Here is a 72,089-nt window from a genome sequence, read left to right on the forward strand (position 1 = left end):
AGCTCAGATCATGTTCTCATGGTGGTGAGATCGAGTTCTGCATCGGGCTCTGCACTGAGCATAGACCCTGCTTAAGATTCTCTCTCCCTCTCCTTCTTCCCCTTCCCCACTCACTCTCCCTCTCTGTCACTCTGTCTCAAAAAAACTATATATATCTATATATTTTTTCTTTTTTTATCTATATAGGGGTGCCTGGGTGGCTCACTTGGTTAAGCATCTGACTCTTGACTTTGGCCCAGGTTATGATCTCATGGTCATGAGATTAAACCTCACATTAGGCTCTGTACTGACAGCAGAGCATGCTTGGGATTCTCTCTCTCTGCCCCTCCCACACTCTTTGTCTCTCAAAATAAATAAACATTAAAAATAATAAAACTGGCAGTTATTTAAAAAATCTATCTGTATAAACTTATTATTTCCCTAGATTAGGAATCATAAATTTGTTAGTTGTTCTTTGGTATGGGCATTAATTAGTCATTCAATGTTTGATCAAGCATTTATAAGAGACTGACCATTAAATTCTATAAGTAGAAAAGATTTATAAAATACATAATTTTCTCCTATCATAGATAGCAAATACAGTACCTAAAAATTATTAATTCTGGCAATTAATGACTAATGTTTATTGATTTAAAAGAATTTGGACCAGAGTACCTAAAAATCTCTATTAATATATATCAGAAAATTAAAAATCATTAGATTTGTAAATAGTTTTCAAGTATTATTTAAATGAAACCATTTTATTTTTTTATTTGAGTATAGTTGACACACAATTTTACATTGGTTTCAGGTATACAACATAATGATTCAACAACTCTGTATGTTATGCTATGCACTCCAGAAGTGTAGCTACCATCTGTCACTATGCAACACTCTTACAATATCACTGACTATATTCTCTATGCTCTATCTTTTATTCCTATGATTTATGCATTCCATAACTGGAATCCTGTAACTCCCACTCTCCTTTACGCATTTTGGCTTGGTAACCATCGGTTTGTTCCCTGTATTTACAGATCTGATTGTTGTGGGTTTTTTTTTGTTTATTCATTTATTTTGTTTTTTGGATTCTACATATAAGTTAAATCATATGGTATTTGTTTTTCTCTGACTTATTTCACTTAGCATAATACTCTCTAGATACACTATATCTTTGCAAAGGTTATACGTTTAATCATAAACTAAGAACATAGAAATATTACTTTTTAATTCTTCTATGAGTCAATCAAATATTTACCTGAAAATTAAGCAACATGATTATGGAAGTGACTCAAAAACCAACCTCAAAAAAGATTTTAAGAAGACTGCCAAACAGCTAATATTTGCATGTATACATTTTAAGGCATCAAAAAATAATTAAATGTGTAGATTTTTTTAATTAAATAAAATCTAAACAACCTCCACTTAAACAAATACAGATTTACTCCTCTAAACCTAAAACATCAAATGAAGGTGTGAGTGAAATTAAGTATATAAATCAAATTAAGTATGAGAAATAAAAGAGCTAAAATGAATATTTAAGAATGTTCAAATAAAGTAATTGTTCATTAGCTAAGAATTTTTAAAATGAAATATGGTAAAGTGAATAAATTCAACAATGCTTTCCAAATTCAAATTCCAACAGGTAAAGGAAATGGAAAAACAATCATTAAATATATATAGTAGAAAATGATAGACATCAATCTTTTGTAAGAGAAACAGCTGCCACTAAAGTAACATAATAGTAAACAACCACCACAACAAAAATGAATTAAATATGTGTAAAGTATTTGGAAAGCTAAGACAATTCATTAACATATGGCATATCTCTGAATACCCTAACCCACTTTTACCTATTGTACACAACAAAACATATAGCGATACATTTTATAAAAGCTCTTGCAACAGTGTTTCTAAATAAGCAAAGCAGCTGTTTCTGTAACTGCAAAACAGCTAATTTTTATTAGGGACAAGAGCTCATAGATAGGCAACAGCTGCAGTTTTGTCAGCTGCATCCTAATGTTCCACACACCTATGCTCAAGAAAATGGAAGCACTGTCTCTTTTTATTGTACAGTGTCCTCTTTTTTCAAATAAATATCCTGAAGGTCATTAGTAATGACGCTTTACCAAGGGCTTTTTTCACTCAAGAAAAGGTGGATAGCAGACACCAGATTTTTAGAAGTCAGCACAGAGAATCCTGGTTTAGAAAAATTAAAGAGGAGACAGTAAAGGACTTCCTACTTGGTACAAGTTGGTACTTCTTTTCACAGCCTGGAGCCCTAGTTGGCCCTTCAGTTTAATGACTGATATATCATTTTTTTTAATCTAGTAGAGAGTATTAAAAATAATAAAACAGTTCTATTAATTGTTACCTTCTTAGAAAAGGGTTACTTTGGGGTGCCTGGAAGGTTCAGTTGGTTAAGTGTCGGACTTTAGCTCAGGTCATGCTTTTGTGATTGGTGAGTTTCAGCCCCATGTAGGTCTCTGTGCTGACAGCTCAGAGCCTGAAGCCTGTTTCAGATTCTGTCTCCCTCTTTCTCTCTGCCCTTCCCCCACTTGCACTCTCTCTCAAAAATAATCATTTTAAAAAATTAAAAAAGGAAAGGGTTATTTCTTTCTTCTCGTCCCCTATTTCTTTGTCACTATTTTCTCTCCCTCCCAGAAAACGAGTTTAGAGGGAGAGTAATATAGTGTTTATCCTGGCTCAGAGGATGTGTGTTTGTGTGATAACTGCTTGCTCTCTGCAGTAGAGCTAGCAAGATATGGTGTGCATACTAAATATATATATATATATATATATATATATATATATATATATTGCATTAGGCAAGTCTTAAGCCAGATTTCTAGTCTCCACCATTTTTATCAGAGTGAGTGGGCTCGCTTTGTAAAAGACTGTACTGTACTGATACAAAGACAGTTCAGTGTGTCAACTGCATTTGTAGGGAAAGGGTACCAAGAAGGTGTTTGCATCCAGTAAAAGTGGATCTTTCCTTTCCCTTTCAATTCAGATATTGGTGTCAAAGAAAGGCGTATACTCTACATCTAAGTGTCTTTCAAATGTAGCAAAATATTTTACAGATAAAAGGTCATCGAATTTTGCTTATGGATGAATTTTAAAAATTCAGTCTTTTGGGTTTCCAGTAATCATTTCTCATACAGCGTCTAGTCCACGAAACATCAATAACTCCTTTAAGACTTGTGTTCCCTCAAAATTCATGTGGTGAAGCCTAAGTCCCCAGTGTTATGGCATTTGGACATGGGACCTTTGGGAGGTAATTAAGTCATGAGGTTAGAGTCCTCATTAATGGGATTAGTGACCTTTATAAGGGGCTAAAAAGACCAGAGTTCTTACCTTCCACCACTTGAGAACAGAAGATGGCCATCTATGAACCAAAGGCAGATCCTCACCAGACACTGAATCTGCAAGTACCTTGATAGTGAACTTCCCAGACTCCAGACGTGTGAGAACTAAATGTTGGTTGTTTAAGTCACAGTCTATGGTATTTTTGTTATAGCAGCCCAAATTGACTAAGACAACAGGCATATATCAAATTTAGGGAAGCAAATTAAAAGTAATTAATAATGATATTTAAAAGGCATGTGGTTTACAGGCCAGTGAATATACTCTTGATATATTTTGGAAGGGATTTACGTGTAGTTAACAAATCAAACTTGAAACAAAATTATCAAAAAAAGGATTACAAAAAAATAATTCCCATAGGTTATACATATAGTTGATGCACAGAAGTATTTCAGAATTCTATTTAATAGCATTTAATTATCTCAGTGGTTCTTTCTAATGTAGTTTCTCTTACTGTTATTCAAGAATTGTTAAAAAAAGAATTGTTATTTAAAGGTCCATTCTATTCTGGAGGGGAACCTAAAACAGCTTTTTGACATTTCTTTTATTTTTTAATTTTTAAATGTTTATTTATTTTTGAGAGACAGAGACAGAGTGCGGGGGGGAGGGGGCAGAGAGAGGGAGACACAGACTCTGGAGTAGGCTTCAGGGTCTGAGCTGTTAGCACAGAGCCTGAGGCGGGGCTCCAATTCATGAAGCACAATATCATGACCTGAGCCAAAATCGGACACTTAACTGACTGAGCCACCCAGACGCCCTGTTTGTTGACATTTCAATTGTGATATCTCCTAGAGATCAATTAAGTTCATTAGTGAAGCTATGCAGAAAATACATAATTAAACCAGAATCTCTTTTCAATTTTCACATTATCTATACCATTATTAAGCACCTAGTAACTGAGACTTCATCTATCACCAACAATACAGTTTAATTTCATTAACTTTTCGATTTTTGCACCCAGTTCTCATCATCCATCTTCCCTCAAATTCATATAAAGCAGGTGTATGGCATACACATAATAATGATATTATATGTTCAGTCTGGATTTTAATAATGTTGATATATTTTTAATGTGTTCAGTTTTTTATAATGGGCCCACCTATCAACTCTGACACATCATTAGACAGACAGACACTGTGCATCAGACAGATTTATGCTAGCAATAACTAATCAATTAGTTTCAACGTAACAGTAGTAAACTCCAAATATTTCCAGAACCTAAGTACAGTACTTTCTGTCCAAAGTCAATCCTTAAACTTCAAAATGCCCAATAAGATAGAACACTTCCTATTGCTATGGGGAAGACATATATAGTACTACTAGTGATGATAATGTGACAGAAAATTCCAAATTTTATCCTTATATGAATAGGATCCAAAAATAAGTACTTTCCATCACTACCCTTTCTCATAAGACATGTGCAATCAGTTGATACTTCACATGCAACTGATAAAAATAATGTCCTAACTCCTGCATCAATTCTCCCCAAGAAAAGTGATTATTATTATTTAGTGGCTAAAGGCTATACTACAGTTTGTTGGTTGTTTGTTTCTTCATATTAGGATAAATTCACCAGTACTCAAAAATATTTTGCAACAAATAATCAGGAGGCAGCATAAATGATGCCTGATGTCTGCTGTTTTTTACCTTTAGAATCACATATATTAGATTGAATACTAGAAAACTGCTGCAGCTAACTTGTAGATTTCTCTTGATAATAATTATATAAAACACTTAGGCCAATGGAGTCAATATTTGACCAAAATGACCTATATGAAAGTGAAAGCCCTTTTTTTAAGTTTATTTATTTATTTTGAGAGACAGAGAGCATGAGTGGGGGGAGGGGCAGAGAGAGAGAATTCCAAGCAGGCTCATTGTTGTCAGTTCAGAATCCAACTCAGGGCTTGAACTCATGAACCATGAGATCACGACGATAGCCGAAACCAAGAGTTGGACACTTAACCAACTGAGCCACCCAGGCGACCCATGAAAGGCGTTTTTAATGACACTATAAACACTACTTTATTGAAAGATATATCTCCTTTTGGAGTTTTCAAGACAAGAGAATATTTAAATCTGGGTTATTTCTGGGAGTTTTCAAAAGCCACTTTATGTCTGTGTGTGAGGAACCCTTTATTAAAAAAACCTTTAAACATTTTGTTTTGGGGGCACCTGGGTGGCTCAGTCAGTTAAGCGACTGGCTTCAGCTCAGGTCATGATCTCACAGTTTGTGAGTTTGAGCCCCACATCAGGCTCTGGGTTCACATCTCACAGCCTGGAGCCTGCTTCAGATTCTGTGTCCCTCTGTCCCTCTGTCTTTCTGTTTCTCAAAAATAAGTAAACATTAAAAAAATTAAAATAAATAAATAAATATTTTGTTTTGTTATGCTCTCATTGGTACTTAGCAATAAGGCTAACAATATAAAAAATAAATGGGAATCCTGTTGCAGATATTCATGCAATCTGTTATTCTTCCGATTCTATGACAGAAGTACATTCCAGTGAAATGGAATAAACACACGGCTGCCAAAATAATCTTTTCAGGTAATTGTTGCAAAAAAGATGTTATATATTAACATCTGACGCTCACTGTGAAAACATTCTTCTGGGCTTTAACTTAGAATCATAATTTAGTTTAAGACTTCTTTCAAGTTGGGTAAAAACAGCAGGATTAGTTTTGTGGGCCCACTGATTAAAAACTCTGGTACTCCTAGAACATATATAAAGACGTATCCATTAGTATCAACAAACATTTAAAACAGAAGTGACTACTGAGAATTTTATAGAAATTTTCCTAATTCAATTAAGACAGAGGAAATTTATTCACTATAGGAAAAAAAAAAACTAAACTCCGTAAATTTCCAAGATCAAGTCATCATTATATTTTGACAAGGATAAATGAAAATGTATTCAAGTATTTTACTTTACTCAATTAAGATTTATATTCCACTTATTTTCCAATACATGAGGATGCTCTGTCATAATTTACAATGGAGTCAGCATTGTTAGAAACATAATTGGATCACTATAAAACATATTTAAGGAAGAAAAAAATGAATAAATGTGTAGCTTTATATAGTTTTCAATTTTCAAAGAAACGAAAGTGAGAAAATTAATTAAGACAATGCTTTTCTTCATTTAAAACCATTTTTATTGAGATATAATTGATATGCAACATTATATTAGTTTTAGGGGGCACCATAATGATTTGATATATGTCTATATTGTGAAATGATGATCACAATAAGTTTAGTTAACAACCTGAACTGCACATTTTTTTCTTGCAATGAGAATGTTTAACATTTACTTTTTAAGCAACTTTCAAATACAAAATACAAAATTGATAACTATAGTCACCATGATGTATATTGCATCCCCAGGATGTATGTATTTCGTAAGTAGAAGTTTTCACCTTTTGGCCAACTTCACACATTTGGCCCACCCCCCTGCTTCCACCTGTGGCAACCACCAATGTGAATTCTGTATCTATTTGTTCAGGCTTTTTTGGTTTGGTTTGGTTTTGGTTTTGGTTTTAAGATTAATCATTTAACTGATATAATAAAGCATTAATATTTCTCTAAATTATTTAATTTAGCATAATGCCCTCAAGGTCCGTCCATGCTGTCACAAATGACAAAATTCCTTTCATTTTTATAGCTGATTAATATTCCAGTGCCAGTGTGCTACACACACACATTTTATTTTTTCTTTTTCTTTTTTAATTAAATTGAAGTTAGTTAGCATATAGTATAGTATTGGTCTTGGGAGTAGAATTTAATAACTCCTCACTTGCATATAACACCTTGTGCTCATGTCAGTGAGTGTTCTCCTTAATGCCCATCACCCATCTAGCCCACCCCTCCCCACATACCTTCCAGCAACCCTCAGTTTGCTCTCTGTAAGAGTCTCTTTTGATTTGCTTTTTGTTTTTATTTTATTTTATTTTTCCCTTCCTTTCCCTATGTTCATCTGTTTTCTTTCTTAAATTCCACATGAGAGAAATCATATGATATTTGTTTTTCTCTGTCTGACTTATTTTGCTTAGCATAACACACTCTAGTTCCACCACATTATTGCAAATGGCAAGATTTCATTCTTTTTGATCAGTGAGTAATATTCCATTCTATGTATATACCACATCTTATTTATCCACTCATAAGTTAATGGACATTTGGACTCCTTCCATAATTTGGCTGTTGTTGATAGCGCTGCTATAAACATTGGGGTGCGTGTGCCTCTTCAAATGGACATTTTTTGGTACTCATTGGATAAATAAATAATAGCACACTTGCTGAGTCATAGAGTAGTTCTATTTTTAGTTTTTTGGGGACCTCCATACTATTCTCCAGAGTGACTACACAAGTTGCATTCCCACCAATAGTGCCAGAGGGTCCTTCTTTCTCCACATCCTCACCAACATCTGTTGTTTCCTGAGTTATTAATTTTAGCCATTCTGACTGGTCTTACTGTGATTTTGATTTGTATTTCCCTGATAATAAGTGATGATGAACATCTTTTCATGTGTCTGTTAGCCATCTGGCTCTTCTTTGGAAGTGTCTATTCATGACTTCTGTGCATTTCTTCACTGTATTATTTTTTTTGGGGGGGTGTTGAATTTGATAAGTTCTTCATACATTTTGGATACTAACCCTTTATCTGATATGTCTTTGGAAATATCCTCCCATTCTGTCAGTTGCCTTTTATTTTTGCTGATTGTTTCCTTTGTTGTGCAGAAGCTTTTTATTTTGATAAGATCCCAATAGTTCATTTTTGCTTTTGTTTCCCTTGTCTCTGGAGGTATGTCCAGTGAGAAGCTCCTGCAGCTAAGGTTAAGGAGATTGCAGCCTGTTTTCTTTTTTCTTAAGCATTTATTTTGTTTATAGAAAGAGCATGATTGGGGGAGGGGCAAAGAGATAAGGAGATGGGGAATCTCAAGCAGGCTCCACGCTTTAAGTGCAGAGCCCGATGTGGGGCTTGAACTCACAAACCGTGAGATCATGACCTGAGCAAAAATCAAAAGTCCGACACTTACCTGACTGAGTCTCACAGGCACCACCACTGCCTGTTTTCTCCTCCAGGTATTTGATGATTTCCTGTCTTACATTTAATTCTTTCATCCACTTTGCATTTATTTTTGTGTATGGTATAAGAAAGTGGTCCAGTTTTATTCTTCTGGATGTCACTGTCCAGTTTTCTCAGCACCATTTGCTGAAGAGACTGCTTTTTTCCATTGGATATTCTTCCTGCTTTGTCAAAGATTAGTTGGCCATACATTTGTGGGTCCATTTCTGGGTTCTGGGTTCTATTGTCTTCCATTGATCTATGTGTCTTTTTGTGTGTGCGTGCCAATACCATACTGTCTTAATGATGAAGCTTTGTAGTAAAGCTTAAAGTCTGGAATTGTGATGCCTCCAGGTTTGCTTTTCTTTTTCAACAATTACTTTGGCTATTTGGGATCTTTTCTGGTTATATACAAATTTTAGAATTGTATATTCTAGTTCTGTCAGGAATGCTGGTGTTAACTTTGGTAGGGATTGCATTGAATATGTAGATTGCTTGGTGTAGTATAGCCATTTTAAGAATATTTGGTCTTTTTGTCCATGAGCATGAAATATTTTTCCATTTCTTTGTGTCTTCTTCAGTTTCTTTCATCAGCATTCTATAGTTTTCAGCATTCAGGGGCACCTGGGTGGCTCAGTTGGTTAAGTGTCGGACTTCAGCTCAGGTCATGATCTTGCGGTCCGTAAATTCAAGCCCCGTGTCAGGCTCCATGCTGACAGCTGAGAGCCTGGAGCCTGCTTCAGATTCTGTGTCTCCCTCTCTCCCCCACCCCCCTATGCTTTGCCTCTCTCTGTCTCTGAAAAATAAATAAACCTTAAAAAATGTATAGTTTTCAGCATTCAGATTTTTTACCTCTTTAGTTAAGTTTATTCCTAGGAATTTTATTACTTTTGTTGCAATTGTAAATGGGATTAATTCCTTGATTTCTCTTCCTGCCGCCTAATTGTTGGTGTATAGAAATGCAACAGATTTCTGTATGTTGATTTCATATCCTGCAACTTTGTTTAATTCAAGTCTGAGTTCTAGCAGGTTTTTTTTCTTTTTCTTTTTTCCTTTTTTTGTGGAATCGCTTGGGTTTTCCACATAGAGTATCATGTCATCTGTGAAGAGTGAAAGTTTGACTTCTTCCTTGCTGATTTGGATGCTTTTTATTTCTTTTTGTTGTCTGATTGCTGAGGCCAGGGTGTCCAGTACTATGTTGAACAATAGTGGTGAGAGTGGACATCCCCCCTGTCGTGTTCCTGACCTCAGGGGGGAAGCTCTTATATTTTCCCCATTGAGGATGATATTAGCTTTGGGGCTTTCATATATGGTCTTTATTATGTTGAGGTATGTTATTTCTATCCCAACTTTCTTGATGGTATTTGTCAAGAAAGGATGATGTATTTTGTCAAATGTTTTTTCTGCCTCAATTGAATCCTTTCTTTCATTTATGTGAGGTATCACATTGATTGATTTGCAGATATTAAACCACCCATACAGCCCATAAATCCCACTTGATCTTGGTGAATAATTCTTTTAATATATTATGTGAGTCAATTTGCTAGTATCTTGTTTAGAATTTTTGCATCCTGGTTCATCAGGGAAACTGGTCTGTAATTATTCTTTATATTGGGGTCTTTGGTATTTGAATCAAGGTAATGCTGGCCTCAGGGAATGAGTTTGGAAGTTTTCCTTCCATTTCTTTCTTTTTTTTTTTTGCGGGGGGGGGACAGTTTCAAAAGAATAGGTATTAACTCTTATTTAAAGGTTGTGTAAAATTCCTCTATGAAGCAGTCAGGCCCTGGACTCTTGTTTGTTGGAAGATTTTTAAATACTGATTCAATTCCTTTACTTGTATAGGTCCATTCAAATTTTCTATTTCTTCCTATTTTACTTTGGGTAGTTTCTGTTTCTAGGAATTTATCCATTTCTTCTAGATTGCCCAGTTTGTTGGCATATAATTGCTTATAATATTCTTTTTATTGATTGTATTTCTGCAGTGTCAGAAATTCATTCTTTTTGATTGCTAATACCCCATTGTGTGTGTGTGTGTGTGTGTGTGTGTGTGTATATATATATATATATATATATATATATATATATATATACCACATGTTCTTTATCCATTCATCCATCGATGGACATTTGAGCTCTTTCCATACTTTGGTTATTGGTGAGAGTGCTGCTATAAACATTGGGGTGCATGTGCCCCTTCGAAAAGGCATACCTGTATCTCTTGGATAAATACCTAGTAGTGCAATTTCTGGGTCGTAGGGTAGTTCTATTTTTAGTTTTTTGAGAAACCTCCATACTGTTTTCCAGAGTGGCTGCACCAGTTTGCATTCCCACCAGCAGTGCCAAAGAGATCCTCTATCTCCACATCCTCACCAACATCTGTTTTTCCTGAGTTGTTAATGTTAGCCGTTTGAACAGGTGTGAGGTGGTATCTCAGTGTGGTTTTGATTTGTGAGGTGGTATCTCAATGTGGTTTGATTTGCCTGATAATGAGTGATGTTGAGCATTTTTTCATGTGTCGCATGGCCATCTGGATGTCTTCTTTGGAGAAGTGTCTATTCATGTCTTTTGCCCATTTCTTCACTGGATTATTTGTTTTTTGGGCGTTGAGTTTGGTAAGTTATTTATAGATTTTAGATTTTAACCCTCTATATGATAGATCTTTGGAAATATCTTCCCATTCTGTTAGTTGTCTTTTAGTTTTGCTGATTGTTTCCTTTGCTGTGCAGAAGCTTTTTATTTCGATAAGCTCCCAATAGTTCATTTTTGCTTTTGTTTCCCTTACCTCTGGAGATGTGTTGAGTAAGAAGTTTCTGTGGCCAAGGTCAAAGAGGTTTTGCCTGCTTTCTCCTGGAAGATTTTGATGGCTTCCAGTCTTACATTTAGGTTTTTCATCCATTTTGAGTTTATTTCTGTGTATGGTGTTAAGAAAATGGTCCAGGTTCATTTTTCTGCATGTCACTGTCCAGTTTTCCCAGCACCACTTGCTGAGGAGACTGTCTTTATCCCTTGAATATGCTGTCCTGCTTTGTCAAATATTAGTTGGCCATACATGTGTGGCTCCATTTCTGGGTTCTCTATTCTGTTCCATTGATCTGAGGGTCTGTTCTTGTGCCAGTACCATACTGTCTTGATGATTACAGTTTTGTAATACAGCTTGAGGTCTGGGATTGTGATGCCACCTGCTTTGTTTTTCTTCTTCAAGATTGTTTTGGCTATTTGGGGTCTTTTCTGGTTCCATACAAATTTTAGGATTGTTTGTTCTAGCTCTGTGAAGAATGCTGGTATTATTTTGATAGGGATTGAATTGAATATGTTGATTGTTTTGGGTAGTATTGACATTTTAAGAATATTTGTTCTTATCCAGGAACATAAAATATTTTTTTTCCATTTTATTGTGTCTTCTTCAGTTTGTTTCATAAGCTTTCTATAGTTTTCAGTGTATAGATTTTTCACTACTTTGGTTAGATTTATTCCTAGATATTTTATGGTTTTTGGTACAATTATCAATGGAATCGATTCCTTGATTTCTCTTTCTGTTTCTTCACTATTGGTGTATAGGAAGGCAACCGATTTCTGTACATTGATTTTATATCCTACCACTTTGCTGAATTCATGGATCAGTTCTAGCATTTTTTTGGTGGAATAACTCGAGTTTTTCATATAGACTATCATATCATCTGCGAGGAGTGAAAGTACAACCTCCTCCTGGCCGATTTGGATGCCTTTTATTTCTTTGTGTTGTCTGATTGCAGAGGCTAAGACTTCGAATACTGTGTTGAATGACAGTGGTGAGAGTGGACATCCCTGTCTTGCTCCTGACCTTAGGGGGAAAGCTCTCAGTTTTTCCCCATTGAGGATGATATTAGCATTGGGTCATGGATATATGGCTTTTATGATCTCAAGGTATGATCCTTCTACCCCTACTTTCTTGAGGCTTTTTATCAAGAAAGGATGATGTATTTTGTGAAGTGCTTTCTCTGCATTTTTTTGAGAGGATCATGTGGTTATTTTCCTTTCTTTTATTGATGTGATGAGTCACATTGATTGTTTTGTGGATATTGAACCAGCCCTGCATCCCAAGTATAAATGTCACTTGGCCATGGTGAATAGTTCTTTAATTTGTATTGTTGGAACCAGTTGGCTAATATCTTGTTGAGGACTTTTGCATCCATGTTCATCAGGGAAATTGATCTATAGTTCTCCTTTTTAGTGGGGTGTCTGTCTGGTTTTGGAATCAAGGTAATGCTGGCTTCATAGAGAGTTTGGAAGTTTTCCTTCCATTTATATTTTTGGAACAGCTTCAAGATAATAGGTGTTAACTCTTTCTTAAATGTTTGGTAGAATTCCCCTGGAAAGTCATCTGGCCCTGGACTCTTGGTTTTTGGGAGATTTTTTTTTTATTACTAATTCGATTATTTTACTGGTTATGGGTCTGTTCATATTTTCTATTTCTTCATGTTTCAGTTTTGGTAGTGTATATGTTTCTAGGAATTTGTCCATTTCTTCCAGATTTCCTATTTTATTGGCATGTAATTGCTCATTATATTGTCTTATTTTTGTTTGTATTTCTTCTGTGTTGGTTGTAATCTCTCTTCTTTCATTATTGATTTTATTTATTTGGGTCCTTTCCTTTTTCTTTTTGATCAAACTGGCTAGTGGTTTATCAATTTTGTAAATTCTTTCAAAGAACCAGCTTATGGTTTCATTGATCTGTTCTACTGATTTTTTGTTTGTTTGTTTTGTTTTTATAGCATTGATTTCTGCTTTAATTTTTATTATTTCCTGTCTCTTGCTGTTTTTGGGTTTTATTTGCTGTTCTTTTTCCAGCCATTTAAGGTGTAAGGTTAGATTGTGTATCTGAGACCTTTCTTCCTTCTTTAGGAAGGCCTGTATTGCTATATACTTCCCTCTTATGAATGCCTTTGTTGAGTCCCAGAGGTTATGGGCTGTCGTGTTATCTTTTTCATTGGCTTCCATGTAATTTTTAATTTCCTCTTTAAATTCTTGGTTAGCCCATTCATTCTTTAGTAAAATATTCTTTAGTTTCCAAGTATTTGTTATCTTTCCAAATTTTTTTCATGTGGTTGATTTCAAGTTTCACAGCATTGTGGTCTGAAAATATGCACGGTATGATCTTGCTCTTTTTGTACTTGTTGAGGGCTGATTTCATCCCAATATGTGATCTATTCTGGAGAACGTTCCATGTGCACTTGAGAAGAATGTATATTCTGGTGATTTAGGATGAAATGTTCTGAATATATCTGTTAAGTCCATCTGGTCCTGTGTGTCTTTCAAAGCCAATGTTTCCTTGTTGATTTTCTGTTTAAATGATCTGTCCATTTCTGTGAGTGGGTTATTGAAGTCCCCTACTATTATGGTATTATTATCAAAGAGTTTCTTTATGTTTGTTATTAGTTGATTTCTATATTTGGGTGCTCTCACATTTGGAGCACAAATGTTTAGAATTGTTAGGACTTCTTGGTGAATAGACCCCTTAATTATGATATAATGCTCTTCTTCATGTCTTGTTACAGTCTTCATTTTAAAGCCTAGATTTTCTGATATAAATATGGCTACTCCGGCTTTCTTTTGTTTACTATTAGCATGATAGATGGTTCTCTATCCCCTTACTTTCAATCTGAAAGTGTCTTTAGGTCTAAAGTGGGTCTATATGCTTGTAAACAGCATAAAGTTGGATTTGTTTTCTTACTATTCTGTTACCCTGTGCCTTTTGATTGGAGCATTTAGTACCCACTTTAGAGTGAGTACTGAAAGATATGAATTTATTGCCTTTATGTTGCTTGTAGAGTTGGAGTTTCGGGTGGTTTTCTCTGGTCCTTTCTAATCTTTATTGTTTTTGGTCTTTTTGTTTTTTTCCTTCTTTTGTCCCCTCAGAGTCCCCCTTAAAATTTCTTGCAGGACTGGTTTAGTGGTCATGGTCTCCTTTAAATTTTGGGGGGAAAACTTTTAATCTCTCCCAATTTGAATGACAGCCTTGCTGGATAAAGAATTCTTGGCTGCATATTTTTCTGATTCAGCACATTGAATATATCCTGCCACTCCTTTCTGGCCTCCCAAGTTTCTGTGGATAGGTCTGCTGCAAACCTGATCTTTCTTCCCTTGTAGGTTAAGGATTTTTTTTCCCTTTCTGTTTTCATGATTCTCTCCTTGCCTGAGTATTTTGTGAATTTGACTATGATATGCCTTGTTGATGGTCAGTTTTAGTCAAATCTTATGGGAGTCCTCTGTGCTTCCTGGATTTTGATGTCTGTCTTTCCCCAGGTTAGGAAAGTTTTCTGCTATGATTTGCTCACATAACTCTTCTACCCCTTTTTCTCTCTCTTCATCTTCTGAGAGCCCTATGAACCTGATGTTGTTCCTTTTTAATGAATCACTGATTTTCCTAATTCTTAAATCGTGCTCTTTTGCGTTAGTCTCCCTCTTTTTCTGCTTCATTTTTCTCTGTTTGTCCTCTATATCGCTGATTCTTTGTTCTGCCTCATCCATCCTTGCCCCTGTGGGAACCATTTGAGATTGCAGCTCAGTTATAGCATTTTTTTATTTCATCCTGACTAGCTTTTCCTCCTTTTATCTCTGCAGAGAAGGATTCTAATCTCTTTTTGACCCCAGCTAAGAGGGATTCTAATCTATATTTAACCCCAGCTAGTATTCTTATTATCATGATTCTAAATTCTGGTTCAGATTCTTGCCTGTATCTGTGTAAATTCCCTGGCTGTCGTTTCTTCCTGCTGTTTCTTTAGGGGTGATTTCCTTAATTTCATCATTTTGAAGGAAGAAAAGGAATTAATAAGGTAAAAAATTAAAATTAAAAATTTAAAACAACACACATACACACACAAAAATCAAATAAATGATGCCGGATCCTAGATGTGTTTGGTCTGGTTATTGAAAAGAGGTTGATAGATTAGAGAAAAAGCGGGGGGGGGGGGGAGGAGGAAAGAAAAAAACAAGAAAAAAACAAGAAAAAAAGGAAAAATTTTGAAAATTTAAGAAAATGAATACAATGAAATAGAATAAAATGACATGATGGAAGTAAAATAGTATTTGAAAAATTTACAAAAAAATAAAAAAATATATAGTAGGAAAAAATTAAGAAAAATATTTTTAATAAAAATTGAAAACAAATTTTTTTTCTCTTTCTGTATTCAAGAAAAAGAAAAGAGATGAAAAAAAATTGAATGGATGAACCACCGAGCATACTGAAATATGATTGAAATTACATCATTTTCTCCTAGAAGTCAAACTATGAAGCACTTTACAGTCCTTAAACTAAGCAGGCAGAGAGATTTTTGGTGTTCCTGAAGAGCAAGGTTGGCCCAGTTGGGCGGGGCTTCTGTAATGGCTCCGTTCTCCACTAGATGGTGCTGCTTAGCTTACTGGAGTGGATTGTTGTTGCTCCTGTAGTTGTGTATATGCATGCATGGGAAGGGTGAAAATGGCTTCACTCAGCTACCCAGTCTCTAGTATTGGAATTCTGTGCTCTCCCCGACCAGCAATTGCATACCTGTCCTTTGTCTGTGGCTTCTGTCCACTCCCCTCTTTTACACCTTGACCAAGCTGTCAGGTTGACAGGTGGCACCTCCCTCCTGAGTTTTATCTCAGATGCGACTGTGTTTCCCAGCCCCTCACTTCTGTGAGACTGTTGGTTTGACCCACTCAGATACTCTAGGGAAAGGTCTCATCGAGCAATGGCCAGGTGCCAGCCACACCCAGGAGTGTTTGTGGGACCATGCTACTGCTGAAGCCCAGAGACTGCAGCTGGGCACCAGCCCACCCCAGAAAAAGTTCACACAGTTGTGTAGCAGCAGCATTTCAGGGATTATGGAAAATCACAACACACATCTGGCACCAGGCTTCCCCCTTAACATCCTTGTTCCAGCACCAGCGAATGTGGTTGTTCTCTGGGGCCTTCTGGGACTGGGTGGCTGCACAGCCTCTACCAAACGTCCTTCCAGCAGTGGAACCGCTTCTCCATGTGTGACTCAAGGACCTCCTGGACCCCACTCTGCTCCTAGAGATTCGCTCTTCCCACCAGAGCACTGCCAGGTATTGAGTTGCAGTTTCAGACTCTGTGCTCCCCCTGTTTATAGAATCTTAATGGAATTTATACCCTGTCCTCCTTTCTCCCTTTTTAGTTCAGTCCCTGCAGCTGTTTCCACTTTTCCACTTTCTCTCCAGCTGCTTTGGGGGGAGGTGTGCTTTTCCCATACTTGCCCCCCCCCATCTCTGTCCTCTTTCTACAAGCAAAAACAGCTCCCTGCCCTCTGCATCTTCTCTCTCCCCCAGGTCACCTCTCCATGCCACGTAACTGCTGAGTTATGTTATTCAGGTTGTGCAGATTGTTGTCTTAATCCTCAAATCAGTTTTCTAGGTGTGTAGGATGGTATAGTGTTGATCTGGCTGTATTTCATGGATGCGAGACACAAAAAAAACTTCCATGCTGTTCTTCCATCTTGGCTCAGCCGCACTTGGTTCAAGCCGCACACAGCACATTTTCTTTATCCATTCACCCATCAATGGATAATTAGGTTGTTCACATTTCTTAGCTATTTGAAATAATGCTGCAATACTAATAGCTGCAAAAAAACCACACATGAAGGTACAAATGTCTTATCAACAGTGATTTTATTTCTTTCACATCAATACTCAGAAGTGAAATTGGTGGTTGATGGGCCACATGGTAGTTCTAGTTGTAATTTTTTGAGGAACCTCCTTGCTATTTTCCTTTAATGGTTGTACCAATGTACATTCCCACGTATTATATGAAATGGCCTCCTTTTTCCCACATCCTTGTCAGCAAGAGTTATTTCTTGTCTTTTGATAATAAACATTCCAACTAGTGTGAAGGAATATATCATTGTGGTTTTGGTTTGAATTTCCCTGATGATTAGTGATGTTGAGCACCTTTTCACATACCAGTAGGCCATCTTTATGTTTTCTTTGGAAAAATGTCTATTCAGATCCTCTGCCCATTTTTGAATCAGACTGTTTTTTATCTATTGTGTTGTATAAGTCCTGTATATACTTTCCAATAATATCTTAAAGATATATCACTTGCAAATATTTCCTTGCATTCTGTAGGTTGCCTTTTCATTTGTTTCCTTTGCAGTACAGAAGCTATTTATTATGATGTAGTCACACTTGTTTATGTTTGCTTATGTTGCCTTTTCTTTTGTCATAAAATTAAAAAAAAATAATTACCAAGACTGATGACAAGGAGCTTAACACTTAGGTTTTTGTTTAGAAATTTTATGATTTCAGGTCTTATGTTAATTCTTTCATCCATTTTGAGTTTATTTTTGTTTATGATGTAAGACAGTGGCCTAGTTTCAGCCTTTTTTGCGTAGTTTTCAAATTTTTCCAGCAAAATTTATTGAACAGACTGTTCTTCCCTCATTGTATATTCTTGGATCCTACATTATAAATTAATTTGTCATATATGGATGTTTTATTTCTGGGTTCTCTATTATTCTCTATTTTTATGTAAACACCATAGTGTTTTGAATATAATAACTTTGTAATATAGTTTGAAATCAGGTAGTTTGATGCCTCCGGCTGTGTGTGTATATATGTGTGTGTGTGTGTGTGTGTGTGTGTGTGTGTGTGTGTGTGTGTTTAATGATAGCTTTGGCTATTTGGGGTCTTCTGTAGTTACATACAAATTTTTTTTTAGTTGGTTCCAGTTCTGTGAAAAACACTGTTGTTATTTTGATAGGGATTATATTAAGTCTGTAGATTGCTTTGGGTAGTATGGAGATTTTAACAATATTTTTTCTTCCAATGCATGAGCATGGAGTATCTTGCCATTTATTTGTGTCATCTTTAATTTCTTTCATCAATGTTTATTTTTTTTTAATTTTTTTACATTTATTTATTTTTGAGAGACAGAGAGAGACAGAATGTGAGCAGGGGAGGGGCAGAGAGAGAGAGAAACACAGAATCCGAAGCAGGCTTCAGGTTCTGAGCTGTCAGCACAGAGCCCGATGCAGGGCTTGAACCCATGAACTGTGAGATCATGGCCTGAGGTGAAGTTGGACGCTTAACCGACTGAGCCACCCAGGTGCCCCTTTTTCATCAATTTTTAATAGTTTTCACAATACAATTCCTTTTTAACTCCTTGGTTAAGTTTATTTCTAGGTATTTTATATTTTGGTGCAATTGTAAATGGAATTGCTTTCTTAATTTCTCTTTTTGCTGCATCATTATTAGTATGTAGAAATGCAACAGATTTCTGTATGTTGACTTTGTATCCTATGCCTTACTGAATTAATGTATCAGTCCTCGTGTTTTTTGTTTTTTTTTTTTTGGTGGGGTCTTTATGGTGTTCTATATATAGTATTATGCCATTTGCAAATAGGGAAAATTTTACTTCATAAACAATTTGGATGCATTTTCTTTCTTTTTGTTATCTGATTTTTGTGGTTGTGACTTCTACTACTGTGTTAAATAAAAGTGATGAGAGTGGACATTTTTGTTTTGTTCCTGAACATGGGAGGAAAGCTCTCAGTCTTTCACCATTGAGTATGGTTTCAGCTGTGGGCTTTTCATATATGGCCTTTATTATGTTGAGGTATATTCTCTCTAAACCTACTTTGTTGAGAGTTTTTATTGTAAATGTATACTGTACTTTGTCAAATGTTTTTCCTGCATCTATTGAAATGATCATGTTTTTTTTTACTCTTATTGATATTATGCATCACATTGATTCATTTGCAAATATTGAACCACTCCTCCACATAGGAATAAATCCTATTTGGTCATGGTGAATGATTTTTTAATGTATTGTTGGATTTCATTTGCTAATATTTTATTGAGCATTGAGCATTCACCAGAGGCATTGGCCTATAGTTTTTTTTTTTTTTCTTGTTTTGTTTTGTTCTATTTGTAGTGTCTTCATCTTGTTTGGGTGTCAGATTAATGCTGGCTTCATAGAATGAATTTGGATATTTCCTTCTTTTTCTATTTTTTGAGATAGTTTAAGAAGAATAGGTATTAACTTTTCTTTAAGTATTTGGTAAAAATCACCTGTGAAGCCATCTGTTCCTGAACTTTCATTTGTTGGGAGTTTTTTGATTACTGATTAAATTTCATTCTAGGCATTCAGTTTATTCAAATTTTCTATTTCCTCATGATTCAGTTTTGGAAGTTTATATGTTTCTAGGAATGTATACATTTCTTCTTTGTTGTCCAATTTTTGGCATGTAATATTTTAATAATATTCTCTGATAAATTTGTATTTCTATGGTTTGGGTTGTCATTTCTTCTTTCATTTCTGACTTTTGTTGAGCCCTCATTCTCCCCCCCCCCTCTTTTTATGAGTCTAGCTATACATTTATCTTCTTTGTCAATATTTTAAAAAACCAGCTGGTTTTTTTTAACTGTTTAATTTAATTTAATTTAACTGGTTTAATTTAACTGTTCTATTGTGTTTTTATTTTCTATTTTTTAAAATTTCTTCCCTAATGTTTATTATTTCCTTCCTTGAGATGGCTTTTATTTCTTTTTCTTGTCTAATTGCTTTGGCTAAGATTTCAAGTACTATGTTAAATAAAAGTGATGAGAGTGGATGTTCTTGCCTTGTTCCTAATATTAGAGGAAAAGCCTTGAGTTTTTCACTGTTGGGTACAATGATAACTTTGGTTTTGTCATATATGGCATATATGGCCTTAAGCCTGTTTAAGTGTGTTCCTTCTATACCTACTCCTTTGAACGTATTTATCCTGAATAGATGTTGAATGTTTAAAAATGTTTTAATACATTTTTGAGATGATCATATTATTTTTATCCTTAATTTTATTAATGTGTTGTATTATATTGATTGATGTTGATGTTGAACCATCCTTGTATCTCTAGAATAAACCCCTTTGGTCTTGGGATCATGGGATATAATCTTTTTAATGTATTGTTGGATTTAGCTTGCTAATATTTTATTGAGAATTTTAACATCTATGTTTATCAGGCATATTGGCCTGTCATTTTCTTTTCTTATAGTATCTGTCTGGTTTTTATCAGGAAAATGTCGGCTTCATAAAATGGGATAGTGTTTCCTCCTCATATTTTTGGGAACAGTCTGAAAAAGATTGATATTAATTCTCTAAATATTTGCTAGAATTCACTGTTGAAAGCAGATGGTCCTAGACTTTTTGCTGGAGGTTTTTGACTACTGATTCAATAAATCTTCTTACTAGTAATCAAACTGTTCACATTTTATATTTCTTCATTATTCAGTCTTCATAGATCATGTTTTTAGAAAAAATTTGCATTTCTTCTTGACTGTCCAATTTGTTGGTGGATAATTATTCATAGTAGTTTCTTAAGATCCTTTGTATTTAAGTGATCAAGTGTAATGGCTCTTTAATTTCTAATTTTGAATCTTCCTTCTCTTGTTTTGTTGAGTAAGGATATAGGTTTGTCAGTTTTGTTTATGTTTCTTAAAAAAACAAGCTCTTAGCTTCATTGATACTTTCTATTGTTTTTTTCTTGTTTCTATTTTGTTTGTTTCCACACTGTTTTTTCTTATTCCCTTCCTTCTTCTAACTTTTATCTTTATTTTTCTTCTATTTCCCATATCCTTGAGGAATAAAGTTGTTTATTTGTGATCTTTCTTTTCCTTTTCTTAATGTGAATGTTTATTACTATGAATTTCCCTCTTGGAACTGATTTTTCTGCCTTTTATAAATTTTGTTACATTATGTTTTCATTTTTATTTGTCTGAACATTATTTTTATTTCTCTTTGATCTCTTCTTTGAAACATTGGTTGTTCAGTAACATATTGTTTAATCTCAATATATTTGTGAATTTTCCACTTTTTTTCTTATAATTTATTTCTACTTTCACATCACTGTGGTCACAAAATATGCTTGATATTATTTCAATTTTCTTAAATTTAGTAATATTTATTTTGTGGCCTAACATATTATCTATTCTGGAAAATGTACCATGAGTACTTGAGAATAATATGTACTCTGCTGCATTTGGATGGGACATTGTTGAAATATCTATTAAGTCCATCTGGGGTATCATGTAGTTTATTTCCAATGTTTCTGTGTTGATCTTCTATTTGATTGATTTATTTATAGATGAAAGTGGATAAATTAAGCCTCTGCCTATTATTGTATTGTCTATTTTTCCCTTTAGGTCTGTTAAAATTTGCTTTATGTATTTAAATTTTTTTAATATTTACTTTTTTTTGAGACAGAGACAGAGCGTGAGCAGGGGAGAGGCAGAGAGAGAGGGAGATGCAGAATCTGAAACAGGCTCCTGGCTCTGAGCTGTCAGCACAGAGCCTGATGTGGGGCTTGAACCCACGAACTGTGAGATCATAGCCTGAGCCAAAGTCAGGCACTTAACCGACTGAGCCACCCAGGTGCCCCAAATTTGCTTAATATATTTAGGTGTATTTATGTTGGGTGCATAAATATTTATAAATGTTATATCCTCTTGTTAAGAGTTCCCGCTTATCATTATGTAATGCCCTTTTTGGTCTCTCATTACTGTCTTTGTTTTAAAGTCTGTTTTTTGTCTGATATAAGTGTATATACCCTTGCTTTTTTTTTTGTTTCCATTACCTTAAATGTCTCTTTCCATCCTTTCACCTTCAGTGTGCATGCCCTTACATCTCTTGTAGGCAGCATATATTTGGGTCTTGCTTATTTATTTATTTTTGGTTTTAATTTATTTAGCTACTCTTTGTCTTTTCTTTGGAGAATTCAGCCCATCTACACTTAAAATAATTATTGATGTGTATGGATTTGCTATTATCATTTTGATAATTCTCTTCTGGATTTTTTGCAATTCATTTGCTCCTTTCTTGTTCTTTTTCTTTGTGATTTTATAATTTTCTCTAAAGGTATGCTTAGATTCCTTTCTTTTTTATCTACTATAAGTTTTTTGAGTTGTACATACCATGAGGCTTACATAAAACATAGCACTAACAGTTTTTTTAAAAAGTTCTAAAACCAACTTAAATTTAAATGCATTATAAAGCTCTCCATTTTTACTCTCCCATAATGTTTTATATTTTGGATGTCATAATTTGCATCTGGTTAGCTTTTGTATCCATTAACAAAGTATTATAAGTTTATATTTTCAATTTTCCTATTGCTAATAAATGACCTTTCATTTCAGATTAAAGAAGTTCTCTTAACATTTCTTGTAAGGCTGGGGATGACTGGGAGGCTCAGTCAGTTAAGCATCCACCTCTTGATTTTGGCTCAGATCATGATCCCAGGGTGGTGGGATTGAGCCCAGTGTCAGGCTTTGCACTCAGTGCTGACTGTGGAGCCTGCTTAATATTCTGTCTCTCTCCCTCTGCCCTGTTCCCCTGTTCATCTCTCTTTCTAAAATAAATATATAAATAAATAAATACTCTTAAAAACATTTCTTGTAAGGCTGGACTAGTGGTGATGAAATCCTTCAGCTTTTGTTTGTTTGGAAAACTCTTTATTTTTTCTTAGTTTCTTAAGGACAACTTTGCTGGGTAAAGTATTCCTGGTTTAAAAGGTTTTATTTTTTCCTTTCAGCAATGAATATATAATTTACCCCTTCAAAGTTTCTGCTGAAACATCTGCTAGTATCTTATGGGGGTTCCCTTGTATGTAACAACTTGTTTTTTCTTGCTACTTTTAAGATTCTCTCTTTTTCTTTAACTTTTGACAATTTAATCATAATTTGTCTCTGAGTTGGTTCCTATTCATTCATCTGATTTGGAATCTATGGGCTTCTTGGATCTGTATATCTGTTTCCCTCTAGGTTAAGGGAGTTTTCAGCTATTATTTCTTCAAATAAGCTTTCTGCTTCATTCTCTCTTTTCTTCTCCTTCTAGGACCCCTATTATGTGAATATTTATCTGCTTAACATTGTTAAGCTATCTTCACTCTTTTGTTTGTTTGTTTTTGCTCCTCTGAGTGGATGAATTCCACTACCCTATATTTGAATTTGCTGATCCTTTCTTCTGCTGATCCTTTCTTCTGCTTCATGTGGTATGCTATTAAAACTGAAATTTTTGGGGTGCCTGGTGGCTCAGTCAGTTAAGCATCCACTCTTGGTTTCAGCTCTAGTCATGATCTCATGGTTTGTGAGTGCAATACCACATCACACACAGAGTCTGCTAGGATTCTCTCTCTCCTTTCTCTGCCCTTCCTTTCTCTTTCTCTCTCAAAAATAAATAAATTAACTTTAAAAAAAACTTAAATTTTTATTTCAGTTGTTGTATTCAGCTCTATAACTTCTGTTTTATACTACTTACTTAGATTTTCCATCTCTTTGTTGAAATCTCCATCCTGTTTATCCACTGTTCTCCTGACATTGGTGATCATCTTTATGACCAGTATGTTGAACTCTTTATCAGGTAAGTCACTTATCTCCATTTTATTATCGTCTTTTTCTGAGGCTTTATCTTGTTCTTCCAATTGGAATACAATCCTTTTTTTTTTCTTCATTTTTCTTGACTTTCTGTGTTGCATTCTGTGCATTAGATAAAACAGCCACACTCCTAGTCTTAATAGAGTGGTCATGTGTATGAGATAAACCTTATTATTCAATCCTGCCTGTGGAGAATAAGTTTAGGAATTCTCTGAGCTTACACCAATAGGTTAACAATGCTTAGAGTGGAAAGCAGCCACAGGAAAAAAGCTTCCAAGAATAGGTAATCGGGTAAATAGGGTGGTAGACCACCACAGCAGGATGAAATTGCCTGGAGCTAATTACCAAAAAAAAAAAAAAGTGCCTTGTTGACCCTGAGGTAACATGCTCTGTCTTATCCCCTAGACAAGTTAAGGTAAACAGACACAGCGCCTGGTGCCTGCCATAAACAGCCATCTGCTCAGCCTGGGGATTTTGTTTTGTATTGATCCAAACCCTTAACACTGCATATCTTTGAAACCCCTTTTCTGTCACACTCTTGAGTTGATGATCACTGTTTCATTGTCTCTTTCTGCACGTCCATCACGTTTATAAGCCTTATGATCCTAATAAATATGGAGCAAGGACCCTTACTTGGGGCTCTTGTCTACTCCTGGGCATTAGCCTCTCTCATATTCAATTCTGAGTCTGATCTCTTGCTGGACAAGAGAGAACTCAAAGGCTCAAAGTCTGCAACACCTGATCTAGCTGTTGGTTGTCTCTCAAACATTTGTGACTGTCCAACCAGACTTCTTTGTTTTTAGTGGCTCCAAACATTTGAGAATGTGCCAAGACTTGTCAGTGTCCCAAAGGAGAGGATCTCAGTCAGTACCTAAATGCAGGCTGGTTGGAAGGCAGACCCTCAGGCAGTGGCTTTTAAAGTACACATTATACATCTTTCAGGAAGACTGGGAATTATTTCTGTCTTCTGCACTGAGCCCTGGGGAGACAACAGTTACAGATAGTTTTTTGCTACCATCCAAGTAAACTCATGAACACAAGTCTCCTTGGCTATCAGAACCAGTATATCAAAGGATGTGTGCTCTGGGAAGCACCCATAAAATCCAGGGCACTAGACATATGTACAAGCTCCTTTTATGGAGACACCAGTGACCTGGTGTGGTACAGAGAGAGAGAGAGAGAGAGAGAGCTCAGAGATGGCATCTACTGTTCTCACCAGTCTTTGGAGAGCATTGAAATTGGCCCTTAAGTGTATCCTAAAGAAGCCTCAAGCATCAGCTTTTAACATATGGTAATATGCCTATTTCATAGAAAAACTATTTAGGTCTCCTGACTCTATGCTGGGTTGGGATGGGGGAGGATAGCCATGGTGAGTCCTATTAGACCATTAAGAACTGTTTCCTTGTTCATTGTAGCCTTATGGGTCTCATGGACACAAGCTCCATTGGCTTTCAGAGCTACCTGCTTGGGGGGCCTCTCAGGTGGATGTCTCAAAAGATGGGATGCTAGATGTTTTGGCCCAATCAGTTTTACTCCTTGGGGAGAATCTGAGAGTTGTTATTTTCCTCCCAAGTGTGTGTCACTGTCCTGTGGGTAGGCTTTCTGACAAGATTTTATCTCAACCTCTTCTACCCAATTCAATATAGATTTTTTTAGTTCAATCAATATGTAAAAGTTACTCAGCTAGTATGGATGGTTTTATAAAAGGTAACTGTTCTGTATGAAGTTACTGATTCTGTGTGTCCATGGGAGAAGGTGAAATCAGAAGCCTATTATATTACTAAATTGAACCAGAAACTCAGAAACAATAATTTCTTGTAATTAAATTCAAGAAGGAATTTATCATGTGGAATATTGCATAAAGGTATTCTGTAACACCATGAGTGATCATATCAAGCTAGAATTTTATTAAAATGCAAACATGAAAAACAAAAAAAATATTCACTCTACAATAGAGTATATTTAAAAATCATTTACTATTTATACATAGCAATTACAATTTTTTTGTTTCCTTGATACATGATTAAAATTTTATTTTACTGTATTAAGAACACTTAACATGATATCTATCTTCTTAAATCTTTAAGTGTGTGATATGATATTGTTAAATATAGGCACTATGCTGTACAGAAGATCCCTAGAACTTATTCTTTTTGCATAACTAGAACTTTATATTTGTTACATAGCATCTTACAATATGTACAGTCTCCAGACCTTGACAATCACCATTATATTATATGTTTCTATGAGTTTGATTATTTAAAATACCTCCTATAAGTGAATTCCCATTTATAATAGCTATGTTGGGCTTCTCATGCATCTGAATCAACAGGCAAATAGAGGAGTTATAGTGTTGGTTAAGTGATTGATCCTGACTACCAAGGGGAAATTGGATGGCTACTCCACAACTGAGGTAAGGAGTGTGTCAGGAATACAGAAGATCTCCCAGGACACTCTTAGTATTACCATGCCCTGTGATTTAGGTCAATGGAAAACTAAAACAATTCCATCTAGGCAGAACTACTAATGGTTCAAAACTCTGAAAGGTGAAAGTTTGGGTTATCCCAGCAGGTAAAGAACCATGACCAAATGAGGTGCATATTGAAGGAAAATGAAATACAGGATGCATAGTAGAAGAAGGTAATTAAAATACTGGCTACAACCATATCATGACTTACAGAAATGAGAACTGCAATTATTATGATATTTACCCTTGAGTCTTCTATGGTGTATGCGTGTATTCATTGTCTTTCCTTGCTTATCCACTTATATAACATAAAATATATTGCTTTTATATTACAACATTTAAGTATTGTTAATTTTATATCATAGTATGAAGTTATAATATATCAAAGAGAGTAAACATCATTTAAGGACTTTACCTCTTCTGGGGAAACAGTGTGTTTTCATTTGTATGCAGTATAGTTGAATCATGTTAGGTGGACTTATGACATTGTTATTGTCTTTATTTGGAGACTAAGTATATAGTTTAAAGGGATGTATATGAGTGCCATGTTGACAAGGGTGGACTTGTGATGGTTAATTTTATGTGTTTACGTGACTGGCTACAGGATGCCCAGGTTACTATCTCTGGATGTGTTTGTGATAGTGTTTGAGGATTAGATTAACATTTGAATCTATGGACTCAGTAAAGTCAGTTGGCTCCCCCAATGTGGATGAGCATCAAACAATCCATAGAGGGCCCGAGTATAACAAAAAGTAGAGGAAGGATGATTTGTTTCTTTATCCTGTGTCACTGTTTGAGTTGGGACATCTTGTTTCATTTTCTCCTGCGTTCAGACTGGTATTATACCATTGGATCCTCTGATTATCAGCCCCTTAGACATGGACTGAATTACTCAACCAATGTTCTTATGTCTTCAGCTTGCATATGGCAGAAGATGGGGCTTCTCATTCTCTATAATTGTGTATGCCATTTTCTCATAATAAATCTCTCCCCCCCCCATGTCTCTTTCTCTCAATATAGGCAAACTAGATATAGATATAAATGATGTAGATATAAATATAGGTAGGTATAGACTTAGATATAGATAGATAGATAGATAGATAGATAGATAGATAGAGATAATATTTCTGTTTCTCTGGAGAACCTTACTAATACAGGTTTTGTTACCAGAAGTGGTTCTAGAGGAAAATAATCTTAAAAAATAAAATTTCTGAATTTTCTCTGGATTTTCTAAAATCAGCCCTCTAATTTGATTAAATTAAAAGACTAATGGTATTTTAAGTAGTAAACAGAGCACTGATAGTCTCTGTCATGATGTGGCAATAAGGACAAACAAAATATCGCCATTTAATATTCCCAAACAATTATGAGTCAAGGATCTTGGTGGCCATGTATATGATATCTCCAACATTTTTGTCAAACTAAGGAGTATAACGAGATTGGCTTCTTGTTCCAAATGTCCCTGGACAAAGTGGGTAAAGAAAAGCATGACCTCAGGGGCTTGAATTTACACCTCAAGGGCCACATAAATGACCTGAGAATTTCTATATTTGTCCTTAAAAAAAGAGAGACTTTTGTCTTCAGTAATGGCAGATCTGAGATTTCTGAAAATCAAACACACTACATTTTGTCTGGGGCTAAATTGAAGTGCAAATTAAACTATCTGACTTGCAGCATGTGTACTTTTGAAATTAAGGGCATTACTTGGGAGGGAATGATATGAAAGTTGGAATAATGACATGTGAGAAGATTTTGATGAATCTGGGGACACTAAGCCCTTTAAATTCTGAAGAGACTTCTATCCAAGTAAAAGTAATATCCATCTGAGATTAACCCTGCATTACCTGAAGAAACTATACTAGTTTCTCTTGAGGCAAATTTTCCTTAGTATCCACTCCCACCACCCTTTGCCCATTACCTATAATTAGACTGAAATCCTAGAAGACCCCTGAAGAAGAGAAGTTGATTCCCCTTGAAGAAAGACTCCAACGCACTATCAAAAATTTATGCTGTTGACCTTTATCCCACTCTTCCCTAAAAAGACTTACAGCCTTTTACCAGAAAGACTGTGCATTAGGGAAAATGAAACAATCAGAATTTCAGGGACTACTGAACACTGGCTCTGAGGTGACACTAACTTCAGGAGACCAAAAATATCACTGTGATCTACAATCAAATCAGCCCTTCCTTTTGAAAACAATAACTCTTTGGGTCTGATTTTTACTTCTCCACAAGGATTTTAGTTGAATCTCAAATTACACAGTCCTAGAAAGAATGACCATAAGATATTGCTTAATAATTTTGGTGTCTCACTGTTTTTCTTCCTAAGTTGTTTGGCTTTTGTTGTGGTTGTTTCTAATTTTCCTATAAGCTTCTTTAAAGAAATATGTATTTGATATCCACATTAAAAAAAAGACTGTTTTTTACACAGTTTCCTCACCTTCAGGAAGATAGGGTTATATTATCTGATTTCTAAAGTGTTTGCAGTTCTAAAATACTATGATAATTATAAATTGATAGATGTATTTTGCACTTATTATTTAGTGTATTATATTATTATTACTATAAGTCATCCAAACTTTCAGCTAGTTCAGTTCACAGAAACAAAATATGATGGAAAGTGACACAGTTGACTGAATTTTTCAATTTTCACTTTTCAACAGGTTGTATTTATATCATACTGACACACTAAAAAGAAAAATCAGTAAAAATAATTATGTCAGGTGATAAAGAACTGGTTACAAAAATTATATATATAATTAAATATAATAGATATAATTATATAAAATATTATTTATATATAATTGTATATACACATATATATAATTATATCTATAATATCTACCTCAGTCTTTTAACTAACTTTATAATATCTTTAATGTAAAAGTAAAATGTGTTAACGGAAGACAGTATTGAAAATACAGATAAGCAAAAGAAACCTAGGAAAAACTTATTTTAATTCCAAAATCCAGGGATACACATTTTTTATAGTATATTTTCTCTAATCCTTCTCTCTCTTTTACTCCTCACCCCTGGCATACTATACATGAAATTCTGTTATCTGGTTAATAATCTCAATATTGTATTATGGTGTTTTTCATGTGAATAAAACGACATGCCAAACTTTTATGTGTCTTTCATAAAAGTCCTTTGATTTGATGTACTATTACTTAACTAACCATTTTGACACGTTATTATCAATTTTGAATTTTAGTTAGTTCCAATATAGCTGTAATGTATTTTTTGAGAGGCTGAAAAAAATTCTGATGTGTATCTCCTGGCTTTTTTTTTTTTTTTTAGATTTTTACTTATTTTTTTTTCAACATATGAAGTTTATTGTCAAATTTGTTCCCATACTACACCCACTGCTCATCCCAAAGTGTGCCCTCCTCAGTACCCATCACCCACACCCTCCCTTCACCCCCCATCAACCCTCAGTTTGTTCTCAGTTTTTAAGAGTCTCTTATGCTTTGGCTCTCTCCCACTCTAACCTCTTTTTTTTTCCTTCCCCTCCCCCATGGGTTTCTGTTAAGTTTCTCAGGATCCACGTAGGAGTGAAAACATATGGTATCTGTCTTTTTCTGTATGGCTTATTTCACTTAGCATCACACTCTCCAGTTCCATCCATGTTGCTACAAAGTGCCATATTTCGGTCTTTTTCATTGCCATGTAGTACTCCATTGTGTATATAAACCACAATTTCTTTATCCATTCATCAGTTGACATTTCAGCTCTTTCCATAATTTGGCTATTGTTGAGAGTGCTGCTATAAACATTGGGGTACAGTGACCCTATGCATCGGTACTCCTGTATCCCTTGGGTAAATTCCTAGCAATGCTATTGCTGGGTCATAGGGTAGGTCTATTTGCAATTTTTTTGAGGAACCTCCACACTGTTTTCCAGAGTGGCTGCACCAATTTGCATTCCCACCAATAGTGCAAGAGGGTTCCCATTTCTCCGCATCCTCTCCAGCATCTATGGTCTCCTGATTTGTTCATTTTGGTCACTCTGACTGGCGTGAGGTGATATCTGAGTGTGGTTTTGATTTGTATTTCCCTGATGAGGAGCGACGTTGAGCATCTTTTCATGTGCCTGTTGGCCATCCAGATGTCTTCTTTAGAGAAGTGTCTGTTCATGCTTTCTGCCCATTTCTTCACTGGGTTATTTGTTTTTCAGGTGTGGAGTTTGGTGAGCTCTTTACAGATTTTGGATACTAGCCCTTTGTCTGATATGTCATTTGCAAATATCTTTTCCCATTCCATTGGTTGCCTTTTAGTTTTGTTGGTTGTTTCCTTTGCTGTGCAGAAGCTTTTTATCTTCATAAGGTCCCAGTAGTTCATTTTTGCTTTTAATTCCCTTGCCTTTGGAGATGTGTCAAGTAAGAAATTGCTACGGCTGAGGTCAGAGAGGTCTTTTCCTGCTTTCTCCTCTAGGGTTTTGATGGTTTCCTGTCTCACATTCAGGTCCTTTATCCATTTTGAGTTTATTCTTGTGAATGGTGTGAGAAAGTGGTCTAGTTTCAACCTTCTGCATGTTGCTGTCCAGTTTTCCCAGCACCATTTGTTAAAGAGACTGTCTTTTTTCCATTGGATGTTCTTTCCTGCTTTGTCAAACATTAGTTGGCCATACGTTTGTGGGTCTAGTTCTGGGGTTTCCATTCCATTCCATTGTCCTATGTGTCTATTTTTGTGCCAATACCATTCTGTATTGATGACTACAGCTTTGTAGTAGAGGCTAAAGTCTGGGATTGGGATGCCTCCTGCTTTGGTCTTCTTCTTCAAAATTACTTTGGCTCTTCGGGGCCTTTTGTGGTTCCATATGAATTTTATGATTGTTTGTTCTAGTTTCAACAAGAATGCTGGTGCAATTTTGATTGGGATTGTATTGAATGTGTAGATAGCTTTGGGTAGTATTGACATTTTGACAATATTTATTCTTCCAATCCATGAGCACGGAATATTTTTCCATTTCTTTATATCTTCTTCAATTTCCTTCATAAGCTTTCTATAATTTTCAGCATACAGATCTTTTACGCCTTTGGTTAGATGTATTCCTAGGTATTTTATGCTTCTTGGTGCAATTGTGAATGGGATCAGTTTCTGTATTTGTTTTTCTCTTGCTTCATTATTAGTGTATAAGAATGCAAATGATTTCCATACATTGATTTTGTAACCTGCAAGTTTGCTAAATTCATGTATCAGTTCTAGCAGACTTCTGGTGGAGTCTATCAGATTTTCCATGTATAATATCATGTCATCTGCAAAAAGTGAAAGGTTAACTTAATCTTTGCCAATTTTGATGCCTTTGATTTCCTTTTGTTGTCTGATTGCTGATGCTAGAACTTCCAACACTATGTTAAATAACAGCGGTGAGAGTGGACATCCCTGTCGTGTTCCTGATCTCAGGGAAAAAGCTCTCAGTTTTTCCCCATTGAGGATGAGGTTAGCTGTGGGCTTTTCATGAATGGCTTTTATGATGTTTAAGTATGTTCCTTCTATCCTGACTTTCTCGAGGGTTTTTATTAAGAAAGATTGCTGAATTTTGTCAAAGGCCTTTTCTGCATTGATTAACAGGATCGTATGGTTCTTATCTTTTCTTTTACTAATGTGATGTATCACAATGATTGATTTGCGAATGTTGAACTAGCCCTGCATCCCAGGAATGAATTCCACTTGATCATGGTGAATAATTCTTTTTATATGCTGTTGAATTCAATTTGCTAGTATCTTATTGAGAATTTTTGCATCCATATTCATCAGGGATATTGGCCTGTAGTTCTCTTTTTTTACTGGGTCTCTGTCTGGTTTAGGACTCAAAGTAACACTGGCTTCATAGAATGAGTCTGGAAGTTTTCCTTCCCTTTCTATTTTTTGGAATAGCTTGAGAAGGATAGGTATTATCTCTGCTTTAAACGTCTGGTAGATCTCCCCTGGGAAGCCATCTGGTCCTGGACTCTTATTTGTTGGGAAATTATTAATGACTGATTCAATTTCTTTGCTGCTTATGGGTCTGTTCAAGCTTTCTATTTTCTCCTGATTGAGTTTTGGAAGTGTGTGGGTGTTTAGGAATTTGTCCATTGCTTCCAGGTTGTCCAGTTTGTTGGCATATAATTTTTCATAGTATTCCCTGATAATTGCTTGTATCTCTGAGAGATTGGTTGTAATTCCATTTTCAACCATGATTTTATCTATTTGGGTCATCTCCCTTTTCCTTTTGAGAAGCCTGGCTAGAGGTTGATCAATTTTGTTTATTTTTTCAAAAAACCAACTCTTGGTTTCGTTGATCTGCTCTACCATTTTTTTAGATTCTATATTGTTTATTTCTTCTCTGATCTTTATTATTTCTCTTCTTCTGCTGGATTTATGCTGTATTTGCTGTTCTGCTTCTATTTCCTTTAGGTGTGCTGTTAGATTTTGTATTTGTGATTTTTCTTGTTTCTTGAGATAGGCCTGGATTGCAATGTATTTTCCTCTCAGGACTGCCTTTGCTGCATCCCAAAGCATTTGGGTTGTTGTATTTTCATTTTCATTTGTTTCCATATATTTTTTAGTTTCTTCTCTAATTGCCTGGTTGACCCATTCATTCTTTAGTAGGGTGTTCTTTAACCTCCATGCTTTTGGAGGTTTTCCAGACTTTTTCCTGTGGTTGATTTCAAGCTTCATAGCATTGTGGTCTGAAAGTATGCATGGTATGACTTCAATTCTTGTATACTTATGAAGGGCTGTTTTGTGACCCAGTATGTGATCTATCTTGGAGAATGTTCCATGTGCACACGAGAAGAAAGTATATTCTGTTGCTTTGGGATGCAGAGTTCTAAATATATCTGTCAAGTCCATCTGATCCAAAATATCATTCAGGTCCCTTGTTTCTGTATTGACTGTGTGTCTAGATGATCTATCCATTTCTGTAAGTGGAGTGTTAAAGTCCCCTGCAATTACCACATTCTTATCAATAAGGTTGCTTATGTTTATGAGTAATTGTTTTATATATTTGGGGGCTCCTGTAATTGGCGCATAGACATTTATAATTGTTAGTTCTTCCTGATGGATAGACCCTGTGATTGTTATATAATGCCCTTCTTCATCTCTTGTTATAGCCTATAATTTAAAGTCTAGTTTGTCTGATATAAGTATGGCTACTCCAGCTTTCTTTTGACTTCCAGTAGCATGATAGATAGTTCTCCATCCCCTCACTCTCAATCTGAAGGTGTCCTCAGGTCTAAAATGAGTTTCTTGTAGATAGCAAATAGATGGGTCTTGTTTTTTTATCCATTCTGAGACCCTATGTCTTTTGGTTGGAGCATTTAGTCCATTTACATTCAGTGTTATTGTAGAAAGATAAGGGTTTAGAGTCATTGTGATGTCCATAGGTTTCATGCTTGTAGCGATGTCTCTGGTACTTTGTCTCACAGGATCCCCCTTAGGATCTCTTCTAGGGCTGTTTTAGTGGTGATGAATTCCTTCAGTTTTTGTTTGTTTGGGAAGACCTTTATCTCTCCTTGTATTCTAAATGACAGACTTGCTGGATAAAGGATTCCGGGCTGCATATTTTTTCTGTTCATCACATTGAAGATCTCCTGCCATTCCTTTCTGGCCTGCCAAGTTTCAGTAGAGAGATCGGTCACGAGTCTTCTATGTCTCCCTTTATATGTTAGAGCACGTTTATCTCTAGGTGCTTTCAGAATTTTGTCTTTATCCTTGGATTTTGCCAGTTTCACTATGATATGTCGTGCAGAAGATCCATTCAAGTTACATCTGAAGGGAGTTCTCTGTGCCTCTTCGATTTCAATGCCTTTTTCCTTCCCCAGTTCCGGGAAGTTCTCAGCTATTATTCCTTCAAGTACACCTTCAGCACTTTTCCCTCTCTCTTCCTCCTCTGGGATACCAATTATGCGTATATTATTTCTTTTTAGTGTATCACTTAGTTCTCTAATTTTCCCCTCATACTCCTGGATATTTTTATATCTCTTTTTCTCAGCTTCTTCTTTTTCCATAATGTTACCTTCTAGTTCACCTATTGTCTCCTCTGCCTCTTCAATCCGAACCGTAGTTGTATCCATTTTATTTTGCAACTCATTGATAGCATTTTTTAGCTCCTCCTGGCTGTTCCTTAGTCCCTTGATCTCTGTAGCAAGAGATTCTCTGCTGTCCTTTGTACTGTTTTCAAGCCCAGCGATTAATTTTATGACTATTACTCTAAGTTCCCTTTCTGTTATATTGTTTAAATCATTTTTGATCAGTTCGTTAGCTGTTGTTATTTCCTGGACGTTTTTCTGAGGGGATTTCTTCTGTTTCATCATTTTGGATAGTCCCTGGAGTGGTGTGGGACTGCGGGGCACTTCCCCTGTGCTGTCTTGAATAACTTGCATTGGTGGGAGGGGCCGCAGTCAGATCTGATGTGTGCCCCTAGCCCACCACTGGGGCCACAGTCATACTGGTGTGTGCCTTCTCTTCCCCTCTCCTAGAGATGGGATTCACTGTGGGGTGGTGTGGCCCGTCTGGGCTACTTGCACACTGCCAGGCTTGTGGTGCTGGGGATCTGGCGTATTAGCTGGGGTGGATCGGCAAGGTGCACAGGGGCGGGAGGGGCAGGCTCAGCTCGCTTGTCCTTCGGAGATCTGCTTCGGGAGGGGCCCTGAGGCACCTGGAGGGAGTTAGACCTGCTGGAGGGATGGATCCACAGAAGCACAGCATTGGGTGTTTGCGCAGTGCAAGCAAGTTCTCTGGCAGGAACTGGTTCCCTTTGGAATTTTTGCTGGGGGATGGGCGAGGGAGATGGCGCTGGTGAGCACCTTTGTTCCCCGCCAAGCTGAGCTCTGTCATCCGGGGCTCAACAACTCTCCCTCCCGTTGTCCTCCAGCCCTCCCATTTTTCCGAGCAGAGCTGTTAGCTTATAACCTTCCAGATGTCAAGTCCCTCTTGCTGACGGAACACACTCCAACTGGCCCCTCCGATCTTGCCAGCCAGATTCGGGGCTCTGCTTGGCCGGGGGCCGCCCCTCCGCCCCAGCTCCCTCCCTCCAGTCTGTGTAGTGTGCACAGCCTTGCTGCCCTTCCTACCGTCTTCTGTGGGCCTTTCATCTGTGCTTGGCTCCGTAGACTCCTTTCTGCTAGTCTTCTGGCAGTTTTCTGGGTTATTTAGGCAGGTGTAGGTGGAATCTAAGTGATCAGCAGGACGCGCAGTGAGCCCATCGTCGTCCTATGCCGCCATCTTCTCATGATCCCATTATCTCCTGGCTTTAAACTACAACTTTAGTATACATAGAATACATTTAAGTATAAAATATGAAATATATATATAGAAATGTATAAAATATTAAATACATATATTTTTAATGACTATTGATTCTAATATACTTGACTGAATAATAGCTCTTTTCCATTCTAATTTGATATGCTCTATTTATCACATACTAAATAATTATCTTCTCTTTACCCCTCTATAATTGTTATTTTGTTCAATTACTTTGTATGCTCATACTTACACTGGTATGTCACAATTTTTATATAGTTTTATGCCAACTGATTTTACATTGTGTAGGCAATTGTTATAATTGTTGCAGCAAGAAAAATTATGTATGATAAATAGTTCTTACCTATTATATGTGAGAGTCAAGATTAGTAATGTCCTGACAGATGCACTGATAGCTAGTAAATCCATTTGCTTTTATTCATTTTGTTGTGACATTTTTACTGATGGTCTTTGTGCTGGTATGTGACTTGGACTGCTGCTTACAATTAAGAATGACAAGCAAGAGAACTCTCCCTAGATGTAGAAATGCAATTCTCTGGAGATAACTCTGATGGTGAATTGAAACCCAGTAAGTCAAGAACATGTTATTTTACTCATTAGTCAATCCAAGGTTATTTGAGGAAGTAGAAATTTTTAAATATTCTTGCATAAGTGTTTTTCCTATTTTTGTAATATAATAAATCCTGAGTATTCTTCAGTGAGGATCAAAAGCATGACATCAAAAACACACAGAAACATTGAACAAAAGACATTATTTTCAAGTCTGTCATCCTATTATTAATAATAGAACACCAGGAAATGGATAATAAAAACAGACAATAATATCATAATTCCATTATTCCCTTAAGCAAAAAGATACAGTGATTAAATAGTTGAATTTTTTTTCTTAAACATGACAATAAAACAAGGACCTAATGAAATATGATCTTAACATTTTTATCCATAAGGGCAAATCTGATCTATAATAGAACCTCAATTTTTTTCACTAAAAATCAGTTCCTGAGACTAATTACAACTTATAAATATGTCTCAAAAAAGCATTTTCGGTCCCTTAGGTCCCAGCAAAAGTGTGTTCAAAGACAAAAACAACAGCAAAAGAGAGAATAAAAGGACAAAATCAGAGAAGCTAAATTTGTCCTTGAAAAATTGCAGAAATGTAGGTAATGGGTTATCTTTTACTGGGCTAGATGACAATGTATACATTTTTTTTAATATATGAAATTTATTGTCAAAATGGTTTCCATACAACACCCAGTGCTCATGCCAAAAGGTGCCCTCTTCAGTGCCCATCACCTACCATCACCTCCCTCCCATCCCCCATTAACCCTCAGTTTGTTCTCGGCTTTTAAGAGTCTCTTATGCTTTGGCTCTCTCCTACTCCAACCTTTTTTTTTTTTCCTTCCCCTCCCCCATGGGTTTCTGTTACGTTTCTCAGGATCCACATGAGAGTGAAAACATATGGTATTTGTCTTTCTCTGTATGGCTTATTTCACTTAGCTTCACACTCTCCAGTTCCATCCACGTTGTTAAAAAGGGCCATATTTCATTCTTTCTCATTGCCATGTAGTGACAATGTATACATTTTTATGTTGATTTTCTTAAATATAAAATGGTCTATATAAAATGGATTATTGTAAACCATTTTAGGTTTAAGACTCTATCTCCTATGTTCCACTTAAGCCTGCAGAATTTCTCAGTTCTTACAGCTCACTGCGGATTTAGTCATAGTAAAAATTCATTCAGAAAATAAATTCATCAAGACTATCACTAGACAATGTATAAGAAGAATATAATGTGTTTCAATTACACAAATTATGGTTATGCTCTTTAGGAAGAACAGAAATATTAAGACTCTAATAAATAATTTAATATAACTAATCACGTATAAGATCATAAAGTAATACATTGATGTATTTCATTATACATAGCAGAATCTCTCCCCCCACCCCCATACTCTTTTTGAAAGATAGGCTTTGGACTTTTGTCTGAAGAACTTCAGTTGTTAAATAACCCATCTTTCTTATAAAGTAGTTGTTTTGTGTTTATCTTAGTCTATCAATAGTGATGCTATTGATTAGGAATGCCTGAAGCACTCATCTGTGGCATTCCCCACAGGCATATTCCTAACCAGAGTCAGTGCCGTGGCTGAAAATGCCCTTGTGGTTTGTATTGTGATTACAAGGCACACATCAGGAAACACACACACACAGAGTTTTGAATAAAAAATGATCTGTTACTTACAGATGCCAGAGGATACATGGTACACCCAAAGCCCATTTGGCCAAGTCCCTGGGGATAGAGAGAGAGAGAGAGAGAGAGAGAGAGAGAGAATAGTGAATGGATTTGGGGGAGGGGTCTGCCTTTACTGGGGTCCAAAGGAAGGGTGCCTAGGGTTTCACAGGTTCACTCTTTATTGGTGAACTTAAAGCATAAGAGTGAAAATTAGGGCACAAGATAGGAAAAACAAGGTGACTCAAGCAGTCCGTTATCTAGGCTACCCAGGACTTACAAAAGGGGTACCACGAGGGTGAAGCAGCCTGGTTTATCTAGCTGTTTTATTAGTAGCTGTGCCACAAAGCTGGCAATATGTTTATTCAAGATAGTTGTCTTTGAAATGGATGCCTTGGCAGTCAAAAGCTTAATATCAGGCACTAACATTACAATAAAAAAGCTTAATGTCAAGCACTTATACCCTAGCAGTTATACCAATGCAGTAATGTCACCTTTGAAGAATAGGCATTAAATACAATGCAAAAGAAGGGCATTGGTATTTTCAGGACACCTGACATTCTCCCCTCTATTCCATAATTCCCATTACCACTTAAGTTCTCTCTGAAACCAATTTTGATCATGTATTCCACTGCTAACTCTCTTTTGTTGGGTCCTGACTGCTTAGAGAAAAAGTTCAAACTCATCCTGATAGGATGCAGTTTATACTCAAATAAAATGATATATTTTTAAATTACCTAATAGCCCATTTACTGTCATGCATTTATGTCATTTTCTATCTGTTCTATTTGTACAAAACGTCCTTTTACCTTTTTAGCCTTGATCAAATTCAAATTAGGAGTAGACAGCATTTCTATTCATATGTTAAGTTTTATTCAACTTATTGATCAAAACTAAAACCCTTCGCTTGTGATCTCATAGTGTCTGGTTTATTCTTCTATGTTGAATAGTTGAATGCATAATAATCTAAACTTAATATAATTTGTCATGTCCATGCTTGCACTAGTCACTAGATTGGAAAATTGACCACAACGTATTCATGTTATCACTCTGCAAACAAATGTAGATTGTTGTATATAGAAGGAAATTATGAGTATTAAACAAACTATAAAGTTTATAATAAAATCAATTCTCATTATATGGTATACTATTATGTATGATAAAATAAAATAATCTTCTACCTAATCCAAGTATCATTATTACAACAGAACTCATAGTTACTAAAGATTGGGGACTGCAGTTCCTCATATAAGATTGTAAGCATAAAGCATGTTACACAACATTCTTATAACACCAAGACATTGTACAGTGCTCAAATGATAGTAGATAATAATATAGTAGATAGTAGAAAGTTGTAAGGATAGTAGGTACCTAAAGATAGGAGGTAGTTGATAAATAATTGCTGGTGAATGAAATGTACCCTACCATCAACTGATGCAAGGGTTCATACGTCCCTATTCAATTTGAGGAAAAATAAACTTTAAGAAACAATAAAAGCACATGCAATTCCTAAATTGAATAATTAAGAAGATAAAATTGGATTAATTATGTTTTCCAAAAGTAACCATCCCTTCAAACATTATAATAATGAGACTATATCAACATATGATATGAGACATAAACATCATTCTAGGTATTTTTTAAAAATGGGATTTGATGCAGGAAATTAAGTTCTTAAAACCATTGATAGGTTTGGTAGTCAGTTGTGAAGTACCAGTGGCTTTCAGACTTACTGTCACAGATTTTAGGGATTTTTAGTTTTAGTTATTTTTAAAAATTTGGTATATTATTTTATTCTGCATTGCATCCAAACATTATGTTTTACTCTGATCACTATCTCTACAAAATTCTAATTGTTAAATAAAGTCTAGTGTCTAGATACTAGTACTTCATACCTAAAAAAAAATGACATTTTACAGAGCTTATAGATACTATATTTCAGGAGAGGTGGTCAACATTCAAAAGCTAGATTTTCTTGTATTGCCCAAGTGATCAGGAATAACCAAAACGTTTTAAATGAATTAAAATTATTTATGCTCAGAAAAACACTTGAAGGTAAATCCCAGGAATACAAACATAGAAGGATAAAAATGAGCATGGGATACATTCTGTATCATCCAGTAATACTTGCTACAGTGAGTCCATTTTCAAAGCAAATTCTTGGGTTTTTACTGCTTTTAATGGAGACCTGTATGAGAGGATTCTGATTTTGAGAAATGACATGTGGAATTGTCCTGGTTTGTAAAATGAGTGTAATTCAAATACTCAGCCTCTGTCATGATAGGTGGTGGTGGCTGTACTGGCTTATTATTCTTAGAACAGTGAGGATCATCACTCTCTTTTGACTTTGAGAGTTCCAATTTAGTAGTTGTTGGCTTCCAATCAGGGTCCTGCTTTCTTTTATCCAGAGATGATTTATCCTGCTCCTTGGCTTTCCTGTAAGCTTTCCTTTCTTCAGCTATGAGAAATCTAGCAATTTCCTCATCCTGGGCTATTTGAGCTGCTCTCATGTCCACCTGGATAGCCAAATTTTCTTCTTCTAGCAGTTTTCTGGCAATTTCAGCATCATACCACTCCGGATCCCTGTGGATCACTCATGATGGAGTAGAGAGGCAGCCTCTTTCATCCTTCTTGGCTTCATTCCCAAAACTGCCCAGCAAAAACTCCCCTTTCACATAGTTTACTCAACAGCAGAAAATCACTCAATAAACTGTAAGTGAGGCTTTTGCAAAATAGCAAGTGAAAAAATGGTTAAATTACTGAAATAAAAAAGAAATTAGTCATATCTTGTAAATCCAGTATCAATATTTATTTATTATTAATTAATTAATTAATTAATTAATTTAGAGAGCGTGGGAGGGCCAGAGAGAGAGAGGGAGAGAGAATCTCAAGCAGGCTCCACACTCTCAACACAAAACCCAATGTGAGGCTTGAATCCATGAACCTAATGGTGAGATCATGACCAGAACTGAGACCAAGAGTTGAGTGCTTAATCAATTGAGCCACCCAGGTGCCCTTCTCTCTCTTTCTTTCTAACAAAACAAAAAAACAAAAAAACAAAAAAACAAAAAAAAAAAACAAAAAACACCTAATGGCAAAAATGTGAAAATGGTTCCTTAGTGCCAATTGCCATTCCTTGAATAATAATGTAATGACAACTGTGTAACAATCCTTAAATTTGAAGCAAGGAAAATAGGATCTTTTCCTGTAGTTTTACTAAACACTAAATAGAAGCTTCAGATCTCTTTCACTCAATCCTTTCTACTACTCTCACTCACATATTATCTTTAATTTTCTCCCTGAACTATGTCATTTGTTAGATGAACATATGTAAATTCTAGTTACTGGTTTTCTCAGCACACTAGTGACTATATAAGATTTTTCTTACAGAAAAAGAAAAAAAAAACTTTCATTAAAAAAGGTGTCTTTTGGTCTTACCATTCCAGTAATGAAGATATATCACTGGTAATTCCTCAGTCAATTCTATTTGTATATTATGTCTTCATCAGTCTATTGCAAACTGGAAGGCCCTTAAATTACATGAACATCTAATGATCTTAATTCCACTGCAGTTGTATTTGATACATATAAAAATACTTTATCATTTTTATGTAATTTGTATGTTTGGTCACTGTTATTTCCAAACAGGTTCTGATAGTCTTTACAATAATGGTATGAGAAAATATAACATCACCTTACTTTCATCTGCCATAACTCTGGTTGGGCTTTCAAAAATAAAAGATTACAGAAATAGGGGCGCCTGGGTGGCGCAGTCGGTTAAGCGTCCGACTTCAGCCAGGTCACGATCTCGCGGTCCGGGAGTTCGAGCCCCGCGTCAGGCTCTGGGCTGATGGCTCAGAGCCTGGAGCCTGTTTCCGATTCTGTGTCTCCCTCTCTCTCTGCCCCTCCCCCGTTCATGCTCTGTCTCTCTCTGTCCCAAAAATAAATAAACGTTGAAAAAAAAAGATTACAGAAATAAAATTTAAACTCAGCATTTCTCCAGGTTAATTAAATGAATAGAATTTACTTATGCTGAAAATTATTTTTGAATATGAGCAGGCTTTTTAGGAAAACTCTAGAGTAGCTATTATTCTCCTGTTCAATGAATACTTTCCAATAATATTCTGCATACGATGGCTGGAAGTAAGCTTTCTGTGGGTAAATATTTAAAGTCTTACAGAGTTGTACCCAAATAGACAGTGTTGTATTGTTTCATATTTTCACTTACACCTCAGTACACTGAGGAAAACATATAGTGCATTACTGCCCAGTTCCCTCAAACCAAAACACAGGGAAAAAAAGTGTGTGTGTGCTTCAGTTTTATATTTCAAATTTATTCCCTTTCTGAGATACAACTAAAATAAAGCAGATGACTATAGAATTTAATTTATGTAATGCTCTAATCTTGGGAAATACTATTTACTAATTCCTATAATAACAGCGTTTCATTATGATCACATGCTGCAGTCCATGCTTTCTTGTGATGTCAGGTGTTATTGCCCAAGAGGATACAGAATATCTTCCACTAGCACTGCAATAAACATAAGCAGTCCAGTTGGGGGGGAAAAAGCTACTATTTTCATCCATTAGCTACTTTTTTTTATACCACATTCTTAACAGTGCCAGTCTCTAGATACTGTACTCACTACAAGAACAGCACAATATACAATAATATCTTAATAATGAAAACATAATCATAGAAATTTAAGGTGATAAGAAGATAATATCAGGAAGTTAAAAAATAAATAATATTTTCAACTTATCACACACACTCATGCATATATACACATATCTTTAACACAAAAATAGAGATATTAGAGCCATGACCTAAGGTTTTAGGAATAACATATCTTATGTTTAAGGAGAGATCCATGAGTGGATACAAAGATCAAAAATAGTCCTAAGGGTGCCTGGGTGGCTCAGTTGGTTTTGATTTTGGCTCAGGTCATGATCTCATGGGTTTGTGAGATGGATCCCCATGTTGGGGTCTGCAAAGTCTGCTTTGGATTCTCTCTCTCCCTCTCTTTCTTGCCCCTCCCTGGTTCACTCTCTGAATCTCTCAAAATAAAAAAAAGTAAACATTAAACAAGAAATACTCCTAATGCTTAAGGTTTTACTACCTAATGGGAGAGTTAAGTCTTATCTAAACTGATAAATTTAGAAAATGATAAACATTCAACAAATCAATTCTTAACAGTAAAGGCATATACAGTAAGATCAATAGAACAAGATGTGTAAAAATTTTAAGACTATTTTTATTTAAAAATTTATATTTCTATCATTTTATTTATTTTTTAAAATTTACATCCAAGTTAGTTAGCATATAGTGCAACAAAGATTTCAGAAGTAGATTTCTTAATGCCCCTTACCCATTTAGCCCATCCCCCCTCCCACAACCTCTCCAGTAACTTTTTTTTTGTCCTCCCTATTTAATTCTCTTATGTTTTGTCACCCTCCCTGTTTTTATATTACTGTTGGCTCCCTTCCCTTATGTTCACCTGTTTTGTATATTAAAGTCATCATATGAGTGAAGTCATATGATATTTGTCTTTCTCTGACTAATTTCATTTAGCATAATACCCTCTAGTTCCATCCACGTAGTTGTGAATGACAAAATTTCATTCTTTTTGATTGCCGAGTAATACTATATATATATATATATATATATATATATATATATATATCCCACGTCCCCTTTATCCATTCATCCATTGATGGACATTTGGGCTCTTTCCATACTTTGGCTATTGTTGATAGTGCTGCTATAAACATGGGGTGCATGTGCCCTTTGAAACAGCATACCTGTATCCCTTGGATAAATACCTAGTAGTGCAATTGCTGGGTCATAGGGTAGTTGTATTTTTAATTTTTTGAGGAACCTCCATAAAAATTTCTCTTAATATTTAAGTACAATCTGTATATACAATATACAATATTTAGTTGATATACAAATAATAAATATACAGTAGATGAATTTTCACAAAGTATATATATGTATAACTATCATTTGGTCCAAGAAATATATTTTTAGCATCATTGAAGTATTTTCACCCAAGGATGATCACTATCCTGACTTTTAGCAACACAAATTAGTTCTTGGTTTTAAACTTAATTTATACTTATATACATATAGTAGAATGGATACTTAGATTTAGTATATTCAAATAATGAAAACTATACAACAATGAGAATAAACACCATATGAATGAAATGGAAGTCTGTGGCTATTGAGTATTCATGTGGTAAACTATAGTAGCTATTGCCAAACTCTTTTCTGAAGTGGATGTACCAGTTTATTCTCCCATCAGACTTACATTAGAAGTCAGGTTGTTTTATACCCTCCCCAAAACTTGGTATAATATGATTTTAAAAAATGAGCTATTGAGGCACCTGGGTGGCTCATTGGGTTAATTGTCTCTTGATTGTGACTCAGATCATGATCTCATGGTTTGTAGGATGGAGCCCCACATTGGGCTCTGCACTGACAGCACAGAGCCTGTGTGAGATTCTCTCTCTCTCTCTGTCCCTCCCTTGCTCGTGCTCTCTCTCTCTCTCTCTCTCTCAAAATAAATAAATAAACTCAAAAACATAAAAATGAAAATAAAATTTGGCTATTATGATGGGTATTTAATACTATCTCAATATAATTTTAACTAGCATTCCTCTGGTGACTACTTGATGCTGAGTACATGTTAATATATTTGCTGAAGATATGGAATCACATATAGGGAAAAATGTGTTCAAGTTAGATTATTAATCTTATTACACTGATTTGAAAGGGTTCATTATATATTTCAAAGAAAGTAATTTCTTATATATATGTGTCGCTTTTTTTTATTCAGAGCAAACATTGGTGTACTACACAATTCTCCATCATACATGTTCTATCATTTTCTTGCTATATATGCTGCCAACTCTGAGTCCCATACTATTATCACATAGGTATTAAATAAATCCATGCCACCTCAATTTGTTTGTATACTTCTGGGACTTTATTTTTTATTTCATTATATATACCATCACAATCACAGTTCCAATAAAATCTTATTTTCATCCTTGCACTTTTCAGCTCAGGAATTTATAAGGGCTGTGTTATTATAAAGGTAAGAAATTTTATTACCAGAAAATCCTGTGAGGTAAAACAAAGGACAGGAATCTAGAGAAGAAGGAAAGTGCCATTATCCCATTCTGCAGGTCTGGCCTCTGTAAGAAAAGAATTACCTAGGAAGAGTGTCAGACTGCAGTACAGTTTTAAGAAAATTTAGGTCATGGCTGATATGGAGTCCTGAGACTAAAGTTGTCCTGTGAGATTAGTCCTAAATCTTATAGGAATGGATCTGCCTTAATATTACTGTAGCTTTGTCATTTGCTGGCAGCAGCCCTTGGGAAGCCTAGCCTTGTGCAAACATGGTGATGGATTTAAAACATAGCACCTGGGGTCATCTGTCAGTTACACTCCCTGCATCAGATCTGAGGGCTGCATTTCTTTGGTTACCACAAAAGCTCATTATAAATAACCCGAACAATCCCAAATCCCCAACACTTCACAATCTTAGCCCACTTCTTTTTATAAAGCTTATCATTTACTACTTCCTACAACAGAATTGTTGCTTCAGTGTTTACTATGTCTTTCTTTTATTCCCCATCTCCTTAACTGCTATTTTTAATTACTGCTTCTGTATTGTATGTTGTACTCATCGGCTATAATATTCTTACACTATAATTTCACTGACCAAAGGCTAACTTTTTTGGCAGTACCCTGCTCAAATTCCATCTCCTCCATTATCTCACTGCATAAATGATCTTTACTTTTCTAAATTACTATAGCATTTATATTCTGAATCCTTTACAGTCTCTGAGTTCTTATTGTTGTGTTAGTGTGCTATGTTAATATATAATTTCTTTAATGTATATAAATTATCTGAGAAAAAAATTGGAGGGTTATATTTTCTACAGTATTTTCATGTTATAGGAATTAGAGCTCCTCATATATGAACTTGCATGTCTCTTATAGTGTCATTTACCAAACTGCATTATATTCATTTGATTGTTTGATCTATTAGAGCATCTATCACACATAACATGCTACAGATATGTTTATTGAATACATTTCTGAATAATTCTAACACTGTAGTTATTTTATTATTTTCTTCTCTATATGTTTTATATTTAATACCATACATTATGTTGTCACTTAATTTTTCTCAGATTTATAACTTACTTGATACCCAGCATATTGGAATGATATCATTAAGGCATGTAATGTGCCTCTTTGTTGATAAATCGACATCTTAAAGCTGTCTATTTATATTGTCATGCTTTCAATGCAATTGTTCATAGGGATATCTGATTTGTACACGTCTTTTTTAGATTATTGTTAAAGTGTTAGTATTAGTGAAATTTATAGTTTGGATTGGTAAAGACATGAAATGACTTAATAAAAATATTTCAGAGCATAAATTTTGAATATTTCCCATTATGTTATAATAAGAATATAAAACCTCCATAACTACTAAAGTAAACCTAGTACAGAAGATTTGCAAATTTTACTTTAAAAAGATCATGTTTTAATGATCTATATGCTATATGATCTATATGCCATAATGTTATGATGAATCAACAGTAATGTCAGTAGTGATTACATTTGCTTAAATACAACAGGTCATTAATGAGAGCATGAAAACAAACAAAATAAACAAAGCTCAGCACATTTCCATTTCCATAGCCCAAGATAAAACAAAATTTCACTTTTCTTTTGCAGGACATTTTATAGTTAAAACCCCTGATATGTCTTCTGAATTATTATTTAAAAACTTTTATTTGACTATAGTAAAAATAATGTCATTAAATGAATGTAATTCAGTCAACATCTGATTTATTTTCATTTCAAAGGATAAAAACAAAAATCATACATGAATAAATATTAACAAAGTTGAGCACAAATTTATATACGATGAAATCCACATGTGATTAAACTTATAAACATTCTTTAGCTATAGCTTTCTTGAGGAGAGAATAACATCAACTTTGTGCCATCATTTTAGAATTATATTGGAAAATAATTTAGAAATTAAATATGTCTGATTATTTTATTATGGATATGGAAAAGGTTTCTTAAAATATGAGGGTGGGACACTTGGGTGGTTCAGTCGGTTGAGTGTATGACTCTTGATTTTGGCTCAGGTCATGATCCCAGGGTCATGGGATGGAGCCCCATATCAGGCTCTGCTGAGCAAGGAGCCTGCTTGAGATTCTCTCTCACTCTCTCTCTCTCTCTCTCTCTCTCTCTCTCTCTCTGTCTCTCCATCTCCCCCCTTTCCCCTCTCCCTTGCTTGTCCTTTCTCTCTCTCTAAAATTAAAAAAAAATGGGGAAATGTTTATCTCTGATAAACGAAGGGCACATTTTCTATAGTGTGGTAGGGAGTATGATTGTTCCCCTAAAATGTCCAATTTCCACTCCCTTGAGCCTATAAGTAAATTAGGTAATTAAAGCTGCAGGTGGAATTAAGATTGTTAATCAACTGACCTTGAGAGGGGAATATTGTACTGGATTATCTAAATGGGGCAATGTAACCACAAAGATCCTTACTTGTAAAGGTGGGAAGCTAGAAAGTCAGAGTCAGAGCAATATAATGTGAGGAAGACTCAACTGACCATTGCTTACATTGAAGGTGGAAATGAACCATGAAACAAAGAATGCAGGTATCCACTGGAAGCTGAAAATGATGAGAAAATAGATTGTCTCTAAAATGGTTTGGTGAGCCCCCCAAGAGGTGTCTATGTAAAATCCATGGATAATGCGGAAACTGAATGTTACCTTATTTGGAAAAAGGAGCTTTTCAAAGGTAATTAAGCTACGGATCCTGAGATGAGACCATCTTGGATTATTTGAGTGAGTCCCAAACCCAATGACAAATGTTCTTACAAAATAAAGGAACAAGAAGCTTTTGTGACAGACAAAAGAGAAGAAGGAGAAAGGACAAAGCAATGTAAAGATGAAGGCAGAGATTGAAGTGATGTAGAAACAAGCCAAAGAATATGTGAAGGTACCAGAAGATGGAAGAGGCAAGGAAGGATTCTCCTCTAGAGCCTTCAAAGGGAGTGTTGCATTTTGACACGTTGATTTTAGACTTCTAGTTTCCAGAATGTAAGAAAATAAATTTCTGGGTTTTTTTTTTATCCACTAAATTGCTAGTAGTTTGTTATGCAGTCTTAGAAATCTAATCCCATAAAGCATCTAGAGAACAATGCAGGTCTCCTAAAATATTAATTTAAGCCCATTTTGACCCATTTTGATTTTTGAACTCCAGAACTATGATATATTTTTATTGTTTTAAAAATGTGTTAATTTGTTATGAAAGCTATCAGGAACTAGTATATATAGTTATAAAAAATATGGAGTCTCAAGACACTTCTCTAAAAAGAACACAGACTTCAAGGGAGTCTTCAACATTCCCCTAGAAAACACACCACATTTTTTTTCTAGTAAAATTCTGCAAGATCTAAAATGGTAATTTTACACATTCTCCTTGCTATTAAAAGCATCTTCTTTCTCTCTGGCTTATTTCACCTAGCATAATGCCTTCAAAGTCCATCTATGTTGTCCAAAATGGCAGGATTTCCTTCTTTTTATAGATGAATAGTATTTCAGTGTGTGTGTGTGTGTGTGTGTGTGTAGTGTGTCTCACATTATCTTTATCCATTCATCTATTGATGGATACTTAGATTGTTCCCAAGTCTTCACTACTATAAATAATGCTACTATAAGCATAAGGATGCAGATATCTTTCCAACATAGTAATTTATTTTCCTTCAGTATATACCCACAAGATTAATTGCTGAATCATATGGCAGTTCTATTTTCAATTTTTTGAGAAACCTCCATACTGTAGAGTGGCTGTATCAATTTTCACTCCCACAAACCATGTATAAGAAATTCCCTTTTCTCCACTTCTTTGCTTGCATTTGTTATCTCCTGTCTTTTTGATAAATGCAATTCTAACAGGCCTGAGGTGATATCTCATTGTGGTTTTTTATTGCATTTCCCTGATGATGAGTGATTTGGGGCACCTTTTCATGTATCTGTTTGATGTTTGAATATATTCTTTGGAAAAGTGTCAATTTGGGCCCTTTGCCCATTTTTAATTGTTTTTTATAGTTATTAAGTGGTATGAGCTATTTATATATTTTGTGTATTAACTCTTTATTAGATATATGATTTTCAAATACTTTATCCCATTTCATAGGTTGTCTTTTCTTTTTATTGATAATTTATTTTGCTATGCAAAAGCGTTTTAGTTTGATGTGGTTCCACTTAATTATACTTTTGTTTCCTTTGCTTTTGGTGTCATATCCAAAACATCATTGCCAAGTCCCATGTTTTCTTCTAGGAATCTTATGGTTTCAGATCTTACATTGAAATCTTCAATCCATTGTGAGTCAGTTTTTGTGAGTATTGTAAAATAGGGGTATGGTTCTTTTCTTTTACATGTGAATATCTAATTTCCCTCCCTCCATTTATTGAAGAGTCTGTCTTTTCTTTAATGAGTGTTCTTGGCTCTCTTTTCAAATATATATGCATGGGTTTATTTCTGGGCTCTCAATTCTATTCCATTTGTTCATGTGTTAATATTTATGCTAGTTTCATACTTTTTGATTACTATAGCTTTATAATATAGTTTGAAACCAAACTATAATATAGTTTGATGCCTTGCTGTTTCATTTTGAATTGTTTTAATTGCTATATCTTTAAGTTCACTAATTTTTGTTTCATTTGTATTCTAAAATTTTTTTAATTTTTTAAATTTATTTTTTAGAGATAGAGAGACAGAGTGTGAGTGGGGGAAAGGCAGAGAGAGAGGGAGACACAGAATCTAAAGCAGGCCTCAGGCTCTGAGCTGACAGCACAGAGCCTGACTTGGGGCTCGAACTCATGAACCGTGAGATCATGACCTGAGCCAAAGTCGATACTTAACCGACTGAACCACCCAGGTGCTCCTGTTTCATTTCTATTCTAAACTGCATAATCCCATATAGTTATTTTTTTTATTTAATACATTATAATTGTCATTTTTGAAGTTTAATTTGGGTACTTTTATATAATTCGTGTATCTACTTAACACATTCAATTTTCCCCTAACTTCTTGAACATATGGAATATAGTCATGCTAATCATTTTAATGTTTTTATATATTAATTATATCATTTCCACGTTTCTTAGACTGTTTCTACTAAGTTATTTTTCTCTTTTTGGTATAATATCTTCCTGTTTCTATTTATGCATTGTAACTTTTTATTGAATGTCAGACACTCTGATTTTGCTTTGCTGTTGAATCCTGGATACCATTCTATTCCCATAAATATTGTTTAAGGTTTTTTGGCACAATGATTTTACCTGGAAATAGTTTATCATTTGGGGATTTGATTTAAGTTTATTAGATAAGACCAGAGTAGTCTTTATTCTAGGAATAATTTTGCCTCCCTACTGAAACAATACCCTCCTGAGTATTCTTTCTGATGCCCCACACATTATGAGATTTCCAACTCTGGCTTGTGGGAACATGAATTATTCCTGAAGCTCAGTTAATAGTATTGTTTCCCTTTTTGGGCTCTTTTTGTTTTTCTTTTTGGCTGTTTGTTTCTTTGGCCTCAGGTACATTCCTCACATGCATGTACTAAACAGTAGTCAGCAGAAAGAGTTGAGGGAGACTATCTTCTTATATTGGGATCTGTCTGCCTGTGCAGCACTCTGTTATTCTGTCTTGTGAACTTTAGCTGTGTTAGTCTTCCTATACTTGCAACTCTATCTCCTTAACTCCAAGAGATCTCAGGCTCTGGGTTCCTGATCCCTGCACTGAAAGCTGTAAACTTTTTCTAGAAAGTAAGCTGGAACAATTACAGGGCTCATCTTGCCTGTTTCTTCTTTCTTAGGAATTACTGTCCTGTACTACTTGACCACCTGACAAGTATTGTTTCATATATTTGGTCTAAATTTTTAATGTTACAGGTGGGAAGGTAAGTACAGTTTCTATTATTCAATCTTTACAGAAAGGAAAATCCAGATATTTATTTTAACTGGTAGGCAAAATAATAGCCCACAAAGATGCCCACATCCTAATCCCCAGGACCTGTGAATTTGTTAGGTTACATATTAAGGGGCAATTAAGATTGGTGATGTGATATGAGAAGGATTCCACCCATTGCGCCTACCTTTGAGGATGGAGGAAAACAGCCATGAGACATGGAATGCAGAAAGTCTCTAGCAGATGGAAAAGGGAAGAATGTAGATTTGCCTTAGAACCTCCAGAAAGGAATGCATCCTTGCCAAAATCTAGATTTTAGTTGAGTGAGACCCATACCAGACTTTTGAAGTACAGACTGTAAGATAATATATTTGCATTGTTTTAACTGACCAACTTTGTGGTAGTTTGTTTCAGAGACAATAGAAAATTAATACACATGGTTGAGGAAGTAAGACCTGAAAGTGTCATAGATCAGAGTTAGAGTTGGGTCATATACAAAAGTGAAGTATATCAGGATATAAGCAATTAGACTAGGACATAAGAAGTCATAATCCAAGCAAGCAGTATCAACAATAGCATCATCAATGAGAATAGAAATTTAATGTACACTGAAGAATTTTTTCCAATATATTTTTCCAACATATTTTTTGTTGAATGAAGAACCTGGATGGAGACTATGGTCATTCCAGAGGGGACAAAATTGTAGAGGTATTTAGCTAGATTAGAAATAAACATGATAAATGCTGACAGTCCTTACACCATGCCTTTCAGTGTGAGTAGAAATTACTTTAATGGAAGCATTAAAAATGCACCAGTAGCCAGGCACATTATTATAAGTCATAATCTAAAAAAATTAAATAAAATTTTGCAGCTTTAATTTGAAATTTCATCATATTCTTAGTCATCATATAGGATTAACAGAACAACAAATAATATTTTATAAATTTGAGAAAGAAATACATAGGCACAAGCATAATACCCTTCTTTTAAAAATTATATCTAATTTTATAATTTGCTACTACTCACAAATAGGACATCAGCCATCAGTTAAATGTACTATTCAGTTGATATCAACATAGGCACAGTTTTTCACTAATGGGTTTTAATCTGTGGTTCCTAGAGGATTAAGAGGTTGCCAAGATAAATTATGACAACATGTGTTTCAGAAAATAGAAAATTATTTTTCTAAGAATCATCAACTAGGTCTGGAGCTACTGTCAATAAAAATAAATCCTCGTGGCATGGAAGTAATAATTCTAATTATTGACTTTACACTTACTGTTTGTTTCCAGTTCAGTCTTTAAACAAACTTGTTTGTCTTTCATTTGGTGTCAGCATGCAAATGTATTTCCATCCCAATGAATAAGATTGTAATTATTAAAGTGTAAGCCATTATATTACTAAACAGCAATGTCTAGGCTAATACAAAATAAAACAGCCAGACAATTAATCATTGTACCACATAAAAATACTGGGACAAACAATGAAAATAAAATACTACAATATTAATAAAGTATTTTTTTTCTACTAGAGAATAACAAGCAACTGATTTTGCCTGACTATGCCAGTGTGTGGTTAATATGCAACTATGGAGATATAGTAAGAAATCAGTGATGAGAACAAAGTGGGTAAGATTTTACATGTTATGAATATGCATTGCACAGTATTTTGAGTAGATTTTCCAACAGAAAATTGCATACTTTAAAAATACTGTCAAGTCAATTGCAGTCAAAAGATACTTTAATGGTTAATTGAATCCCCCATTGAATAATTGAAATTCCTGCAAATACAATAATAGATGGTTTTCTAGCTTCTGCTTTAATACTGCCCATTTTATTGAACATACAGCTATTCAAAGTAGCTTAGTCCAATTTAAAGTAGCTCTAATTGATAGATATTTCTTCTTTTTAAGCATAATTTATGTCCCTGGCCATTTATATCTTTAGGTACTCACAATATTTTTCAAATATGTGAATCAACAAAATGTGTACTCCAACAGCGTTTTATTTTTAAATAAAATATAATCAGGTTTTCAACTATGATTTCAACCATACAAATAAAAATTATTGATATAACTTAGGACTTTCCCTATACATCTAATAATTCATTTGGTTACAGTCACCTAATGCTCTAGCCTATGAAAAGACATTTTTGATTCTAACATACTAAGGCTTCTTTTCATCCTAATGTTACAAATTATAACTGAATGCAATCAATATTCTTCTTAAGATCTGCTATATATTATTAACAGGAGAGATGTCTATGGAATGATAACAGTGAATATACTCTAGGTTGATAGAGACTCAAAAATCAGCACTGTGTGAGGTTGTTCAACTAGTTAGAGTTCAGCTTAACTTTATTATCAGCTAGCCCAGATCTTTCCATTTTTTTTTTCCAAGAAGGACACAATGAGACTTGATAAAATAGAAATACTATATCTACTGATATAGTTCCCTGATGTATTAGTCTAACATCCCAGTCAAACTACAAATGATTGTATTGGTTAGTGCTCATTTGTCTCATTTTGTAATTATCAACAACTTATTTAATAGTCTATTTTGTAATTTTACTAAAATCAAGAGACATGTCACCAAGAGACATGTTTCCTTTTCATGAAAATTAGGACCATTTTTTCATAGTAAGCCTTCTAACCCCTTTCATATACTTCGTAATGACAAGATTTGTTGGCAGGTTTGGTGACGTAAATTAATTATGTTATCAGTTTCAGTCAGAAATCTTGAATACATCAAGACTAAGCAGGTGCTCTTTTATATTCTCCTGACATACAAAAAAAATACTCACAAAACTTAATAAGAAAACAAACATCTTGTTTAGAAATGGGCAAAAGATATGAAACTTCCCTCAACAAAGAAGATATATGGATGGCAAATAAGCATATGAGAAGATGTTCAATGTCAAGGGACATCAAGAAATTTCAAGCTGAAATAACAATGAGTTACAACTACAAACCCATTAGGATGGCTAAAATCCCAAACACTGAGAATACCAAATGCTGGTTAGAATGCAAGACAACAAAGATGTTCATTCATTGCTATTGGGAATGCAAAATGGTACAGCCACTTTGGAGGACCGTTTGACAGCTTTTTACAAAATGAAATATATCCATACCACTCAATCCAGCAATTGCACTACTTGATATTTACCCAATGAGATGAAAACTTACATATACACACACAAACCTGCACACAAATGTCTATAGCAACTTCACTTATATTTGTCAAAATTTGGAAGTCATCAAAATGCCCTTCATTAGATGAATGAATAAACACACAGTGATACATCCAGGAAATAGAATATTACTCATAGCTAAAAAGAAGTGGCTATCAAGCTGTGAATAGATATGGAGGATCCATAAATGCATATTTCTAGTTAAAGAATCCAATATGAAAGAAGGCTACATACTATATGATTCCAACTATATGACATTCTGGGAAAGGAGAAACTATTGAGACAGTAATAAGATCAGTGGTTGCTAGATGTTGCAGGTGGGGAGAGAAAGGAAGGAATGAGTAGTTGGTGAACAAGAGATTTTTAGGGCAGTGAAACTATTCTGTATGATACTGTATTGGTGCATACATCTTATACATTTTTCAAAACTTATAGAATGCACAACACATAGAGTAAATTCTAATGTAAACTATAGACTTTAGTTACATATTATCAACTCAATAATGTTACACTAATGCAAAATTAGTTTTGGGTGGTAGAAATGAGAGTATACTGGGACTCTGTATGTTCTCTGTAAACTAAAAACTACTTTAGAATATGAAGTCTATTAATTATAAACAAATGAAAAAAATGACTTAAGTTTATACTTTTTGTTACTTTTAATTCTGTGCTTAAAAAAAATGAACCCATGCTCACCAAGAATTATTTCTGATCTGTAATTTTTATTTTAACCATTCTGACAGATGTGAGGTGATATCTCATTGTAGTTTTGATTTGCATTTCCCTGATGATTAGTGATGACCATCTTTTCATGTACCTGTTGGCAATTGGCAATCTGTAGGTCTTCTTTGGAAAAATATCTGTTCAAGACCTCTAACCATTTTTTAACTCAGATTTTTTTTAATTTAGTTGTATAAGTTTTTTCTTAAGTGTGTATATTTCAGTTATTAATTCTTTATCAGGTATATCATTTGCAAATATCTTCTTCCATTTCGTAGGTTGCCTTTTTGTTTTGACGATGATTTCCTTTTTTGTGCAAAGTTGTACTTTTTTTGTTTTGATGTATTTCCAATAATTTATTTTTGCTTTTGTTTCCCTTGCCTTAGGAGGCATATGTAGAAAAATGTTGCTAAAGCCAATGTGGAAAAGAGTATGGAAGTTCCCCAAACAATTAAAAATAGAAATAACATATTATTAAATAATTCACCTAATGAGTATTTACCCCTCAAAAATAAAAACACTGATTCAGAAAGGTGTATGCATCCCTACATTCAATTCAACATTATTTATAATAACCAAGATATGGAAGCAATCAAAGTGTCCATTGATAGAAAAATGGATAAGAATGATGTGATAAATATTACACAGCCATAAAATATTACACAGCCATAAAAAAGGATGAGAGAGTGCCATTTGAGAAAACATGGGTGAACCTACAGGTTATTATAAGTCAGAGGACAATTACCATATGATTTTACTTATATGTGGAACCTTAAAAATGAATAAACAAACAAAAACAGAATCAGACCTATAAATAGAAAAAAACTGAGGTTGACGAGGGAGAGGGGAGTGGGAAGACAAAATGTGTAAAGGAGAGTGAGAGATATGGGTTTCTAGTAATGGAATGAATAAATCATGTAAATAAAAGGCACAACATAAGGAATATAGTCAATGATACTGTAGTAGTGTTATATGGTGACATTTGTGGTGAGCATATCATAATGTATAAACTTGTTGAATCACTATGTTGTACACCTGAAACAAATGTAACATTGTGCATCAAATATACTCAAATAAAAAATTAAAAAAATAAGTTTAAAAATGAACTCATGGGCAGTCATTTAATGTTCTTGTCTTTTATTTACTATTCCCAAGAATTCCTCATCATAGTAATATGGAATTATTATTATATTTTGGAATTTCAAAGTACCATGCCCTATTAATTTTTCTCACATATAACTCCATATGTACCCTCTCTTTTAAACTCTTGCTTTGGTTTTTGGAGTAGACCTCAAACTGGTCTTCTTAACTAAAAAATGTCATAATAAATCTGTTTTCTTTTCTGCCATCAGTATTCCTTCTAAATCCCAAATTCATTATTGTAACAATCTATAGTTGAAACACTTCACCATTTTTTCCTATATATATATTTTTTCTCTTAGCATGGTGTAAACAACAAGAACAACACAATTTCACTATATTTATATTTTTTTAAATTTTTGTTTATTTATTTTGACATAGAGAAAAAGTGTGAGCAAAGGAGGGGCAGAGAGAGAGGGATAGAGAGAGAATTGCAAACAGGCTCTGTACTGTCAGTGCAGAGCCTGATGTGGGCTTGAACCCATGAACTGTAAGATCATGACCTGAACAGAAATCAAGAGTCAGACACTTAACCAACTGAGCCACCCAGATGTCCCATTTTACTGTATTTTCTTCCTCACATTCTTGTAACACACTTTCCACTTCCTACATGAAATTACATACCACACACTAACACACACAAGCACACAATCACATACTACAGGACATATATACAATGACATTTGTTTTTCCTTAAACATACTTCATTAGTTGTCTGTGACTTCATTCATGCTATTCCTTCTTTCTTTACCATCCTCATGGATAATGTTTCCAAAAATCACTTAAAATTGTGACTTATCAAATCTTTGTTGGATATCTCAGTTGTTTGCTTTCTGAAAAAAAAAAAAACCCTAAGCTATCTTAACTCAATAGTATGATTATTTATTTTTTCATATTTATTTTCTACCTTCTTATTATAATAAGGTCTTCTGGGTGAGATACTATCTCCTATTTTACACAGTGCTCGAAATGGTAACTTGCACATAGAAATAATTCAACATTTTAAAACTATTTTAACTTAATATTATGAATAATAGTCAACCATTTTGGAAACAATGAATACATTAGGGTGTTAATCTTTAAAATATAATGCTACTTATTTCATCTTAATAGACAAGTTATTTTAAATACAGTTATATATATATATTTTCTTATTCACAATTTATACATATGAATGATCAGAAATTTACTTGAAAACTCTGAAACACAAGTTAAGTGGGTTATTATCCATGATTTGGGCATTACTTTATACCTGTATCTATAAATGTAATTTTCAGCTATTTCCGAAAATTATTTGAATAGCCATAAAAATATAACTGCACTGTTATCAAAAAACTTAATTACTACAATTCCAAATGTTTTGCCTAATATCAAACACTTTATACATGTTCCATCAGATAGTTTTCAATGCATATGTGATACTGCAATGGTAAAATAAAATAAACCCCAGAAAAATTCAACTCTGCATTTAAATTGGTAGCATGACAGTTTCTATAATCTTTGCCTTTCACAACTTTTTTTTTCTCTTTCGAAAAGACAAAGAAGCAGAGTTAAGTCTGAGAAATTTTTTAGCAGACTAATGGTGTGATACAACTATAATAAAATAAGGATAGGAATTTTCATTAGATTCAAGTATTTCAATGAAATTTTAAGGAGGTTATTAATTATAAGCCAAGTGACCATCATCCATATCTTCTATTTTCCAAACTGAACTTCTCTAAAGGGTCATTGATGTATCACTTTGTATTTAAGCACTCATCACTCAAGAGTTCAAAGGCTCTTATTAAAATCTTAGTATAAAGGTAAATAAGAATCTGTTATGATAAAATCCACATTATCATTTATTTTTGTTAACTAATAACTTTATTAAAATATTCTCAATGGACAAATTTAAACAATAGTCATTTGTACACAGAAGTACATTAAATTCCGGGGTGCCCGGGTGGATCAGTCGGTCAAGCATGCGACTTCATCTCAGGTCATGATCTGATGGCTCAAGAGTTTGAGCCCCACCTTGGGCTCTGTGCTGACATCTCAGAGCCTGGAGCCCATTTTGGATTCTGTGTCTCCCCTGTCTGCCCCTTCCCTGCTCAAATTCTGTCTCTCTCTCCTTCAAAAATAAATAAACATTAAAAAATTAAAACTCAATAAAAGAAAAGGGGCACGTGGGTGGCTCAGTCGATTAAGCATCCCACTTCGCTCTGGTCATGATCTCATGGTTTGTGAGTTTGAGCCCTGCCGTCGGGCTCTGTGCTGACAGCTCAGAGCCTGGAGACCGCTTCAGATTCTGTCTCCCTCTCTCTCTCTGACCCTCCCCCACTCACATTATGTCTTTCTGTTTCAAAAAAGATTAAAAAGAAGTACAATAAATTTGAGCTATTCCCATTGTGCTACTACCACCTACTGCAAACTGCTCCCACTCTTCTTGGAGGTAATTCTGGTCAATATTCTGTTGTACTTTTTTTATTTCCTTTCTGTATGTACACATACACATACATGTATATAGCTATATGTATGTACGATTTTTACATGTATCTATCTATATTATTGTATATAAATGACCTTTGAATAAAATGGGTTTATACTGCATGGATCCATTTACACATGAATTTTTTTCAATAAATATATTGGAAAATTTTTTGGAGATTTGCAACCATTTGAAAAAATGGACAAATCACATATGCTAGAAATATTGAAAAAAATTTAAAAATTTAGATATACCATGAATGAATAAAATATATGTATATTCTAATATATTTTATTACTACCATAAAATATAAACAAATCTATTATAAAAAGTTAAAATTTATCAAAGATTACACACACAAATACAGGTCATACATGGTGTCATTAGCAGTCAAGAGAAATGTAAAAAAAATGTAAAGATGCATTATTAAATAACTGCATAAAATTGACTATAATAGTTACTGTAGTACTATAATAATTTTGTAGTCACCTTTTGTTGCCAATTGAGGTGAACTCAAGTGTTGCAAGTATTAAGCTTAAAATGTCTTGTGATGCTAAATCATCTCAACATGCATAGTTTGTTTCTGCAGAAATTGCATATAACAGTAAGAAGTGATCTCATGGTTCTTGCATATTTTTCATTGTGTTTAATGCCATACCATAAACCTTGAATAACACCATGAGACCCATATGAAGTGCTACTCATACTGCTGGAAGTGCTCCCAAAAAGCAGAGAAAAGTCATGACGTTACCAAAAAAATGTTGAATTTATTGGTATATACTATAGCTTGATGTCTGTAGCTGTAGTCGCCCACCATTGCAGGATAAATGAATCCAGCATAAAGACCATTGTAATGAAAGAAAAATAAATTAATGAAGCCATCACTGCACCTATGCCAGCAGTCATTTTGCACTTTTTGCAAAATGGCTTTAATCTCATACTGAAAATGCAGCTTTATGTGAGTGCAACATTGCTGTAAGAAAGGCATATTTATAGACCTTAATATGATTCTAGAAAAAGTGAAGTCATTATATGACAAGTTAAAGCAAAAGGAAGATAATGGAGATAAAGCTGGTTAATTTAATGGCAGCAAAAGATGATTTGATAATGTTAGAAAAAGTTTTGGCTTAAAAAATATCAAGATAACAAGAGAAGCAGCTTCTGTCAGCCAAGAGGCAACACACAAGTTTCCAGATGCCATTAACAAAATTATTGACGAGAAAGGATATCTGTCTGAATTGATTTTTAATGCAGACATAAATTCTCTATTCTGAGAGAAAAACACCACAATGGACATTTAGTTGTAAGAAAGAGAAGCAAACACCAAGATTTAAGGCAAGAAAGAATGGACTAACTCTACTGGTTTGTGCAAATGCAGTCAGGTTTATGATGAGGACTGCTTTTATCTCTAAAGCCACTAACCTCTGAACCTTGAAGAGAAAAGGTAAACACTCCATGCCAATTTTTTCATTGTACAAGAAGGTTTGGACAATGAGAATCCTTTCTTCAGATTGCTTTCATTGATGTTTTGTCCCTGAAGTCAGGAAGTACCTTGACATGGAATACCTTTTAAAGTTCTTTTGATATTGGGAAATGCTCCTGACCACCCCAAATCCCATGAGTTCAACACTGAAAACATCAAAGTGGTCTGCTTTCCTCCAAACACATCTGTAATTCAGCCTCCAGATCAGGGGGTCATAAGGACCTTTAACGTTTATTATGCACAGTACCTTATAGCAAGTCAATACTATGTCAATGCTATGGAATAAAATCCCAGTAGAGAGATCATGAAAGTCTGGAAGGATTACACCACTGAAGAGGATATCATTGTTATAGAAAATGCAGTGAAAACCATCAAGTCCAAAACAAATTCCCGTGGAGAAAATCATGTCCAGCTGTTGTGTATGACTTCACAGGATTTACAACAGAGACAATCAAGGAAATCATGAAAGAAATTGTGGATATGGCACAAAAGTGGTGCTAAAGGGATTCAAGATTTAAATCTTGGAGAATTTCAAGAGCTAATACATACCACACCAGAGGAATTAACAGATTAGTTGATGGAGTTGTGTAATTCTGAATCAGTGCTAGATGATGAGGAAAAGAAAGAAGATATTGAAGAAACAGTCCCAGAAACCAAATTAACATTAAACAATCTGGCAGAAGAGTTCTGATTATTCAAGAGAGCTTTTAACTTATTTTATGTCATGGACCCTTCTTTGATATGGGAACTGAAACTAAAGCAAATGGTGTAAGAAGTACTGGTACTATACAGAAATGTTTTTAAAGAAATGAAAAAGCAAAAAAATCATACAGAAACTGTGCTGTATTTCAGCAAGTTTACACTTAGTGTACCTGTCTTTCCTTCCTCCCCTTCCAACTCTTCCACCTCTTCTGGCTCTGCCACTCCTGAGACAGCAAAACACTTTTTCTTCCTCTTCCTCTTTAGCTTAGAAAATGTGAAGATGATGAATATAAAGACATTTATGATGATCCACTTCCAGTGAATGAATATTAAATAATCATCATGCCATGCAGTTAATAAACATATCTGTTGTGTATGTCTTCATGCACATATATCATAGCCATGTGGCAAGAACTGCATGAGATGTTTTTATGTCATCAAAATCATCGCCTAACTATTCATCATGCAGAACATCATGTGGAAGAGTTGTATGGAAGTGGGTAACCTTATGCTTACATAAGCATAAGGTTAGTGATATATAAAATAAAATTAACAATGTGTTAGTTCTCTTGCCATTTTATAATTTTTCTTTCAAAGAAATACATTATCATACAGTATGTCTCTATCCCTCATAATGGGAGAAATTTTGTGTTAGCCTATCATCATAGGTAAGTGTTTTTTAAAAACATTAACAGTGTTTCTAATACTGTATTATGAATATGACTATAATATTTTAAGCAATAAAAATTTTATAATGATTAATTCATTAGTGTATAGACTAGGCTACTATGAAGTAATTTTATTGATTACTCTAGGATACCATAAAGCAGTCATATTGCTGCTTCTTCATTCTCAGTGCATGAATTGTTATATCTGTAAATAAATTTGAATTTCTTTTTCACATTACCTTTGTAACTTTATATCTAATGTTAGAGTATTTTGTATCAATATTGATGTAAATACTGACAGATGATTCATCTTGTAAACAGATGATACGGAATTATAGTATCAACCAATATAGTACAGTCCTGTAAGATACAATATATATAGAAAATATGTGTTATTTGCAAATATCTTCTCCCATTCTGTAGCCTACCTTTTAGTTTTGTTGATGTTTTTTTTTCGCTGTGCAGAAGCTTTTTATCTTGATGAAGTACCAATACTTCATGTTTGCTTTTGTTTCTCTTATATTTGGGGACATGACTACTAATAAGCTAGTATGGCTGATGTCAAAGAGGTTACTGGATCCTCTAGGATTTTGATGGTTTCCTGACTCACATTTATGTCTTTTGTGCTTTGTGATTTTATTTTTGTGCATGGTGTAAGAAAGTGGTCCAGTCATTCTTCTGCATGTTGCTGTCCAGTTTTCCCAACACCATTTGTTGAAGAGACTGTCTTTAGTCCATTGGATATTCTTTCCTGCTTTGTAAAAGACTGGTTGACGATATAGTTGTGGTACATTTTTTGGTTTTCTTTTCTGGTCCATTGATCAATGTGTCTGTTTTTGTGTCAGCGCCATATTGTCTTGATGACTATAGCTTTGTAATGTACCTTGAAGTCTGGAATCATGATGCCTCCAATTTGGCTTTCCTTTTTCAGGATTGCTATGACTATCTGGGTCTTTCCTGTTTCCATATTAATTTTAAAAATTTTTGCTGTTACCTCTGTCAAAAAAAAATATTGGTGTTATTTTGATAGGGATTTAATTAAATACGTAGATTGCTTTGGGTAATATAAACAATTAAAATGCTTTCCAATCCATGAGCATGGAATGTTTTTACATTTCTTTGTGTCCTATTCAATTTCTTTCATAAATATTCTATAGTTTTCAGAGTATAGATCTTTCACCACTTTGGTTAGTTTTGTTCCTATGTATCTTATGGTTTTTAGTGCAATTGTAAATGGGATTGATTCCTTGATTTCTTTTTCTGATGCTTCATTATTGATGTATAAAAATGCAACAGATTTCTGTATGTTTATTTTTTATCCTGCAAATTTGTTGAATTAAAATATTAGTTGTAGCAATTTTTCAGTGGAATCTTTTGGGTTTTCTACACAGAGTATCATATTGTCTGCAAATAGTGAAATTTTGATTTCTTCCTTGCCAATTTGGATGCCTTTTATTTCTTTTTCTTGTCTGATTGCTAAGGCTAAGACTTCCAGTACTATGTTAAAGAGTAATGGCAAGAGCAAACATCCCTGTTTTGTTCCTGATCATAGTAGAAAAGCTTTTAATTCTTCCCCATTAAGGATGTTATTAGCCGTGGGTCTTTCATGTATGGCCTAAATGATGTTGAGGTATGTTCTTTCTATTACTATTTTGTTGAGGGTTTTTATAAAAAATGGATGCTGTGTTTTATCAAATGGTTTTTCTGTATTGATTGAGAGGACCTTATAGTTTTTATCCTTTTTTAAATTAATGTGGTGGAACACGTTGATTGATTTGCAAATATTAAACCAACTCTGCAGCCCAGGAATAAATCCCAATTGATCATGGTGAGTAATTATTTTAATGTACTGTTGGATTCAATTTGCTAGTATCTTGTTTAGAATTTTTGCATCCTTATTCATCAGGAATATTGGCCTGTAATTCTCCATTACAGTGGGGTCTTTTCTGATTTTGAATCAAGGTGATGCTGGCCTCATAGAATGAGTTTGGATGTTTTCTTTACATTTCTATTTTTTTGAAACAGTTTGAAAAGGATAGACATTAAATCATCTTTAAAAATCTGGTAGAATTCCCCTGGGAAGCCATCTGGCCCTGGACTTTTGTTTGTTGGGAGATTTTTGATTACTGATTCAATTTCTCTACCATGTATGGGTCTATTCAAATTATCTATTTATTCCTGTTTCAATTTGGTACTTTGTATGTTTCAAGGAATTTGTCCATTACCTCCAAATTTCCCAGTTTGTTGGCATATAATCTTTTGTAATATTCTCTTATAATTGTTTGTATTTCCATGGTATTAGTTGAGATCTCTTTTCTTCCATTCATGATTTTATTTATTTGGGTCTTTTATCTTTTCTTTTTGATAAGTTTGGCTATGGGTTAAGGGTTAGTATGTAAAATCTACAAATAACTTATCAAACTCAACACCCAAGAAACAATCCAGTTATGAAATGGGAAGAATACATGAATAAACATTTTTCCAAAGAAGACCTCCAGATGGCTAACAGACACGTGAAAAGGTGCTTAACATAACCCATAATTAGGAAATGCAAATTAGGACCATGATGAGATACCACCTAACACCTGTCAGCATAGCTAAAATTAACAAGAAAAGAAACAAGTGTTGGCAAGGATGTGGAGAAAGGGGAACCATGTTGCACTGTAGGTGGAATGCAAATGGGTGCAGGCACTCTGGAAAACAATATGGAGATTATTCAAAAAGTTAAAAATAGAACTATCCTAATGTGGGATATAAGCTTAGGAATTCCCTGAGATTGCATTAATGGGTTAACAAGGCATAAAGAATTACAAAGCCATAGGATGCTCACACCCAAGCTTGGGTAAACAAGATTAGGCATATAAGGATAGAGTGGGGGGGGGTGGCAAAGACCCCCAGGATAGCGGGGGAGGCAAAGAACCCCAGAATAAAGAGGGTGGGGCAAAGGCCACAATACAAAGTTATTTGAGAGACCTATCATGGGAAACTCCCTAGCCCCTAAAAAACAGCACTGTATTCGAATTCTTCAGTCACTAGGAGAGACAGCAGGGAATACTCTAAATAATAAGGTTGTCCTTAAATTACTGGCCATCCAACAAAATTGCCCTTGGTTCCCAGAACAAGGAACTTATAATCTTGACGTGCGGGAATGAGTAAACATTGAAGGACAGACATTATAAAGGAGGTAATGTCCCCTCTGAGGTAATCCTCACCTTGTCCATGGTCTGCACTGCCTGTCTCCTCTTGCACTCATCTGGTGTGCATGAAGACATAGAGTTATATAAAAAGGAGGAGAGGGGCGGAAGGAAGATGGCAGCGTAGGAGGACACTGGGCTCACCTCGCCCTGCTGATCACTTAGATTCCACCCACATCTGCCTAAATAACCCAGAAAACCGCCAGAGGACTAGCAGAGTGGACTTTCCAGAGCCAAGCATAGAGAGGAGATCCACGGAAGAGGGTAGGAAGGCTGGAGAGGCAGTGCATGCTACATGGACTGGTGGCAGGGAGCCGGGATGGTGGAGGGGCAGCCCACCCAGCAAGGCAGAATCACCGAGTCTGGCTTGCAAAAGCGGAGGGGCCAGACTCCATGAGTTCTGACAGCAAGAGGGACTTAACATCTGGAATGTTATAAGTCAACAGCTCTGCTCGGAGAGTGGGAGGGCAAGAGGACACTGGGAGGGAGAGGTGTTGAGCCCTGGAAGACAGAGCTCAGTTCGGCGGGGAATAAAGGCACTGGCAAGCAGCATCTCTCTCTCCCATCCCCTAGCTGAAATCCCAAAGGGAACCAGTTCCTGTCACTAACTGGCACCTCGCAAACAGCCAACGCTGTCTTCTGCGGATCCATCCCTCCAACAGGTCTGCCTCCCTCCTGGTGCTGCAGGGCCCTCCCCCAGGAGACCACCAACACAAAGCTAACTAATGCTGCCCCTCCCAACCCTGTGCACCTTGCAGATCCATCCCGGCTAATATGCCAGATCCCATCAAAGCAGCACCACAAGCCTGGCAGTGTGTAAGTAGCCCAGACAGGGGCAACACCACTCCACAGTGAGTCCTGCGCCTTGAAGACGGTACGATAAGGTAGAAAGCACTCTGACTATGGCCCCAGAAGTGGGCTGGGGACAGACATCAGGTCTGACTGTGGTCAGCCCACCAACACAAGTTACTCAAGACAGCACAGGGGAAGTGCCCTGGAGTTTGGCGTCACCTGAGGCACTGCCCAAAATTATGAAACAGAAGAACTCTCCTCAGAAGAAACAACAGGAAGTAGTGACAGCTAACGAATTGATCAAAAACGATTTAAGCAATATAACGGAAGAAGAATTTAGAATAATAGTCATAAAATTAATTGCTGGGCTTGAAAAAAGCATAGAAGATAGCAGAGAATCTATTGCTACAGAGATCAAGAGACTAAAAAGTAGTCATGAGGAACTAAAAAATGGTATAAGTGAGGTGCAAAATAAAATGGAGGCGACCACAGCTAGGATTGAAGAGACAGAGGAGAGAATAGGTGAATTAGAAGATAAAACTTTTGAAAAAGAGGAAGCTGAGAAAAAGAGAAATAGAAAAATCCAGGAGTATGAGGGGAGAATTAGAGAACTAAGTGATGCAATCAAACGGAGCAATATCCATATAATAGGAATACCAGAAGAGGAAGAGAAAGAGAAAGTGGCTGAAGGTGTACTTGAACAAATCATAGCTGAGAACTTCCCTGATCTGGGGAAGGAAAAAGGCATTGAAATCCAAGAAGCACAGAGAACTCCCTTCAGACGTAACTTGCATCGATCTTCCGCATGATGTATCATAGTGAAACTGGCAAAATACAAGGATGAAGAGATAATTCTCAAAGCAGCTAAACAGGCTATAACTTCTAAAGGGAGACACATAAGACTAGTGGAACACCTATTTACTGACACTTGGCAGGCCAGAAAGGAATGGCCGGAAATCTTGAATGTGATGAACAGAAAAAATATGCAGCTGAGAATCCTTTGTTGAGCAAGTCTGTAATTCAGAATAGAAGGAGAGATAAAGGTCTTCCCAAACAAACACAAACTGAAGAAATTCAACACCAGTAAACCAGCCCTACAAGAGATTTTGTAGGGGGATTTTGTGAGTGAAATGTTGTGAGAACCACAAAGTACCAGAGACATCACTACAAACATGAAACCTACAGACATCACAATGTCTCTAAATCCATATCTTTCAATAATAACACTGAATGTAAATGGACTAAATGCTCCAACAAAAGACATAGGCTATCAGAATGGATCAAAAAAAAGACCCATCTATTTGCAATCTACAAGAGACTCAATTTAGATCTGATGACACCTTCATATTGAGAGTGAGGGGATGGAGAACTATCATGCTACTGGAAGTTTAAAGAAAGCTGGAGTAGCCATACTTATATCAGACAAACTAGACTTTAAATTGAAGGCTGTAACAAGAGATGAAGAGGGGCATTTTATGATAATTACAGGGTCTATCCATCAGGAAGAGCTAACAATTATAAATGTCTATGCACCGAATAAGGAAGCCCACAAATATATAAAACGATCACAAACATAAGCAACTTTATTGATAAGAATGTGGCAATTGCAGGTGACTTTAATACTCCACTTACAACGATACATAGATCATCTAGACACAGGATCAATAAAGAAACAAGGGCCTTGAATGATACATTGGATCAGATGGGCTTGACAGATATATTTAGTACTCTGCATCCCAAAGAAACGGAATATACTTTCTTTTCGAGTGCACATGGAACATTCTCCAAGATAGATCACACACTGGGTCACAAAACAGCCCTTCATAACTATAAATAATTGAGATCATACCATGCACACTTTCAGACCACAATGCTATGAAACTTGAAATCGCCACAGAAAAAAATTCTGGAATACATTCAAAAGCATGGAGGGTAAAGAACACCCTACTAAAGAATGAATGGGTCAAACAGGCAATTAGAGAAGAAATGAAAAAAATATATGGAAACAAATGAAATGAAAATACAACAATCCAAACGCTTTGGGATGCAGCAAAGGCAGTCTTGAAAGGAAAATACATTGTAATCCAGGCCTATCACAAGAAACTAGAAAAATCCCAAATACAAAATCTAATAGCATACCTAAGGGAACTAGAAGCAGAACAGCCAAGACACCCCAAACCCAGCAGAAGAAGAGAAATAATAAAGATCAGAGCATAAATATACAATATAAAATCTAAAAAAAAAAAACAACTATAGATCAGATGACATAAACCAAGAGTTGTTTTTTTGAAAAAATAAAATTGATAAACCTCTAGCCAGGCTTCTCAAAAAGAAAGGAAGATGACCCTAATAGATAAAATCATAAATGAAAATGAAACTATTACACCCAATCCATCAGAAATACAAGCAATTATCAGGGGATACTATGAAAAATCATATGCCAACAAACTGGACAACCTGGAAGAAATGGACAAGTTCCTAAGCACCCATGCGCTTCCAAAACTCAAACAGGAAGAAATAGAAAACTTGAACAGACCCATAACCAGCAAGGTAATTGAATCAGTTATCAAAAATCTCCCAACAAATAAGAGTCCAGGACCAGATGGCCTCATTGGGGAATTCTACCAGACATTTAAAGCAGAGATAATACCTATCCTTCTCAAGCTGTCCCAAAAAAATAGAAAGAGAAGGAAGCCTTCCAGACTCATTCTATGAAGCCAGCATTACTTTGATTCCTAAACCAGACAGAGACCCAGAAAAAAAAAAAGAGAACTACAAGCCAATATCCCTGATGAATATGGATGCAAAAATTCTCAATAAGATACTAGCAAATCGAATTCAACAGCATATAAAAAGAATTATTAACCATGATCAACTGGGATTTATTCCTGGGCTGCAGGGCTGGTTCAACATTCCCAAATCAATCAATGTGATACATCACATTAGTAAAAGAAAAGAAAAGAAAAGAAAAGAACCATACGATCCTGTCAATTGATGCAGAAAAAGCATTTGACAAAATTCAGCATCCTTTCTTAATAAAAACCCTCAAGAAAGTCGGGATAGAAGGAACATACTTAAACATCATAAAAGCCATTTATGAAAAGCCCACAGCTAACATCATCCTCAATGGGGAAAAACTGAGAGCTTTTTCCCTAAGAACAGGAACATGACAGGGATGTCCACGCTCACCGCTGTTGTTTAACATAGTGTTGGAAGTTCTAGCATCAGCAATCAAACAACAGAAGGAAATCAAAGGCATCAAAATTGGCAAAGACGAAGTCAAGCTTTCACTTTTTGCAGATGACATGATATTATACATGGAAAACCCAATAGACTCCACCAAAAGTCTGCTAGAACTGATACATGAATTCAGCAAAGTCGCAAGATACAAAATCAATGTACAGAAATCAGTTGCATTCTTATACACCAATAATGAAGCAACAGAAAGGCGAATAAAGAAACTGATCCCATTCAGAATTGCACCAAGAATCATAAAATACCCAGGAATACATCTAACCAAAGATGTAAAAGATCTGTATGCTGAAAAGTATAGAAAACTTATGAAGGAAAGTGAAGAAGATACAAATAAATGGAAAAACATTCCGTGCTCATGGATTGGAAGAATAAATATTGTTAAAATGTCAATACTACTCAAAGTAATCTACACATTTAATGCAATCTCAATCAAAATTGCACCAGCATTCTTCTCGAAGCCAGAACAAGCAATCCTAAAATTGCTTGTTTGTGTGTGGAACCACAAAAGACCCCGAATATCCAAAGTAATATTGAAGAAGAAGACGAAAGCGGGAGGTATCACAATCCCTGGCTTTAGGCTCTACTACAAAGCTGTAATCATCAAGACAGCATGGTATTGCACAAAAACGGACACATAGACCAATGGAATAGAACAGGAACTCCAGAATTGGACCCACAAAAGTATGGCCAACTAATCTTTGACAAAGCAGGAAAGAATATCCAGTGGAGAAATGACAGTCTTTTTAACAAATGGTGCTGGGAGAACTGGACAGCCACATGCAGAAGGATGAAACTAGACCACTTTCTACACCATTCACAAAAATAAACTCAAAATGGATGAAGGATCTGAATGTGAGACAGGAAACCGTCCAAACCCTAGAGGAGAAAGCAGGGAAAACCTCTCTGACCTCAGCCACAGCAATTTCTTCTTGACACATCCCCAAAGGCAAGGGAATTAAAAGCAAAATTGAACTATTGGAACCTCATGAAGATAAGCTTCTGCAATGCCAAGGAAACAATCAACAAAACTAAAAGGCAACCAACGGAATGGGAAAAGATATTTGCAAATGACATATCGGACAATGGGCTAGTATCCAAAATCTATAAAAATCTCACCAAACTCCACACCTGAAAAACAAATAACCCAGTGAATAAATGGGCAGAAAACATGAATATACACTTCTCTACAGAAGACATCCAGACGGCCAACAGCCACATGAAAAGATGCTCAATGTCACTTCTTATCAAGGAAATACAAATCAAAACCACACTGAGATACCACCTCACGCCAGTCAGAGTATGTAAAATGAACAAGTCAGGAGACAATAGATGCTGGAGAGGATTTGGTGAAACGGGAACCCTTTGCACTGTTGGTGGAAATGCAAACTGGTGCAGCTGCTCTAGAATACAGTGTGGAGGTTCCTCAAAAAATTAAAAATAGATCTACCCTATGACCCAGCAATAGCACTGCTAGGAATTTACCCAAGGGATACAGGAGTGCTGATGCATAGGGGCACTTGCACCCCAATGTTTATAGCAGCACTTTCAACAGTAGCCAAATTATGGAAAGAGGTTAAATGTCCATCAACTGACAAATGGATAAAGAAATTGTGGTTTATATACACAATGGAATACTACGTGGCAATGAGAAAGAATGAAATCTGGCCTTTTGTAGCAACGTGGAAGGAACTGGAGAGTGTGATGCTAAGTGAAATAAGTCATAGAGAGAAAGACAGATAGCACATGTTTTCACTCTTATGTGGATCCTGAGAAATTTAACAGAAGACCATGGGGGAGGGAAAGGAAAACAAAAAGAGGTTAGGGAGGGAGGGAGCCAAAGCATAAGAGACTCTTAAAAACGGAGAACAAACTGAGGGTTGATGGGGGGATGGGAGGGAAGGGAGCGTGGGTGATGGGTATTGAGGACGGCACCTGTTGGGATGAGCACTGGGTGTTGTATGGAAGCCAATTTGACAATAAATTTCATATTAAAAAAATAAAAATAAAAATAAAAAATAAATAAATAAAAAGGAGGAGAAACCTTGGTCTCCCTATAGTCAGACTGTGCCTTTGTTGCCTTTACAGCCAAAAGTTACTCCCCTTCCCCCAAAAGGCTGAGATGATATCTAGCCTCTAAAAACCTCACCGAACAGTTCTGATAAAGTCCTCATCCCAATGCAAAAGTACATAAAGGAAGCCCACAGGACCAGTAAATTCCAGTTGTTTCCTGTTGTCAGGCAAAATGGGCAATATGTTTATAAAGTCCTGCTCTTTGCAATAGTAAAAAAAAAAAATGCAAAAATCAGTTCAGGTACATGTGCATCATAGCCCTTTTACAATCGGCTTAAAAAAAAAATTGTGGTACTTAGTCCACGTGTGCCTGAGACTGAGGTTCTCTTATGGACATCATTCTGACCCCAGCCCAGTATGCTGTCTGGGCCCAAGAGTTTCATGATGCTTGCATGGCTTGTGCTATGCAGAACTTTGCTCCTGAAATTCTGGTGTCTTTTGAACAACTGTCCTGTACAGGGCAGTATTCCCAACCAAGGCAGTGAGTCCAGCTTCCAATCATTGTCAGTAAAACCATGCACTAAAATAGTGCGGTGTATTTTACACAGTCTATCCTTAATATAGGGGACTCTAACTCTCTCTCTCTCTCTCTCTCACACTGTTTCTCCCTATGCACTCTTGTTACTCTAACTATATGTGAAGGCTTCTCCCTCATTCATTTCCTGGATTCATAACTATGATGTTTAGAGCCACTTGTCACTGCCTAGTTTACCTGTGGATAGAGATTTTAAAGAATATTCCCAAGCAGCTGCTGAAACTCTTTTTGTTTTGGGGAACTTCCCTGTCTTCTCTGGCCTGACATAGATTGCTTAATTCCACTAGTGGAAAACAAAACAAAACAAAACAAAACAAAACAAAACAAAACAAATAATACATAACAAAACAAAAATCTGTATCTGCTCATCTATCTGAGCTGACAGGCTTTAGGACTATGTGAACTCTTCCTCTACCCTCTGCACCTTTGTCTGCCCTCAGGCCTGTTGGTGGCACCTCACTTTTTCTGCCTTCCCTTCCCCCTCCTCCTGTTTCTGCATCACTTGGGGTGCAGCCTGCATATCTGGCTCTTCAATGCCTCAGACAGCATCAGCTCCTCCTCCCCACGCTGTCAAAAGGCAAAAACCACTCTCTTGGACTTCAGATTTCCTCACTGGATCCTTGAAAAAAAAATTAACAATGGTAAATTTTTAAGGGAACACAGATGAAACATTATTAAGATAGGCATGCCTTTTAAATTATAAAATTGCATTCTACTAAGGTTTACTGAAGGTCAAATAAGCTCATGTTTATCTCTGTTCCAATCTGTTAGCAAAAGGATGACTTAAAGTAATGGTTAACTTTTTTGCCTCATAATTTTCATGGGTAATTGTTAAGATAGCTTTCAGGGTCTATGGTAACCTAAAACTTTAACATTTTCCTTAAATGATAAATTAAATTAAGTTCTTCAGACATTTAGGCCTCTTCCAAATCAAATGGAATGCTGAAGCATTGTTTACTATAGATTTATGCTTCTGACTTCTTATGAAAAAAAAACAATAATATTTAAATCTATTTAAAAAACATGCTTCATGCTTAATGGATTCATAAGTCTACCACCTAAATTTTTTTCTGATGTAACAAACAATTCAAAATTGGTTACTACTTAGTTTTCA

The sequence above is a fragment of the Acinonyx jubatus genome, chromosome X, assembly GCF_027475565.1.
Source record: "Acinonyx jubatus isolate Ajub_Pintada_27869175 chromosome X, VMU_Ajub_asm_v1.0, whole genome shotgun sequence".
In the NCBI taxonomy this organism is placed as follows: domain Eukaryota; kingdom Metazoa; phylum Chordata; class Mammalia; order Carnivora; family Felidae; genus Acinonyx; species Acinonyx jubatus.